At 44.8% G+C, this 72,089-nt stretch overlaps 1 protein-coding gene across 1 annotated transcript; it reads right to left on the bottom strand.

Annotated features, from left to right (window-relative positions):
• Positions 1-44,854: 44,854 nt before the first annotated feature.
• Positions 44,855-71,535, bottom strand: EEF1G (eukaryotic translation elongation factor 1 gamma). The gene is made up of 10 exons (XM_073605309.1): positions 71,383-71,535; positions 68,061-68,219; positions 61,916-61,979; positions 56,803-56,945; positions 55,798-55,941; positions 55,485-55,614; positions 54,446-54,638; positions 54,171-54,343; positions 45,321-45,445; positions 44,855-45,144 (listed from the first exon to the last, which is right to left on the bottom strand). Exons 1-10 carry the CDS (start codon positions 71,398-71,400, stop codon positions 44,986-44,988), a joined length of 1,308 nt encoding a protein of 435 aa, XP_073461410.1. The 5' UTR covers positions 71,401-71,535; the 3' UTR covers positions 44,855-44,985.
• Positions 71,536-72,089: the final 554 nt, after the last annotated feature.

Here is a 72,089-nt window from a genome sequence, read left to right as displayed (position 1 = left end):
CCGCACATACTCAGCCTCTCTCAAACGTGCCTGCTCCTCCAGGTGCCTCAGAGACTGCTCAGACCGCCGCCTCTTGGCAGCAATACGCGCCATATATGATCCCCTAAGCCAAGACTTAAGGGTGTCCCAGACCACTAAAGGTCCAGCCGAACCTATATTCCCAGTCCAAAAATTGCAAAGTTCCTCCGACATCTCCTCCTGTATATCAGGGTCCATAATCCAAAATTTGGACAGCCTCCAAGCCCTGACACCTATCTCCTCAGAGAGCCTAAATGTAACAGATACCGGAGCATGGTCCGAAATACCACGTGAGAGGATCTCCGCAGAGGTCACCCTCCGCAGCAAAGCCCCCGAGGCAAAAATCAGGTCTATACGAGACAATGACCGGTATGTGGTAGACAGGCATGTATATTCCCTGTCAGAAGGATGGAAATGACGCCATACGTCTGTCAAGTGGAATGTGGAAGCCCAACAGGAGAGCCCCAGCTGCGGAGGGCCAGAAGCATGCAGTCTGTCCATAGTTGGAGAGGGAGCCATATTAAAGTCCCCTAGGAAAAGTACATTTTCAACATTATAAAGTGTGACCTGCTGCATCAGCACGTGGAGCACATCTATATCAGCGGGGGGAGGTAGGTACAAACCCACAATCACAACCGGAACCTCCGAAAGCAGGGCATGTAGAAGCACGTACCTACCCCCGGGATCAATTTTGACATCCACGAGCTGAAAAGGCAGGGATCTATTTACTAGCACTGTAACCCCTCTAGCGTAGTTAGAGTAGGGCGCGTGGTAGTGAGCACCCACCCAAGCACGCCTAAGGCTCAGGATACGGGAGCCCAACAGATGTGTCTCCAAAAGAACACACACCTGTGGGCGGAGCTTCTTTAAATAATTCAGTACCAGCGAACGCTTTATAGCTGAATTAAGCCCCCTCACGTTCCATGCCACCACTAGACACTTAGCCATATGTATAAGCACATAATTGTCCGCACCGTGTCCGCGATCAGAGGAGGCACCAGCCGGGGCAGCCAAAAAATGGCACCCCGGTCCGCGCCCCCCCCCGCAGGCCCGCAGCAGAGCCCCCAGATCAGCACAGCCATAACATCTCATTGCACATACCATCTTCTTTAGCAGCAAAAGACCAACAAAAAGTAAATACATAAAGTAAAACCATAACATCCCCCAAGGGCAAACAGATGCCAACCTCCCCCACCCCCCACCCCGTGCGCCTCGAAACAGCGAGGCGCACCTATATCCCAAAACACCCATAGTCCAGGGAAACTATGGACAACTAAAAGGGGGGTGTCGTGCTACCGGAGTAGTCACTATTCCATTCCCACCAGTAGGGGAATCTGGACGTGAAGTTCCACAAGGGGATTCGTCCCCGAGCCATGGAGTAGTATTTATGAAATCCTTTAAGCAAAAACCAAAAGGAAAAACCATAAAATCGCCTGCCGAAGCAGGGGCACATACTTAGGTAGCTGTAGAAGTCAGTTCCTTCCTATACTTGTAGGAGTGTAACCTTCCATTAGAGGAAAACAGGAGCCTCCAGGCAGAGGCAAAAAACTGGTCTGTGCCGACAAGTGCAAGTCTCCAGCACCCTACAGCAAATATTTGAGGAAGGCAGTCTCCAAACAGAGTGGGTGAGACTTTAGACAGCTAGTTCTCCTCTGTCTCCCTCAGTTACTGTGTTAGACAAGGTGATAGTCAAGGGTGCAGAACGAATGTGTTCGGACCATTTATGTGGCAACAGTTGGCAGGTAAGAAAAATAATAAAAAATAAAATCCAGAATTAAGAAATTGAATACTTATCCAAAACGGGGGGAAAAGAGTATCGGCCGATTCAGCCTGAGCCATATATCCACAGGGTGACAGAAAGGCCTCTGCGCGCCCTACGGCGGCAGGGTTTCCAGCCAGGCAGCTGCATCTTTGGGATTAGTGAAGAAACGAATCGACTCACCATCCACCACCCGAAGTTTTGCAGGAAATAGAATGCTGTACTTCACTCCCCGTCTTCTCAGGCCAGCCTTAACCGCATCAAATGACCGTCGCTGCCGCTGGGTTTCCATAGTATAGTCCGGGAAGAGAAGGAGTTTAACATTGCGGTACGGCAACTCACCCGCAGCCCGCGAGGCCCTCAGCAGCTCATCTCTGTCGCGGAAGTTTAAGAGCCTCAGTATTAGAGTGCGGGGGGGGGCTCCTTCAGGACCGGGTCTAGGCGGAACGCGATGCGCCCTCTCAACCGCGAAGTAAGGGGAGAGCTGCGCAGCTGGAAGCAGAGTGCGCAGCAAATCTTCCACAAATAGGGCCGGTGATCTCCCCTCCAATCCCTCTGGTAGACCCACTATACGTAGGTTGTTCCGCCGGCTGCGGTTCTCGGCGTCCTCCGCTCTATACTCAAGTGCCTTAACCCTCGTCTGGAGGGTGCGGATGGAGGCTGCATGTTCTGTGACCGTATCTTCTACCGCCCCAACTCGTCCCTCAGCCTCCGACACTCTGGATCTAATTTTATCAAAATCTTGCCGTAGTAGGCCCACATCCATCTGGACCTCATCAATTTTGGAGGCCAGGGCCGACTGGCAGGCGGTAACTGCCGCTTGGCATGAGGTGATAGCCGCCATGATGTCAGATATGTCCGGGTTAGTAGTAGGGAGATCCCCCTCATGGTCTGTCTGCGACGCCATATTAGAATGGCGCGCAGGAGGGCCGGGAGAGCAGGAGACCGGGCTACTTTCTTTTGAGGTATTCGGGGGGAATTTAAGTTTCTTACCCCGCTTTTGTATGCCAGGAGTTCTGGAAGGCATCCAGCTACCAAGGGAGTCACAGTTCAGGTTGGTTGTTGCAGTTTACGGATAATGTTAGAGCTATACTCCAGGAGCTCTAAGGGAACACGTCCACTCAGTCCGCCATGCCGGCCACGCCCCCCGACCATCTTTAATATGATAGTATAGTCTTCAGTTGGATGTTTGGCATGAACAATCATACTAAATAGTTATTTCGGAAATAAGCTAGCAAAAGGACTAGCATTCCGTGTATATAAAATTTGTTGTACTGGTAATAAGATTGTTAAGGTAACATAAATAATAATTAAATTAAAACATAAACAGAATATATGCAGCTTTGCCTACTTCATATGAGTATAGGTTGTAGGTAGTCAGAACGAAAAGAACTTTAACCCTTATGGTTATGAGCGTACCATTTTATCCAACTAGACCATTTGGCTTGTGACTTCAAATATTGACCCTGGGCTGCTGCAAACATACATTCATAAGTAGCGTGTGTGGATATTTTTTTTTTTTTTTTTTAACAAGGTAGGTCTTTATTTAAGAAGACATCATTTAACAGTTAACATCTACAATTGTGCTCTCATATACAATTCAGAAATGAAGATCAAAATACAAAAAGATTAATTTATAAAAATAAAATGCGGAATCAGATATAAGGAGGAAAATCCGTGCTAACCAGTGCATTCAACCCATATATAACTTCCCATGTGCACAAGTTCTAGAGTGTCAGGTTACTAAAGTATTACCTGCCTGGTGGGGGGGGGCACTACGTCCCCACATGCTAATGCCATAACTACAGGCGATGTCTTACTCAATAAGTGTTTGTAGTACTAGAACTGTTCGATCCAAGGCAACCCATATCCGATCGAACTTCTGCGGACAACCTCTATTGGTGTAGGTCATCTTATACAGGGGTAACAGCATTTACAGTGGAATCCCACGCCTCCACCTTGGGGGGAGACGGTAACGTCCACTTACATAGTTACATACATACACACACATACACTTCTTAAAGTGGGGTTCCACCCAAAAAACAAAAATACCTGGAAAAATTCTTAAAAAAAAAAACAAAAAAACATTTGGATATTTTTTTTTTTTTTTTAACTTACCTCTAAATGCCTGTTGCTAGGTGGTCCCTCGTAGTCTGCCTGTTCCTCTGCCTGGGCTGGTGACATCACTTCCCCCCAGGCACAGGAAGGGCTCCGCTCTGCTCCCTCCCTCCTGTCAATCATCTGGGACCCATTACAGGTCCCAGGTGATTGAGCGGCCAATCACAGCGCGCGGCGCCGCTCGCGCATGCGCAGTGGGTGCCAGGCTGTGAAGCCACAGCCTGGCGCCCACAGTTGAAATGCCGGCGCCGACGAGCGAAGGGGGGGGGAAAGCGGGGCTTCGATCCCTCACATCGCTGGACCCAGGGACAGGTAAGTGTCCAATTAAAAGTCAGCAGCTGCAGTATTTGTAGCTGCTGACTTTTAATTTTTTTTTTGACGGCCCCCCTGGGTGGAACTCCTCTTTAAAGGATTTCCTTCTTGGCATAGAACAATAATAATGAGATTAGTATTTTCATATATTTAGGCCTCTGATCATCGTCATGGATGCCCAAGAGAGCCAGCTCAGGCGATACCGGCAATGTTAATTGTAAGCGGATATTAATACTTTCAAAAATTGCTGTCCAGAACTGCGTAATGCGTAATGAGAGGGCAGGTCCAGAACATATGCAAATACGTGCGATCAGGGGACTGACATCTATTACAGTTCGGTGATCTATTCAGGTAAATCTGGTGCAGTCTCTGTGGGGTGTAATAACCCGATGCATAAACTTAGTATGCAGCAACCTGTCTCTAGAAGAAACCATTAACTTAGACCCGTCTTCAAAGCACTCCTCCCAAGTCTCCCTGTCCAGGCTGGGAATATCAGCCTGCCACTTGGCCCAAAGTGTGTGCATCTTAGGTGAATCAGTTTCCAGTAGGGCAAGATACAGGGTGGAGAGGGTCTTCTTAAAGTGTAAGTAAACCCTCCTATCGTTTTCAGCCAAGGAAGCTGCCATCTTTGCCTCTGTTTAATCTACAACTGCCATGATGCTGCACATGTGATCAGTTATGACACCAGCCATTGGATGGTTTGACAATTTGGTTGAGAGCACAACCAATGGGAGTGTTACATTTCCGGCACGTGCCGGAAATGAAGCTGTTTTATGGATGAGTTTACTTCAAATTTAAGAGTCTCCTGAGCCAAAATTCCCTCAATGGGGTCTGGTTTAAGGCTTATAGGTTTGGGGAATTGAGTCCTAGCCGCATGCCTCAACTGATAGTATCTGAATATCATTCTCTCAGGGAGCCCATATTTCCATATTCCCATATTTCTCCTGAAATGAGAGCAATGTCCCTGAGTGGATAACATCTTGAAGGACCTTAATCCCAAATCTGGCCCATAGTTGTGGGTCCCGTATTGTTCTGAAATGAGGGAGGGAAGGGAGAGTATTGACAAGGGCACAGGAATCTCTTTCTGGCCACTTCCCATACTTTAAGGGTTGTTTTGGTGGGGCCCGGGAGCAAGGGATAGGCCGAAGGACCCCTATAAACTATATTACCCAGTTCTGTAAGAGAACCTAAGATAGCAGCCTCCAGAAATGTTGCAGCATTTGATCTGGATTGTTCAAACCACCATCGCACAGTAACTAGTACTGCTGCCCAGTAGTAAATTAGAAGGTTAGGTAGTGCAAGACCCCCACAATGGGACCGGAAGCTGCAGAGTCGATCTAGCCAATCTGGGGGAAGATCCTTTCCATAAAAATGAACCAATGCACCCATCTAGGTCCTTAAATAGGGAGCCAGGAAGCCACACAGGGCAATTCCAAAACACAAAGTCTGGATAGGTATAGTATTTTCAGTATATTAATGCGTCCTAACAGGTTAAGTGGTAATTCCCTCCATTTAGAACAATGCTCCTTTAGTCTTACGATAATAGGCTGGATATTAAGGCGACAAAAAGGCCTGGAGATCCTTGGTCACTACAATCCCCAGGTACTTAAATTCCTCCACCCACATCAGCGGAATCGATGGTATCTCGTCACGGGCCTGAGAGTCTATTGGGAAAATGACCGATTTGGACCAGTTAATTTTGACCCCCGAGAACCTCCCGAACCCATTAAAGATCTCCAGTGCTGCTTGTAATGAGGGCCCGGCGTCGTGTAGATACAGTAATGCGTCATCGGCCTATAAGGAGATTTTCTCCTCCAGAGGGCCAACCCTGAGACCCCGCACAGCGCCTGCCTCTCGTATCAGGATAGCTAGCAGTTCAAGAGCCAACGCAAAAAGGCTAGGCGATAGCGGGCAACCCTGCCTCGTGCCCCTCCGGAGGAGAAAATAATCAGAGAGGGTGTTATTTGTACGGATCCTGGCCCTGGGCGATTTATACAGCAAGCCTATCCAATTTAGAAATTTAGGACCGAAACCAAACCTCTTTAATACCTCCCACAGATATCCCCATTCCACGGAGTCAAAGGCTTTCTCCGCGTCTAGGGAAGCTAGTACCTACATTGTCATGTGCCGTATCGAGATTAAAAAAAAGTCTGCGTATATTGATATCGGTGCCTTTCCCCAGCATGAACCCCGTCTGATCTTGAATCAGATCTTCAATCACTGTGGCTAAGCTGAGAGCCAGGATTTTGGCCAGTAATTTGGCGTCTGCATTTATGAGAGATATGGGCCTATAGGGAGCACATTCCTCAGGGTCCTTACCGGGTTTGGGCACCAACACCACCACCGCCTCAGACAGAGTCCAGAAGGGAGCCGAGGGTATAAAACTGCGAAAGGAGAGAGGTCAGTCTGGGGGCTAACAGCTCCTGCTGTTGTGAGTAAAACTCTATGGAGATACCATCTGGACCAGGGGCTTTCCCCGCCTGCATGCAACTCATGGCCGTCTGAAACTCCTCCAAGGTTATGTCCTCATCAAGGGCTTTACTTTGGTCTGAATTAAGTGCAGGTAATGGTATGAGGTCTAAATATTCAGAGAGGTTAGTGGCTGTGTAGTCTGCCCTAGTGGAGTATAGTTGTTGGTAAAACTGTAAGAATCTATTACTAATCGCTCCAGGGGTGGTTAGGAGTGCACCATCCGCATTCCGCAGCCTACCCACATGAGTCGTTGCATACTGTCCTTTCGCCAACCAGGCCAAAAGCCTGTCATTTTTGTCTCCGTACTCAAACACCCTCTGGGCACAGGCCAACATGGACTTTTTAGTGAGGTCCACTCTTAGCAGCGATAGTTCCCTGAGGGTGTGTTGCCAGGAGACATAATTATTCGGGGTGCTAACATATAATTGCTCCTTTTCTCGGGCCTGTTCTTCTAGTTGCCCAAGAGACTGCACAGATACCCTTTTTCTATTCACAATTTTCCTGATATATTCGCCTCTCAACCATGCCTTAAATGTGTCCTACATTATAAGCTGTCCAGATGAGTCCGCATTGTTCAACCAGAAGGTGCACAGTTTCTCCGGCATCTCCTCTTAGATCTCTGGGTCCAAAATCCAATATTTGGATAATCTCCACAATCTCGTGCCTCCGGGAGGGCCCGCCCAAACCATAACCAGCAATAGAGCATGATCCGAGATGCCTCAGGAGAGAATCTGTAGACACCGTCTCCCGAAGCAGGTCAGACGAAGCAAAGGCCATATCTATAAGAGACAGCGTCCGAAAGGTAGTGGATAAACAGGTGAACTGAGTATCTGAAGGATGAAAATGGCGCCAGAGATCCGTCATATGAAAGGAGGACACCCATTGTGACAGGCCGCTACCAGTGGAGGGAGAGGGTCTAAGCCTATCTAGTTCATTGGACATGACCAGATTAAAATCTCCCACCACCAGCACTTTACTGACATCATACTGTATAACGGTTTGCATCAGGGTGTGAAGCAATGTAATATCAGAAGGAGGAGGCAGGTATACCCCTACAATTATGTATGGAGAACCAGCAATCAGTGCATGCACAAGGACATACCTGCCCCCTGGATCAGTTTTAATGTCCACCAATTGGAAAGATAGGGACCTATACACCAGAACACTTACTCCTCTAGCGTAATTGGAATATGAGGTATGATAATGGTCAGAGACCCAGGCTCTCTTTAACCCCATTATCCTGGCACCTATCAAGTGGGTTTCTTGCAAGATACATATTTTGAGGTTATGCTGCTGTATATATTTATGCACTAGGGACCGCTTAATTGCTGAGTTAAGACCCCTAACATTCCAGGACAGCACTGTAAAATCAGCCATACTTCTTGTGTAGCCATAAATGAAGGATAACTGACCTCATCCGCAGGCATGCAGCCCCTTACTCCCCATTGCTGCCCAGAGCACGCCCAAACTATTGGGGCATGGGGACTCCACACCCTCGGACGGCCACTTGAAGCACACAGCAATGAGAGCACTTAGACCAACCATGTATATCTGTGACCATATGGGAAACAAAACAGGTAACTTATCGATGACAACGGTCATCCAACTCCCCCCCCGTGTACCCTCTACCATCAAGGGACACAACCCCAAACAAAACTTAGAAAATCCCAAATATAAAAAAAATTTGGTATCGGGAAGCGTGGGCCCAATTTAGAACATTTCAAGGATCGTACTTTATAGTCAATCAGACAAGAAAGAAAAAGGGGAAAAACCCAAAGAAAAAAAAAAAAAAAAAAGGGAAAAATTGGGGAGAAAAAAAAAACCAAAAAAACCTCACTGCAGTGAGTTGCTGGAGAGTTAACACATAAAGGAAGATTTATGAAGATATTCATAATACGTTCCAGACCGGCAGCGGAGTTGTGACAAGGAGTTTGTGGCAATCAGCTACATGGGGACGCCATCTCAGGGTGCAACTCAGGGAGGAACACAGTTAGCATAGGGAGTAACTTAGAAAACGTAGGATCTAATCAACCTGTACCCCAATATGCTCAGGTACCAACATCCGGGTTTATATTATACAGGACAGCGTCTTTACCTCTTCAGTGCAGGATTCCTGTCGATGGCGTCAGCAGTCCCAATAAATGAGCAATAGCAACAAAGGAATAAAAGGGAGAGAAAAAAAAAAAATCTCCCCCCCCAAAGGAAGGCTCAGGCCAGCATACTGAAAGGTTTTAGGGAGGCAATGTTTCCATCCATGCACTGGCGTCTTTGGGGCTAGTGAAGATCCTTACTGTTTCTCCATCTACTACTCGAAGCTTGGCAGGGAATAAAATACTGTAGCGAATCCCTTTGACTCAGAGCTGCTTTCACAGCATCGAAGGACCGGCGCTGCCTCTGTGTCTCCATCGTGTAGTCAGGGAACAGCATAAGCTTCACATTGCGATAGGGGATGTCACCTGCTGCTCGGGCCGCTCTCAGGAGTTCATCCCTATCCCTGTAGTTTAGCAGTCGTAGAATTAATGTACGTGGAGGGGCTCCTTCTGGTCCCGGCCTCGGCAGTACTCGGTGAGCTCTTTCCACCGTGAAGAAAGGGGACAGGTGCGCCGCGGGAAGAACCGCTCGCAGCAGGTCTTCAGTAAAGGCAGTAGGATTACGCCCCTCAACCCCCTCTGGGAGCCCAACAATACAAAGGTTGTTTCTCCTGCTACAATTTTCGGCATCCTCTGCCCGATATTCCAACGCTTTCACCTTGTTCTGGAGTGTTCTAATGGAGGGCGTATGGTCGGTCACCGTGTCGCCAACCCACTGCTCCACCGCTGTTATCCTGGTGCGGATTTTATCCAGGTCTTGCCTCATCAGCCCCACATCTAACTGCACAGCCTCTATTTTAGACGTAAGCATTGTCTGGCACATGGTAATAGCCGCCATCACCTCAGGGATGCCTGGTGGAGTAGCCTCCTAGTGGTCTGTCTGCGACGCCATGTTGCTGAGGCGCGCTGGCGTAGGCCGCTGATCTGGATTCAGGGTCGTCTCAACCTCAATGCCGGGGGGAAACTTTAGCTTTTTGCCCAGTTTTGGGCCTCCAGATGTTCTTGAAGGCATACAGAGGCTGTCGGACCGAGCAAGTTGTGTTTTGACTCAGATACGGATGTATAAACGGATCCTTCTCCAGCAGAGCTCAGTGAGGCATGTCTGCTCAGTCCACCATCCCGGCCACGCCCCCGCAAACCTGTGATATTGACGCTTGATGACCAAAGGCCCAAGAAGTACTAAGCGCCCAAGTAAAATGCGCCATGACAGGGAAAAGGAGGAACCCGACCCTTAATAGAATAGGCCTGTCACAGTCTGTCTGAACCATCTGGAGATGGTAGCTGAAGAAGTGGCCAGCCCTTTCCTTGGTCCTTGTGTAACCAAAAAAAAAAAAAGTGTGTCTGACCTCTGGAAGGACTCAGTGGATTCCAGATACACTCAAATCGCACAAACCACATCCAAAGTATGCCAAGCAAATTCCTTGGGATGAGCCAGCTTGGGACACAAAGAAGGCAACACAACGTCCTCATTCAAATGAAAGTCAGACAACCTTGGTCAAAAATGACAGACAAGAACGAAGAACCACTTTATCCCTATGGAGTACTAACTAGGGACTACGACAGGATAATGCCAACTCCGAAACCCTGCGGGCCGAGGTAATAGCCACCAGGAATGCCACCTTCTGGGACAAAGTAGGTAAGGGAATCTCCCGAATATTCTTGAATGGAGGTTTCTGGAGAACCAATAGCACCACGTTTAAATCCCATGGCAGCAAAAGAGACCGTACAGGCGGAGTCACATGCCAGACTCCTTGAATGAAGGTACAAACTAAAGAGTGAGTGGCTAGGGGTCACTGAAAGAAGACTGCTAAGGCAGACACCTGGCCCTTGATGGTGCTCAAAGCCAACTTCTGCTCAAAGCCCTGTTGAAGAAAAGCTAAGAGCCGAGCCACAGAAAAGGATCGAGGATGAACGCCAATCGACTCACACAAAGAAATGTACGATTTCCACGTACGATGGTATCCCTTACTAGAAGTCGACTTCCCCGCCTTCACCATAGTAGGTATCACTGATCCCGACAGACCACCATCTCTCGGTACCTGACTTTCAAAGGCTAGGCCAATAAAACCAGTTACTGTAAAGCAGGATGGAAGCTTAGCCCTCGGTGCAGCTGGTCCTCTTTTAGAGGCAGCTTCCAAGGGACGTTAACGGTCACCAGAAGACTTTCGCCCTCGGTCCTTCGTAGGCAACGCAGAAGAGGAAGGCGTTGGCTCTGCAGTGGCACTAGGACTACTGTGGCGTCTACCAGAGGAACTTGCAAGATTGCCACAAGCCTCAGTTAGTTCTCGTTGAACTGAACCTGCTGAAGGGGCCGACATTTGAGAAGACAAACTACTAACCTGGTCAGCATTCACTCCAGAATCAGACCCAGGTAGCCCAATTTCTTGGACAGGGCTAGAGGGGACCTTGGGTAGTTCAGACGTCACCTGAACCTTTACAGGAATTATACCCACACAAGGGGACACAGGGCCCCCCGAAGTGGACAAATTCTGTCCCCCTTCTTTGGTACCCCCAAAAGTTTCAATTCGTGGACTCCCTTGACGCTCACAAAGGTGGTCCATGAATCTAGAAACCAGCAGAGATGTCCCCCCACCCCAGCAATGGGTGGGAGTAGACCTTCATGCTGAAGGAGTGGATCCGGAGAAGCCTGCACTAGGCTTACCAGACCAAGATTGCTTGGAACTTCCCAGGGAAGACTTGATCTGTTTCCTTTATCTGCCGTCGGGAGCCCAGAAGAATTTCTTATGGGCTGAGGAAGGCCCCCTGTCTGCGACAAGGCTCCTTACCTTTCCTACATTAAGGCAGAAAGGTACTCTTTCCCCCTGTGACACCCTTAATGATGTCATTCAGGGTAGCCCCAAACAGGCGGTCGCCTTGAAAGGACAGATTAATGAGCTTTTTTAGAGGCTTGGTCTGCCGACCAATTCTTAAGCCACAGCACACGTCTAATCACTACCGCTGAAACATAAAGCTTGGACAACACAGGAACTGCATCACAAATATACTGTAGCCCATGGACCAACTGGTCCGCTAAAATCATATAAGCAGCGCAAACCTGGTCACTACCCAGACCCTGGCGCAAAAGCTTGGCCCATTCAGTTAGGGTCTGCGACACCAGGGCCAAGGCCAAGACTGGACGCAATGCCGACCCAGCCATAGTAAACATGCTGCGTGCCACAGCCTCAGCTTTCCTGGCAGCTGGGTCCTTAAAGGACGGGGATTCCTCTACTGGGATCATGGTTGCTTTATTCAACCTGGAAACAGGAGGGTCCACCACTGGTGGGGTAGTCCACTTTAAAAGTGATTCTTCAAAAGGGTAGCGTATTGAGAAACGTTTGGGGACCACAAAGGGTGATTTTGGTTGTTTCCATTCCTTATAGGTAAACCTATTAAAATAAGGCAGATAAGGAAACACCCTTGGTGTGCGAGGTGACTTATGTGTTCCAAAGGACACAGCCACGTCTGTGGCCCTGTCTGCCGCATCCCCCATCTTTAAAGTCTCCCGCACCGCAGTAACAAGTGCGTCCACTAGCACTTTTTCACTCGCTGCCGAGACCGCAGAGGACTCATCCCATCGGACGGGTCAGGGGGCGAGACATTAAACCCCCGTGGACGGGCCACGTCCCCGGCGGCATCAGGCTCAGAATCAGATGAGACAGACTGAGCAAGGGAAGGCGGGGGCTGCTTCCTCCCAGGTCTTTGCCCACACGCTACCTCCACCCGGGATACTAATGACTCAAGGACCGCCGTCAGCACAACCATGGAAAGCTGGGGTTCCGAGGGACCCGCCACCTCCACGAGGGGATCAGTGGGTGACCCTGAGGCTCCATAAGGAAGAAGACCCTGTAGTACAAAAGGAACTCTGGTACCACTAAGGGACACCCCAATGACCAGGGTACCTATCAGCAGAGGGGGAGATACACAATGACCCCCAAAAACTCACCCTACCAAACGGAGGAGCGCCGCACTTCGGACCCAGCAACACCAATGTCGGCGTCCATTTCATATATCCAGGAAGAGAAGCATAGGGGAGGAAGAGGAGCTTTGGCATCGCCACGAGGTTCTGGCCGTCTCTAGCGTCTAGACTAACGAAAAATGGCCGCCGTGACCTCATCGGCTACATAAACACCAGCCAGACCAACAGAAAATGGCTGCCGTGATGTCGCCAGACCTCCCAAAAATGGTCGCCGGCCGACATGCCCTCACTGGGACCCCCAAACTGCACACTACCTCACACTGCACACACAGCAGGGCATGCACCTAGGGGTCTCCGCTGCACCCTCTTCACTGGAACCCCCCCACACCGCCAGGGCAGATCACACAGCACCCAGAAGGGAAAAGGCAGGGGAGACCCCCAGGGGTCTCTGCTGCCTCCCTGGGACTCCCACCAATCCGTGGGGAGAGGGGGAAGCCCAGTTTAACCAGGGGACTTTAGAATGGGAGGAGGGATCCTGCAGGTAGGTCCATCTCTGGAGGGCACCCGCGTCCACCCCAAACCGCACAAAGGGGAAAAGGGGGAACTGTACTTACCGATCCATGGTGCAGGTGACCCTCCAGACAGAACTCCTAGCCACCGAAGTGGGGGCTGTTAGCCAAGGGACCGCTGCGACTCGGACAAGAGCCCATTCGTATGCGACCTTGCGAGACGTTTAACTCATGGGACAGCCTCCGTCCCTTAAGGCTAAGTCATGGCCGACCTAGCGCATAGCTGCAGTCTGCACACGCTCGCTGGCTGGACTAGGGAGACCACTGGATCTAGATTAACCAGCCCATCGCCCAACCCAGATCTCCCAGGACAAAATGCATGGAAAAAAAGACAAAAGTAAAATTTGCTAGGACCAAAAGATTCCAGCAAGGAGCTAGGTCCTTACTCCTGACTAGACAGAAAGAGCAAGGAGGGGGTTATATACTGACTCAGGACAGCCCATGGGCATAGCCAGGTTTTTTTTGTTCTGCCTAGTCCTACTCCTGCAGAGGCGATATAACCCAATGGTCAAGATTAAAGGAGGCGCTGTGTCCGAACGAAAGAGAAAAGTGAATATTCTACCACATCTAATTAATGTTAAAGTGATTCTGAAAGGTAAAATGTTTATTACTTTAATGCAAAAAATGTTGTCCCTTGCTGTGCTCTTGGTGCCCCCCACATCCCCAAATACTTACCCGAGTCATGTATCGCTCCAGCACTGTGCCCATCTGCTGGTCTTCTCTCCTCTCTCCCAAGCTTGGCTGGGAGCAGCAGGGCAGCCATCAAACTGTGGGGGCCCCTTATACAGCTTTAGGCCCGGGCACCCCCGCCCGCCAACATTCCCCAGGGTCCCGCCCACTGGCTGTGCCACCAAGTCCTTCAGTGCCTCAGCCCCCCCTTACACCTGTACGCTCTCAGGGCCCCCTCTCACACCTCTATGCTCTCAGCCCCCCTCACATCTCTATGCTCCCAGCACCACTCACATGTGTATATATGACATGCATGCATATACACACACACACAAAGACATGTACACATACAGAGACATGTACACTCACAGGCATGTACACTCACAGGCATGTATACACACAGACATGTAAACAGTCAGAAATGTACACCCCCCCCCCCCCCCCCCCCAGCACAACAGCCTTGATAAGGTGGTCCTAGTCCCAGCTCTTGTTTCCACATGCAGGAAATGGCCAGAGGTGGCAGCAAAGAGCCCGATGTCAGCTCATGACAGAGCAGCAGCCTGCCGACTCACACACATACAGGAGCATCCACGGAGCTCTTCTGCACCCGCCCCTGCCTTCTCAGATCCCTGCCAGTCGGCCAGGCCCATCCAGACGCTGGGGCCCCTTACAAGTGTATGGGCTGTACCCCCGATGGCAGCCCTGAGCAGTAGCAATGAATTCCTGCTACTGTCAGTCAAATCCTGTGAGCAGAGTGTGGTGATGGGGCCGAGACATGCTGTGTGTGTCAAACGCACACAGCCTGGCTCAGGATCGAGCTCACACGTCTGCCCCTATAGCGTGTGCTTGCTACGGGGGTAGACAAAATAGGAGGAGCCAAGATCACCAGCGGGAGAATCCCAATAGAGGAGGTCCAAGACTGCTCTGTGCAATACCCTACTGGATTTAAAAGGGTGGTTTCTGCAGGGCAGAGAGAACCAAACGGACCCCAAAGAAGGGTGATGTAATAAGAGTTTAATCATGAAGACACCATGAATAAAAGGTTTTATCAAGGAAAAGCAAAGCCAAAAGGTTTCTGGAATGGATAAATACTTCAGGCCAAATTCTGGTACATTTCCAATTGTAGGAAGGCTAGAATGTGAGGTACAGAGTAATATTTGTGGTTTAAAAGCCTGTGTTCACATTAGGCAAAAAATTATTTCTAGGTACGGAAGCAAATTTTTCACAAAGTGGCTTTTTTGGCTCTCAGTAAGTTGGGAATAACAAAGTCAGAGATACTCCTGTCATTCAAGGCCTGGGTTTCCACAACCATGTCAGTGACTGAGAAGCAGGATGGAACACAGGCCTCGAGAAAGCAGGTCTGGCCTGTTAGGAGTGGCCAGGTGCCACCTCCCAGAAGTTTGCATGTCTGTGCACCAGGTTCTTTTGGGCCCATAACTGCATTGAGAATTTTTCTCTACCTCTATTTTGCAGAGCAGTCAAGGAAGAATTCACACCAGAGGGAAGGCAGATATTCACCTGAATAGAGGCCAGGGAATTACCAGGGCATCTGATGCCAGTGCTAGAGGATCCTTGGTCCTGGCCACAAATAGGGGTAACTTGTTGTTGAACCTGGGTTACAATGCATTCGGAAAGTATTCACAGCGCTTAATTTTTTCCATATTTTATGTTATGTTACAGCCTTATTCCAAAATGGATTAAATTCATTAATTTCCTCAAAATTCTACAAATACCCAATAATTACAACGTAAAAAAAGTTTGTTTGAAATCTTTGCAAATTGATTAAATAAAAAAAAAAAAAATCACAAGTATTCACAGCCTTTACTACGACACCCAAAATTGAGCTCCGGTGCATCCTGTTTCCACTAATCATCCTTGAGATGTTTCTACAACTTGGAGTCTACCTGTGGTGAATTCCGTTGATTGGACATGATTTGGAAAGGCACACACCTGTCTATATTAAAAAGGTCCCACAGTTAACAGTGCATGACAGAGCACAAACCAATCCATGAAGTCCAAGGAATTGTTTGTAGACCTCCAAGACAAGATTATATTGAGGCACAGAAAAATTTCTGCATCACTGAAGGTCCCAATGAGCACAGTGGTCGCCATCATTTGAAAATGAAAGATGTCTGGAACCACCAGGTCTCTTCCTAGAGCGGGCCACCCGTCCAAACTGAGCAACCGGGGAAGAAGGGCCTTAGTCAGGGAGATGACCAAGAACCCGATGGTCACTCTGACAGAGCTCCAGGGTTTCTCTGTGGAGAGAGGAAAACCTTCCAGAGAACCACCATCTCTGAAGCACTCCACCAATCAGGCCTGTATGGTAGAGTGGCCAGACGGAAGCCACTCCTCAGTAAAAGACACAACAACCCACCTGGAGTTTGCCAAAAGGCACCTGATGGACTCTGAAAAAATTCTCTGGTCTAATGAACTCTTCGGCCCGAATGGCAAGCATCATGTCTGGAGGAAACGATCCACCGCTCATCACCTGGCCAAAACCATTCCTGCAGTGAAGCATTGTGGTGGCAGTATCATGCTGTGGGGAGGTTTTTCAGCGTCAGGAACTGGGAGACTAGTCAGGATCAAGGGAAACATGAATTCATCAATATACAGAGACATCCTTGATGAAAACTTGCTCCAGAGCGCTCTGGACCTCAGCCAGGGTTGAAGGTTCATCTTCCAACAGGACAATGACCCTAAGCACACAGCCAAGATAAAAAGGAGTGGCTACGGGACAACTCTGAATATCCTTGAGTAGCCCAGGCAAAGCTCAGAGTTGAACCCGATTGAATGTCTCTGAAAAGATCTGAAAATGGCTGTGCAGCAACATTCCCCATCCAACATGATGGAGCTTGAGAGATTCTGCAGAGAAGAATGGGAGAAACTGCCCAAAAATAGGTATGCCAAGCTTCATGCTCAAGACTTGAGGCTGTAATTGGTGCCAAAGGTGCTTCAACAAAGTATTGAGCAAAGGCTGTGTATACTTATGTACATGTGAATTTTTTCTTTAATACAAAGATTTTAACCACTTCAGCCCCAGAAGATTTGGCTGCTCAATGACCAGGCCATTTTTTGAGATATGGCACTGCGTCACTAACGGACAATTGCACGTCGTGTGATGCTGTACTCAAACAAAATTGACGTCCTTTTTTTCCCCCCACAAATGGAGCTTTTTGGTGGTATTTGATCACCTCTGCGGTTTTTATTTTTTGCGCTATAAACAAAAGAGCGACAATTTTGAAAAAAAAAAAAAAAAAAAACACAGTATCTTTTACTTTTTGCTATAATATCCCAATTTTTAATAAAAAAAAAAATCCTCAGTTTGGGTCGATATGTATTCTACTTTTTTTTTCACCAAAAAAATAGGATTTTTATAACAGCTTACCTGTAAAATCTGTTTCTTTGAAGTACATCACAGGACACAGAGCCATAGTAGTTACTATGTGGGTTATAGGCCACCTTCAGGTGATGGACACTGGCACACCCTAAGACAGGAAGTCCACTCCCTATATAACCCCTCCCACTACTGGGAGTACCTCAGTTTTTGTAGCAAAGCAATACACGTGTATACCAGAAAGAGGGGTGGGACCTCTGTGTCCCGTGATGTACTCCAAAGAAAATGATTTTACAGGTAAGCTGTTATAAAAATCTTATTTTCTTAATCGTACATCACGGGACACAGAGCTATAGTAGTTACTATGTGGGATGTCCCCGAACAATGCCAACTGAAGGGAGAGACAACAAAAGTAGGGCACCATGAGATCAGAGGACTTCTACTGCTGCCTGCAGCACACTACGCCCAAAGGCGACATCCTCATGACTTTTTACATCCACCTTATAGAATCTGGTAAATGTATGGACTGAAGACCAAGTTGCGGCCTTGCAGATTTGAGCCATGGAGGCTTGGTGATGCACTGCCCACGAAGCACTAACAGCCCTTGTGGAGAGAGCTTTGATTTGAAAAGGTGGAATCTTCCTCTTTAAACCATAAGTTTGAACAATTACTTGTCAAAATCATTTAGAAATAGTAGATTTCGATGCTGCCTGTCCTCTTTTAGGACCTTCAGGCAATACAAACAAAACATCCGTTTTTCGAATCTGAGCAGTCGCCTTCAAGTAGACTGACTGCTCTCACCACATCAAGAGAATGTGTGACTCTTCTTCCGTAGAACCGGGTTCTGGAAAAATTAAGGTAGAATAATATCCTGGTTTAAATGAAAACTTGATACTACTTTCGATAGAAAGTTGGGATGAGGACACAATACTACCTTATCCTTGTGATTAAATATGGCTCTTTACAAGAAAGTGCAGCCAACTCTGATACCCTTCTTGCAGAAGATATGGCTACCAGAAAAACTAGTTTCCTTGTCAAAAGGACCAAGGGAATATGTCGTATCGGCTCAAAAGGCTGTTTCTGTAAGGCTGACAACTGAATTCAAGTTCCAAGGGTTCAGGGGTGACCTAACCGGAGGATTAAGCCGCGTAACCCTCCGAACAAAGCTACGAACCAAAGAATTCAAAACACGTGGTGGCTGAAATACCGATAAGGCTGAGACCTGGCCTTTGATAGTACTCAAGGCCAGCTTCATTTCTAACCCCATTTGCAGAAAGTCAAGGATTCTACCCATGACATACTTCCTGGGGTGCCAAACCCTGGATTCACACCAGGAGACATATGCCTTCTAGACTCTCTAATATATGATTCTGGAGGCTGGCTTCCTTGCATTAACCAAGGTAGATACCACTGAACCTGACATCCCACGCTTCTTCAGAATGTGGATCTCAATAGCCAAACCATTAAATTTAGCGTTTGTAAGGTAGGATGGAATACCGTACCTTGCGAGAGAAGGTCTGGATGTGGTAGTGGGGTCCATGGGTCCCCTACTGCCATCTTTATGATCTCTGCATAGCAAGATCTCCTGGGCCACAAGAATCACCAACTTCCCTTCCTGCCTGATCCTGCGAAGAAGTCGTGGAAGCAGGACAGGAGGGAATGCATAAATCAGTGAAAACTGATTCCATGGGAATACCAAGGCATCTGTTCCGCAAGCTAGCGAATCTTGTGTTGATACAAAGTTGCCGATCTTTTTGTTGAACCTGGACGCAAACATATCTACGTTAGGAATCCCCCATCTGACATATTGTCAGGAACATATCGGGGTGAAGAGACCATTCTCCCAGGAACAACTGCTGGCAACTCAAGTAGTCCGCCTGCCCATTCTCTATATCTGGAATGAAGACTGCCGATAGCCAGGGTACATTGTTTTCTGCCTAAATTTGGATAGGATTCACCTCTCTGGGACGCACAACTTCTCGTGCCCCCTTGGTTATTGATATAGGCCACTGCTGTGGCATTGTTGGATTGGATCCTGACAGGACAATTCCGTAACCTGAACATCCAGGCCCTCAGGGCCAAGCTCGCTGCTCGAATCTCTAGAATATTGATGGGCAAGGTCATTTCTGATCTGGACCATTTCCCTTGGACAGTCGCCTCTTCCAGGACTGCTCCCCAACCCAAAAGGCTGGCATCTGTTACCACCTTCCAGGTAACTGGTAGGAAGGATTTTCCCTTCTGCAGATTCTTGGTTATCAACCACCAACTGAGGCTTTGGCGCACCTTTGGAGACAAACACATTGGGAAATCTAGCGCTTGGACCTTCTTGTTCCAAGCTAATAGGATACTGTTTTGCAGCAGTCTCGAATGAAACTGAGCATAAGGAACAGCCTTGAATGAAGCCACCATCTTTCCCAACAACCTCATGCAAAGTCAAATAGAAGGATTCTTCTTTGCCTTGACTACCCGAATCAGCTCCCTTATGGCACTGATCTTTGTCTGGGGTAAGAATACCCTCTTCTGGGCTGCATCTATGATCAGACCCAAGTATTCCAATCTCCTTGATGGTTTTAAAGCGGAGTTCCACCCAAATTTTGAACAATATCTGTATGTATTCTCTTCCTTGCCTAGATGCTGACATGCCATTTAAAAAAATTTAAATCGCCGTAATTACCTTTTATTTTTCTATTCTTCTTTGCACTTCCTGGTTCTCCTCCCGTGGGAGTAGGCGTGTTTCTAGCCTCTCCCAGACTCCTGGGAGCTAGTCTCAGGCTTCCCAGGATGCCACTGAGCATGTGCGGGAACGAGCGGTGAATGCTGGGAGCACAGCATTCACCACATCCAGGAAATAAATGCTTGTGGGCTTCAAATGCCCACAATGAAGATGGAAACCGCCTGCAGTGAATAATACAAGTTATTCTTTCCGACGAAATCTGACACAGGCGGACATATTACACACAATATGTGAGTATGTAATGCTGAGAAGAAAAGTTTGTGAATTAACTCAAAAAAAAAAAAACAAAAACAAAAAAAAAAAAAAGATAGATAGGTGGACCCCCGCTTTAAGGATGATTTCTCTAGGTTGAGAATCCAACCTAGGTATTCCAGGTAGTTGACTGTGGTGACCCATACTTTGGTTTCAGAGGGCTACAGACTGGTCTATCAAGAGCAGATAGTCTAGGTAAGCTAAAATAGTTATACCTTGAGCCCTTAATCTGTCTAGAGTTAGGGGCCAGAACCTTTATAAATACTCGAGTTGCAGTAGCTAGACCGAAAGGCAGAGCTACAAACTGAAAATGAAGATTTTCTATATCGAAACGTAGATATTTCTGGTGAGCGGGAAAAATAGGCACATGGAGGTATGCATCCTTGATGTCGATTGATGCCAGAAGTTCTCCACCTTGTAGGATGGAGACTACTGATTGGATTAACTCCATGCGAAAAGAGCAGATATTCAAAAACCGGTTTAGATCTAGAATGGGTCTGAAATCTCCATTTGGTTTTGGTACCGTGAAAAGGTTTGAATAAAACCCCAATCCCTGCTCTTTCAAGGGGACCACCAATATCACCTTTTGAGACCAAAGAAGGTCCCAATGCTTAAAAGACTTTTTTCTCTGTATCCCTGGGAACGTTTGATCTGAGAAAACGAGGAGACAGGGACTCTCGGAACTCTAGTTTGTACCCTAGAGTTATTGAGGAAGCCACCCATTTGTCTTGACACTCTTCCTGCCTGATCCTTGAGAACTGCAGAAGTCTTCCCCCCATTAGAGCGAGCGGGGACACCCCTTTATAAGGAGGTTTTAGCATTTTCTTTTATAGTTTTCCTTTCCCCGGACTTCTTTTGTCCCTGGGGATGACCCTGAGGTTTATCTCTTGAATTTGATGGTGGAGGCCGTCGTGACTGCCTGGAGGCTGTCGCTCCTGGCACTGGAGAAGAGGCTCGTTTAAATGAAATATGCTTACTCCTTTTCCCATTAGAAATTCTTTGGATGTATTTATCCAGATCATCCCCAAACAGCCAGGAGCTTTTTGCATGGCGCTTCGGCTGACCAATTTTTTAACCATAGTATTCTACGCATATGCACCAGCCCAAGCGTAAGGCTTGAAGAATAGAATCTCTCAGAGTCTATTGCAAAACATAATGCCCCTGGTAGCTCAGTCAAATCTTGGGCCTGTTGATCAGGAATAACCTTGAGCACCTGTTGCAGATATACTGCGGCAGTAGGGCTTGTACAGGCAAAATCACGTAGCTGTACGTTGCCCTTTAAGAGGCGGCCAGCGGAGGGAGGAGCCGGATGTGGGCGGCTGGCCAGACGCGATGCTAAGCCCGGGAGGCCTGGGATCCCCTCCCCGAGATGCCGGCTCATGCATAGCTAGGGCCGCTGCGTCCCTTTCTCCATCCGGTCTCCTACTCCCCCTCCCCCCAGGCTGGCCCGCTGCTGTCTCCCCGGCCATCTGCTCACATCTGCGCGGCTATCGGCTCGCAGCTTCACCGTGTGTCACCGCTCCACCGCCCCTCCGCTCTCTTCCCCCATCGTGAAAGCCGTTGCCGTGGAGACACGGCGTGGCTCACTGGAGGGACCGGAGCGGTAACATCAGGGGTAAAACACCCGTCCTCCGGCTACTTCTCCCAAGCCCGCTCGTCATGCCCGCCATACCCTGTGCGGAGGTGCTTTAGGCAGCAATTACCTAAGACTGGGCGTTCAGCCAAACGGAACAAGGGAGCGTGGAAAAGCTAAAAGAAAAGCGGAGAGAGCCTGGAACTGAAACCGTAGGAAGGGGTAAGTGCTGTTTACCTAGCCAGGGGAAAAACTGGCGACAGAAGAGGAAAAGAAATTTGCACAACGGATGGACGACAGATGAAGATTGGCAAGTAACACAAGTTTATATTTTATCTCTGTTTGGCTATTCTCTCTCATACCATAGATTTGTCTACTGCCCGAAGGGGATGGTGAACTCAGAGGCAGACGAATCTTAACCAAAAGCTTTTCTATGAATAGTTACTACAGGCATCTGGGACTGATGGCGCTCGCAGGGTTACTGTGATCAGTTGCCTTTTCTTTTCTTTTTGGTTGTTCTCTGTGCTAAAACCCGCAGGAGATATAACAAGTTTTAGGCAGTGATTTTTGGACAGAAGTCTAACCGAAAAACAGGGGGGGAGGTTGGCTAGTAAATTGCAATATTTCGAAATGTATGTACTGACTGCCTTGGATGTAAACTGATTGGAACAGACTCTTTGCCCTGAGTAAAAGTGGGGCTCTGGAACTTTGTAACTTAAGTTGTTTAAAGGAAAAAACTGTTTGCACCACTCACCAAGGGACACCCGTGACATCTGTCTGTCTTGGCCCAGAAAAGCAATTGTTACCCCTGAAATTAAGTGTACTAAGTATTATTGTGGATTCCATCGCTGAACACTCACTTTAACCAAGTGGCCGCCTCTGGTACAATTATATTTAAACTTATATCTTGCTGCCTCATATAACAAAATCAACCCCTTGTTAAGGCGGAAGGGTGACCAGTGCAGGCCCTTTTACAAGGGGGTACTAGCAAGGGGTTGTGAACGGCCACAGTAGAAGCTACACCGAAGGCTCATCTTTAGTTCACCTATAGCTCAGGCCTTGAAAAGCTATCACCTCCTCAAAAGCCCAAGGATTTGTAATAACACGGTGGGGGCTTTTTTCAAACACTTAATACAATTAAGTAGGTTGTTTATGTTTTTGATACATTTATCTCCATATCTATAGCCAACGGCCTTACATAGCAAAAACAACCACTGTCGGCGGAGGAGAGCAGACCAGAGCTGGCCTTATCTCAAAGGGTACTAATAAAGGGGTGCGAAGGAAGCTACGTTTAGGGCTCATTCGCAACAGTAACAAAAAGCAAGTATAAGGCCAGTGGATCAGGGCACTGATAACTGAGATTGAGGGACTGATAAACTAAAGAGGCAGCACCTGTTGTGGGAGGACAGGCCACATTAAACAGCACGGTCCTAGGTTGCGCTACACAGAAAAGTGGGCAGGTGAAAATTTTAGACACAAAAAACTATTCACCAGGGCGCCGAATTCCTTAGACATAAGCGGACTCAATTAATGAAGTGAAGGCAGTCAGTTGCTAAGCAATAGCAGACGGATTAAGTAAACAAACCACTGAGGCTAGTATAGCCAGGGGCAGTCAGATCTGGCTTTTTTTGACCAGTTTGACTTAGGTCCTCTGCCTATAAGGGACCCTGAAGTTGGACTTCCTAATTTTATTAAGAACAGGGCCCTGTGGAGACCCTTAGGAGATTTCCCATAAGTCCCACAAGCCCTTCCCGGAAGACATTCTAAGCCTGGGTCAGGTGTGACAAACTCAGAAGGTGCTTCCTTGGACCCAGGAGCAGGGTCTTGAATAACAGGAGGAGTTAGGGAGCAGTAACCAAGAAGAAATGAAAGGTAAATCTACGAAGGGGGCGATAGCTAACACTGCTAACCCACCCAGGATAAGCACAAGTCCGGGAACCATCAGAAAGTACATGGTGCAGGATAATGGCAAAGACAGCCCAGGTAAACAAAAAGACTAAAAACAAAACCCCAGAGTGCACCCCAAGGATAGGGACAAGAAGACAGATAGTCGAGGCCGACATTCATATGGGAAGCAGTGAAGCAGAAGAGGCAACAATGGAACCCCAACAAAAAAAAACTACTCCCCACTAAAGGTGAAATGGCAGAAATGTTTGCAAAATTGGAAGTAACCATAAAGGAGGAAATAGGCTTTCTCCGAGAAGATATGAATCACATGCTGCAAAGAGTGGAAGAGGCAGAAATAAAGATGGACAAGCAAGAAGAAGAGATAAAAGAACTCAAATCCCAGATGGAAGAGCTACAAAGAGAGCAGAGGAATTTACGATATAGATTGGAAGATCAAGAAAATCGGAGCAGAAGGAAAAACTTACGGATCAGGGGTCTGCCAGAGTCACAAGGGGGAACAGAAGATCTACAGGGAATAATGGATGAAATATTTGGAGGTATGGTAAACACCCCGGAGAAAACTAAGAAGATAAAGTTTGAGAAAATACACAGGATTAGAAAACCGGCAGAGATAAGAGGTGAGGTCCCAAGAGATGTGATTGCAAGATTTCACAATTATAACGACAAAGAGAAAATCAAGGATAATTTGAAAAAGAACTACCCAGTGAAGTATGGAGAGACAAAACTGCAGATATTCCCGAATCTGGCAGCGGAGACGCTGGCCAGGAGAAGAATACTGAAACCACTTCTAGAACAGTTAAAAGTACACGATGTCCAATATTCTTGGGGCTTCCCAGCCTGCCTTACTGGACGTAAAGATGGCCGATCGGCCCCCCCAAGATTCCCAGAAGAAACAGCAAAATTTTGCAACCGTTTAGAGGTGCCTCTGGTGGAAATCCCGGGCTGGTGGGTAAAGACTGGGGATAGAGATACCCCTGGGGAGCAGCAGGCTTGGAGGCCAGTATTTAAAATGAAAAAATCATAAGCGGAGCAGTTACACGAGCTAACTAAATAGAAATGTAGGATTTGCAGAGTTGCGGGGGGTGGGTTTGGGGGGGGTGGGTTTGGGGGGGGGGGCGCGGAATAACCAGGCACGGGTACCCCACAGTATCAGGGGGAGCATTGGGTCTAGGGCGGCCCAGTCCGAACTCAACCTCAAGGGGGACAACCGAAGGGCTGGGAGGAGCTGGAGGGGCCAGGGTTTTTCAGGTCATGGGATGGCCTAGTACCCCCACAGGGGAAAGGGAGGGATGGGGGAGAGGGGAGGGAAGAGGGAGGGGGGGAGGGAAGAGGGAGGGGAGGGAGGGGTTGGGTAGGGGTGGAGGGAATAGGCAGGGGCTGAAGTCCGATAAGAATTTCCAACGAACAATTTCGTATTATAAGTCCCTTGGACACCACTCTGTTGCAGGGCTTAGGAAAGATTTCCTGAAGTACAGATGAGTAACAAAAATAATATCATATAATGTGCGCGGTTTGAACGCACACATTAAGCGTGCTAACATCCTGCAGGAATTAAAATTTCTCGGGGCCGATGTGGTATTCCTTCAGGAGACTCATTTTCTCCAGGGACTTTCCAGTTTGGTTGTACGGTGATTCACCCACACTGCGTGCAAAAGGTGTAGCCATAGGGTTTGCCAGTGGAGTAAGGTTCGATTTACACGAGAGAAGGACTGACCCGGAGGGACGGTTTTTGTTCCTGAAAGGGAAACTTAACGGCATCGAATGCTCACTGGCAAACATATATGGCCCAAACTAGAATCCATACAGATATATGATCAAGAGGATGGCCGAATTTTTGGAATTCAAGGAAGGTGTAGCTATATTGGCTGGCGATTTCAATTCGTGCCTGGAGCCAGGGAAGGATAAATCGTCCCATGCGCGGGGGATGAGCTCGGCCTGGAACAACAGAGTAAGAAAGAAAATGCACCAGTCCCAATTGGTGGACGCATGGAGGGCGCAGCATGTTAATAGCAGGGACTATACGTTCTACTCCCCCGTGCATGGGACTTATTCCAGACTGGATTTTTTTTTTGATCGAACACTGCTGGCTAGAGGCGGTCGCCAGTTCGAATATCGGGGTAATGACCTTCACTGACCACGCGCCTATAAGCTTAACAGTAAATACAGAACAGAATAATAATAAGAATCATAATAAGAACCCTAGCTGGAAGTTAAACGAAGAACTAATAAACTATAAAGAGATAGGGGATCTGGTGTCAAAGGAACTAGAGTTCTATTTTAAAACCAACGAAACAACAGAGGTCTCGGAGTCAATAGTATGGGAGGCACACAAAGCCTATATTAGGGGGATCTTGATTAAGGCAGGTGCGGAAAAGAAGAGAAAGAGAAGGGAAGAAAAACTTGAAATAATGAACGAGATATTGGAACTTGAGCAGATGCACAAAATAGATGGGGGGGAAGGAGGTGCTTCTAAGACTCCATAATAAAAGAGAGGCCATGAGAACTATAAAAGAAACACGAGTAATGTACAACCTACTAAAGAAAGAGATATGTGGGAGGAAACAAACCGGGGAAGTATCTAGCAAAGACCCTAAAAAAAAAAAAAAAAAAGACGACCAATAACTACATTGAGAAAATCAAGACTTTAGACAGGGAGGTAAAGTACAGAACTAGTGAAATCGCCAAAACCTTTCAAAACTACTATGAGGGACTATACTCCATTATTAACATGACCTCAAAAAGTGAGGCAGACAAAAAAAAGGGAGAGAACCAAAGTTTTTTTTCAGGAGCTTGGATTAAAGAAAATAGAAGATAAATATAACCTGCTAGAGGGCCCCATTACAGAAGATGAAATTAAGAAAACACTGAGGGAGACCTCCTAATCCCTAAACTATGTACATACATGAATGGGATAGGTATAAGGGGGTGATGGGGAAAGAAGCGTTAGAAGCGACTATTGCCATCATACACGAAACGGTTTGCGAAAATTCTTGCAGGGAGAGTGAAGAACATTCTGAATAACTTGGTACATCCAGATCAGGTGGGATTCACTCCGGGTAGGGAGGGACGGGATAATGGGATCAGAACCCTCATGGTAACCCAAAAAATGAGGGACAGTGGAGCCCCAGGTCTACTCCTGTCACTAGACGCTGAGAAAGCTTTTGACAGGGTAGACTGGGGCTTTATGTTCTGTATGTTGAAGGAGATAGGATTTGGGCCAATGATGACCAGATGGATAAAGGCGCTGTAGGCATGCCCTTCAGCAAGGGTCAAAGTTAACGGAACTCTATCTGAGCCGTTTGTAATGACTAACGGAACGAGACAAGGATGCCCACTGTCCCCCCTTCTGTTCGTGTTGACGCTTGAGCCCTTGCTTGCAAGGATAAGGCAGAATCCGGACATCTCAGGAGTATTTGATGGAGTCGAAGAACACAAATTGTCTGCCTTCACAGACGATATTCTTCTTTATATCACTAGACCTAGAATAACTCTCCCTAACCTACTTAAAACCTTGAAAGAATATGGGGAAATATCAAATTTTAAGATCAATCCGGCCAAATCTGAAATACTAGAAATTAATAAGATGGATAAAAAAGATTGTACGGTCCACAAAGAATTCCCATGTGCGTGGGGAAAAAAGGAAATAAACTATCTTGGGATAAAGATAACAGGGAATAGAGAGTTATTGTTTCAGGTTAATTTTGTTCCCCTCCTTAATGAGGTCAAGGGAGAGTTGAATAGAATCACAAGAGGACAGCTGTCATGGGGGGGTAGAATTATCATCATTAAGATGGCAATATTGCCAAAGATTTTATTTAAAATGCAAATGCTCCCCATCCCATTACGACAAGCATATCTCAAAAAATTGCACTCACTTTATAAAATTTATTTGGAGGGGGAAAAAAAACACGTATAAGTTATGCTACACTGGCTAGGGACAAAGAGAATGGGGGTTGGGGTGCACCAGACATAAGATGTTATCACGAAGCAATCACTTTATCAAGAATCATAGACTGGGCAAAAGGCAACAAAGACAAGCGGTGGGTGAAAATGGAAAACACGATTAGTAAAGTAGAGTTGAGTAAAGTAATTTGGATACCTTCACTGTTTTAGGAAACTTAGTTCTGAGGCACATATCACTAGACACACTTTAAAAATATGGGACAACTTGCATAAAAGGGAGAAATGGGAGTATAACTCCCCTTTGATCCCTTTGAGGGACACGGAATTTTTTGCACCAGGAATGGAGAGTTTGAGTGGGAGATGGATCTTGCAGGAAGGAGCACAGCTTAAGGATGTTATGAAGAAGGGTAAACTATGCTCATTTCAGGACTTAAAAAGCAAAAGCGATCTTATGACCCTCAACAGATGGCGATATCTTCAGCTAAAAAACTTTGTTGAAACGTTTCCCCAACCTATTAGAACGATGGACAACCTCCAGCCGTTAGAGAAACTTTGTGTTGGTCAGATAGGGAAGAAGGGGATTTCTAAAATCTATAGGGTATTGATGGATCTGAAGGGTACAGACATTCCAGTCTATATCAAAAAAATGGAAGACAGAATTAAACTCAAAACTCAAAAATGACGAGACTACAATTCTATTGAAGCGAGTTCACAATACCTCAGTAAATTATAAAGTGTCTGAGTTAAATTACAAATGTTTGTCAAGATGGTACATTACCCCAGATAGAGCTTCTAAGTACCAGAGTGAAACCTCACAATTCTGTTGGAGGGGATGCAAAGAGCTGGGTACAATGGCACACATCTGGTGGCAGTGCACAAAAATAAGGGAATTCTGGGACGAGACAAGGAAAATTATCGTTGAGATAACCCAAAGAGCGGTCCCGGACGATCCATGGGCATGCCTATTTCAAGGATTCAGAATGCCAACTGAGTCATATCTGGGAACACTCGTATCACAAATGTTGAACGCAGCAAAAAGTCTTATTGTAAGACACTGGCAGGAGAAAAGTGGTCCAACAATACAATTATGGTATGACAAAACAAATGAAATCCAGAATTTAGAATATCTGAGATACACTGAGGAAGTGGAAGTGGAGGAGTATGAGGAAAAATGGAAGGGGTGGCAAAAATTTAAAAGCTCAATAAGGGCTGTAGAGGTCTTGGGCAATTAATAGATCTAGCTAATGTAGTTCCCGTGGAGTAGTCAGAGATGGGTAAGATGCAACAGGAGTGGTGTCCATTGGGGGGGTTGACTTAGCTAGCTTGGAGGTGCATGGATGAAAGAAATATAGGACTTCGAGGAGGTGGGGAAGGGAAGGGGGTTCAAGTTAGGGGAGGCTTTAGATACGAACTAACCGACAATGTTGATGAGGGACGTTGCGATGTTGTAAGCATGAAGATTAAACAAAAGATATTTGTAAAATAAAAAAAAAAAAAAAAGTGTAACAAAAGCCACTATGATGTGAGTAAAGAGTCAGGAAGGTATTGAACAGCAAAGGTGAAACTTTTGCCCCCGAAAATGGACACTGATGTGGCCAAAAAAAAAAAAAAAAAAAAAGGCGGCCAGCGGATCGGGTCCCAAAAATGTGTCAAAAATATCCGATGTGTCCGCCATATCGCAGTCACGATAAAAAACGCTGATCGCCGCCATTTAAAAAAAAAAAAATTAACAAATAAAAATGACATAAAACTATCCCTTATTTTGTAAACGCTATAACTTTTGCGCAAACCGATCAATAATCGCTTATTGCGATTTTTTTACCAAAAATATAATATGTAGAAGAATACGTATCGGCCTAAACGGAGGAAAAAAATTGTTTTTTTATATATTTTTGGGGGATATTTATTATAGCAAAAAGTAAAAACAAATGCTTTTTTTTTTCAAAATTGTCACTATTTTTGTTTATAGCGCAAAAAAAAAGGCGATCAAATACCACCAAAAGAAAGCCCTACTTGTGGGAAAAAAAGGTTGTCAATTTTGTTTGGGAGCCACGTCGCATGACCGCACAATTGTCAGTTAAAGCGCCGCATTCCTGAATCGCAAAAAGTGCTCTGGTCAGGAAGGGGGTAAATTCTTCTGGGGCTGAAGTGGTTAAACTGGTCTCTCAAGGATTAACATACACCAATTGCTGCCAGCGCAAGCTGAGTCACTGAACCTGCCAGAGAAAAAAAAAAAATGTTCTTTAATAGGAATTCCAACTTCTTATCCATTGGAACCCTAAGCATTTGAGCACTGTCTACCGGACAAGTCAAACTTTTATTCACAGAGGATATAGCAGTGTCAATTGCTGGTATCTCCTATTTTTTTTATTAAACTTTGCCTCCATAGTATAAAGTGCTGAAAACTTTAGGAGGAAAAAAATGCTTATCTGGGTGATCCTACTCGGAATACAATCTTTTCCAGCAATGAAGACAGGAAAAGCATGCACAGCTTTGGGAGGCTTTAGCAAACCCAAACAAGTAGGTTTATCAACCGACTCAGTTAAGGGTAGCATAAATGTGGAGCGTACCAATTCAATAAGATTGTACCATCAGTGTTTCAGATTGTGAACCTGATCCCTCCGTATTTGACCCCTCTAAAGGAGTCATCAGCCTCTTCCTGGTCCCCGGAGAAAAATTAATCATCTCCCTCGCCCCCCCCCGTTCCTCAGTTTGAGGGTCCTGGATAATGGAAGGGGACCTGTCACATTTTGTTCCACTTTGGGATGCGATTAAAGCCGCTAACCTCTGCTCCGAACCTAATATGGTTGAGGAAAAATCCTCTTCAGTAACAGACAGGGGCTGCAGCGTTGGAAACAGTTGCAACACCTGATGGCCCACTCTGACCAGCCACTTCAGATCTCTCAGGGGAGGATGCCATTGTAGAGATGAGTTTAGGCTTTTTTGAGCTTCAAGGAGTCCCTCTTGAGCCCTTTTTTGGAGTGTTTCTACCTCCCCTTCTGACCATAGCCCGATGCACAAATGCAGAGGTACTACCAGAAGAAATCGCATCCACTGCTTGAGCAAATAGTCCAGCAACTGCCACTGCTATTAACGCTCAGCCTGATGCTTTTAGTAAACGTGCCAAGGGAATGCCTGTGGTCACCAAACTTCTTACATGCCCTCATATCCATCCGACAGCTGCAGCCAGCAAAAATGGAGCTTTTAACCACTTGCCGACCGCCGCATGTACATATACGTCCTAAGTTTGGCAGCGTATGTCATTATGGCAGCAGCTAGCTGCCATAACCCCAGTATCCCCGTTTTCGGCCGGCTACAAGATAAAAGTGGTCGCAAGATCACTTATCTGTGGCCGGAGAGGGCCCCCCTCCCACCGTGATCCTGTGCCGTCCGCCGCTTACCGGAGCCGTCGGCAGCGGCATCGAGTCCTTTCCCTAGCTGTGCATGGAGACGAGTGAGGGAAAGATGGCGCCGACCCGTCTCCATGACACTGAAGGGCAGAAGCGACGTCAAAACGTCACTTCCGCCCATACTTCTTAAAGGCACATTTTTTTCAATGTCATTTTTTAGATTTTTTTTTTTCTATAGCATTTTAGTGTAAATATGAGATCTAAGGTCTTTTTGACCCCAGATCTCATGTTTAAGAGGACATGTCATGCTTTTTTCCATTACAAGGGATGTTTACATTCCTTGTAATAGGAATAAAAGTGACAATTCAAAAAAAAAAAAAAAAAAGTGTAAAAATAAATAAAATCATGTAAAATAAGAAAAAAAAAAAAGAAATTTTATAACGCCCCATCCCGACGAGCTCGCGCGCAGAAGCGAAAAAAACATGCAACCGGTAGAAATTTGTTTTAAACGTCGCCTATGGAGATTTTTGAGGGTAAAATTCCTTAGAAATCCCCACTTACCTTTCCCGCCACAGGGATTTCTGTGGTAAAACCAATAAACCCAATCTTCACCTCTCACGGTGAGCGGTTTAAAAACCTTCAGGAACCGGGGTCCCTTTTTATCTGGGGATCCACACTCCTGGACCCTTAAAAGACCCCGCCAGAAAAACCTTATGGCTGAAAAAACAAAAAAGTACTGGTTCCCGGGGTCCAGCTCTCTAAAAAGAGAAGCGTTACAGGCAAAACCTCGTTTCTTCCGCCACGAGGCCCGCGTACCATTCAATTCGGCCTAAAAAGACTTTGAATGGATCCTGTCGCATAGCTCGCCCCAAAGGAATATTCCAGTGGAGCTCAGCACAGCACATCTTTACTCGTGGCCAACACCTAAGACACTGGTGAAAAAAAAAAAAAAACTGAGGTACTCCCAGTAGTGGGAGGGGTTATATAGGGAGTGGCCTTCCTGTTTTAGGGTGTGCCAGTGTCCATCACCTGAAGGTGGCCTATAACCCACATAGTAACTACTATGGTTCTGTGTCCCATGATGTACGATTAATAAAAAAAACAAACAAAAAAAAAAAAAACACACAATAAGCGTATATTGATTGGTTTGCGCAAAAATTATAGCGTCTACAAAATAGGCAATAAATTTATGGCATTTTTTTTTTGCTAGTAATGGCGATGATCTGCGATTTTTTTCGGCACTGCGATATTGCGACAAATTGGACACTTGACACATTTGAGACCATTGACAATTATACAGCGATCAGTGCTATAAAAATTCACTGATTACTGTATGTCACTGGCAGGGAAGGGGTTAACACTGGTGGGTGATCAAGGGGTTAAACTGTGTTCCCTAGGTGTGTTCTAACTGTGGAGGGGATGGTACTGACTAGAAGGGGAGAGAGATCGGTGTTCACACTTAGTATGAACACACGATCTGTCTCTTCTCCCCTGAGAGAACTGGGATGTGTGTTTACCCACACACAGATCCGGTTCTCGCTCTGTCACAAGCAATCGCGAGTGCTCGGCGGTCATCGTGCCCGCCGGGCAGTCGCACGCGTCCTAGAGCATCTTAAAGGGCCAACATACAGTTACAGCGGTTTTCCAAGGGGAGGCAACCTGCCGCAGTACAACTGCGGTGGCTGGTCCGGAACTGCTCAAACTTCTTTCACATTGTCATTACGAGGGTATTTTGTAGAATAAAGAAAATAATGAATTCCCATCCATTTTGGAATAAGGCTGTAACAAAATGTGGAAAAAGTGAAGCGCTGTGAATACTTTCCAAATGCACTGTATACAGCTAGCTACAAGATTAGACACTGGCAAACCATTGTGAAGCCCAGGATAACCTACCAGAATGCCTTAGTTGTGCAGCAAAGCAGTACCAAGAGCATGATCATAAAACGCATAAAGTTGGGGACCCATGTCGTTCAATGGACTATAAGAAAAGGATTTTCTGGTAAGTACAAAAATCCTATTTTCTTTCTTGGATATGGAGGAGCACAGCAAGCCATTAACAGTCAGAAGGTCTACAAAAAAGTGCAACGGGGGGGTTTAGGGTTGCCACATCATGGAAAAGGTAACAGCGCCCTCTGCAGGGACAACTCAATCCATACACCAGGTCCACTCACAGGTGCGGAGGCTCGATGTGTCCCAACACACTCCAATGCAACAGTAATAAGGAGAGCCAGCAAAACTGTAATCCTTGAAGTGTCGTTTATTGGTACAGAGTAATAAAGCTGACGTGTTTCGGCAATCGCCTTAGTTATAGTTACTTTTAGCTATAACTTTTAGCTATAAATAAGGCTATTTCTGAAACGCGTCAACCTTGTTTTTTTGTCACTATTGTACCAATAAACGACACTTCAAGGATTAGTTTTGCCTGCTCTCCTTATTACTGTTGCCACATCATCCCTTTAATCCAGGACACACATTACACAGGTTCTGATTAAGATGGTAATTAAACTCACTTGGTGCCTTATCTGCATTAAATCAGACTCAGAACCAGTGTAATTAATATGTGTTGTGGATTAAAGGGATGATGTGGCAACCCCAGGGGTGGGGGACCCAGCAAGAACCAACAGGTCTATTAAACATCAAAACTGGTGACTGCCTGCAAGGTGACAGACAGCCTTGCAAATCTGGGTAACATCCTGATGCCACAACACCCAAGAGGCGCTCACAGATTTAAGAGTATGCCTTGTGAAACCCTATCCTTAAAACCATAAGCCTAGATAATCTGTCTGTTCCACAAGAAAAAATAAAATAAAAATTTAATTCAAAAAGGTTCACCTTTACATCAGAAACGACAGACTCAGTCTTTCTGAAGGAAGCAGTGGCTGATGTGCTCATACTGCCCCATGTATACAAAGGCAATCTCCATTTGCTGAACTGAAGGACAGAGGGATAGCAGATGACCTGATTGGGATAAAAGGCCCAAAAGACATTTGGTAGGAAAAAAAAATTGTAGCAGGGCTCTCTGCACTGCATGAGTAAATGCTCATTATAAAGGCCAAATTCACCTTTAGGGAAGGTATTTAATTTTTTGCAGGAAAAAGTGCTTTTTTTTACTTTTTCCCCAGGGGAGCCTGCAAAGCATCGCAATTGTGATTAGTGGATTGCCTATGGCAGGGTTCTGTAGACACATTCTTCAGCTTTCTGCCCATACTTTTGTACAAAATGTTAGTTACAAAGCTGCAGGAAGCACACCCAAAGAACTAAATCTGTCTGGCACAGTGGCAGATGGGACAAGTAGCCTACTCATACACAATTCAATGATGTAGCTGTGGGGTCAGAGCACAGCAACACCGATTTTAAATGCAACAGAAGCTGTGCAGGGAAAGGAACCCCTGCCTGCTGTCACAGGAAAAGGGGACAATCTTAAGGGAAGAGGAATGCTAGAACAAGTTACACCCTAAATATGGGGTTAAGATTTAAAAATGAACTTATCCTTCGAGTCTAGAGGGGTACAGGAAGAGGACAACTTCCCTGACTCCCTACTCCAGCACTGTCATCTCCCCGAAGCTGCAGCCTGTAGTCCTTCAGCGTCATCAAGTACAATGCAAGGCTATTCCTGTTTTGTACGTGGTGGGGGCCCAGCATACAACCATGGCTGAAAGCAGATTAGAAAGGTGTGGAGGACAAATTGTACTGCTGGAGCAAGGAAAAGTTAGGCAATACAGCTTCATCTGCAACCAACTGGACATAAGCATTTAACACTTGCAGTAGGGGGCTCCACTGCAAGATTTTTTTTTAATTCTGCCTGGAACTGGGCTTTAATCAAGGAATGGGAAGCCAGTGATCTCTGGAATAAAATAGCAAGAGAAGAGACCTGATCCTTAATGATGCAAACAGCAAAATGTTGGCCCAGACCCTCTTCCAGAAATAGGTCGGCAATCAGTTACTATCAGCACCATAATGCAAAGTTTCAAGCGACTTCTGGATATGAGCTTCAAAGTTTGAAGATTCTCCTGCAGAAGAGAAAAAAAAAAAAAACAACAAAACTTGGCTTAAGCTGTGTCTAGGACTAGACCCAGATATTCCAAGAGATATGGTTTGGGTAGATCCTGGACAAACCTTGCAAAGGTCTGTACAGTTGTCTGCCAACTGTGCTGACTTTCCCCAAGAGCACAGTAAGGCCAATACTGGGGCAAGCAGCCTGGAGAATATCTAGGACACTTAATATAGGGGAGATGGCAGGGCTACAAAGTGCAAAGAAGTGCCCATAGAAATCACAGATGTACTGGAAATACAGGGACATGCAGGTACGGCTCCTTGCTGTCTCCAGATAGAAAGTCTCCCTGATAAAGTAGACATGGCGAATTCTATGGAGAATTTGAGCCAGTAGGAAGATAGAGTTTTGCAATCCAAGATGGGGTGAATGCCCCCTTTTGATTTGAGAACTGAACAGGTCAGAGTAGAAACCATGAAATCATTCTGCCGCAGGGTCTGGGGCCATGACACCCTTTTCCCAATAGAGCCACTGAGTCTACCTGAAGAGCTAATCTGTACATTGACAAAGGCTATGATTGATAAGCCAATTAAGTAGGTCACTGGTAGTGAAACCCTAGCCTGAAGCCCCAGAAAGACGTTGGAAATTGGGGGGCCACCTTTATAATGAACAAGATGTCCGAGGGTCTGGCAAACTTGGAGTTCCAGAACTTGTGGGAGGCTTGGGAGCTCAGCTTGGGGTTGAACTTAAGCGTTTGAGGCTTCAGAGTAACAAATAGGGCTTTTCTTGACCTCCAGGAAAGGACAAGCCTTCCAGACTGAGCCTTAGTCTTCTCGGCTGAAGATGCATGATCTTGCTACATGTGGCATCCAGGAGGATGGCATCCAGAATGGATCCCAAGAGATAGTCACTCAAACAATAAATAAAATTTCTTCTTTAGATGCGATTACCACAGTCCAGCACTTTAGTCACTATTCTGCACGTGAGTGGACATAATATAGTGAACCTTCAGCAGGCCAGCAACACCATTTCACAGAAATGGCTGTTTGTTCCAAACATATGACCAAGGGATTAACATAGTCTAGATACTTCTAATGGCCTTTGGCAAAACAAGGTCATTACCAGGACATGGTGCAGAGCAGGGGCTTGCCAGAGTGTTATTGGAATGGGGCTTTTTATTTTTTATTTTTTTAAGAATAGTACACTGCTGGATCCAGAGGCAGACCATTTCAAAATGGGTACAAAGCTTATAACCCATTGTAAAAAGGTACAAATATCTTCAGGATACACTCGATTGTAAGGCTTCATTTTTATTACTACAACAAAACGGTTCTACTTACCTGCTCTGTGCAATGATTTTACAGAGCAGTCTCGATCTCCCTCTTGGGTCCTCCATTGAATGCCCCATAGAAAGCCACCTGCTATGGGGGCACTCGTGTGTGCTCACTCCCAAGCCCTATGTGTATCCATGACACAAAGCAGGGCTTGGCCCTGGCGGATTCACAGCAGCTGGAGCCAATGGCTCCTGATATTGTATCTGAGCCAATGAGGAGCAAGTGAGCCTCAACTCTTGTGCACATCGGTGAATTGAGATTTGGCTCAGTTAGGTATTTAGGGGAGCTGTATGCAAGTTTCATATCCTCTTTCAGCGTCTAAGACTGCCATGACCTTCCCAGTGCACCTGCCTGTGCCAAGCATTTTTTATGAAGACTGAAAGTGGATGTAAAAGTCCACTGAGGGGACAGCACTGGTGTAATTGTTATTCGTATTTATTTTTTTATTCTATTAACCTGTACGTTTTTTGGCTCTGCGTAACTTCTGCATACTTTCAGCTATTAAAACCATTCAACTTTTAAAATGTTCAGCTCTTTCAGCCAATGATGGGACTTTCAACTTTTTTTCTACTATTTATACTTTTTAAAATATTAGGCTTTTTAACACTTTAATGTTGAAGTGAATGAGAGCATGCTTCAAATCCTTAAAATCTTCTTCCGCTCCTTCATACTTTCACCTACAAATGCCAAACTTGCTTTGACATGTTCACAAAATATTCAGCTATCTGGCTATATCTTTTCAGTTAGATATCTTTTACAGTTTTTGTGAAAAGCTGTTTAAGTTTAGTGATCATTTCAGGAAATGTTATTAAACAATGTGTATTGGACTGCTTAGAGTGGATGATGTCATAAGCTAGAGCACAGAGCCTTTAAAAAAAAATTCTTAGTTTCTTCTCTATAAATTGCTCTCACGCCCACAAGATCTACTTGTCATACACAATTTATACATCAAAATGTAGGTACTGTTGTCTAGTTTCAGGCAATGTGCTCAGTTTTGTGATACACCTTTTACTTTTGGCTGGTTGAGCTTCCAAATGACAAGAGTTCTACACTTTCTTCCATTGACTGTCCTGTATAAAATTCTTCACATTTCCCAGCGCACAGCCAACTTTTTTTTTTAAATAGCTGGCATGCCCACATTAAGTTTATCAACATAAATTTTATACCGATACGTTCACAAAGCCATGTGTCTCTAACGGTGAATTCGCTGTTTCCATAGCATGTACTGTTGTGGATTTATTATGGCTTGTTTGAAGGGTTTTCTCACACCGTCTCTCACTCATTAGGTGTGGGGATTAATGATCAAAAATCTTTTCAAAAAACCTTTAAATATTCCACATCTTTCATACATTAGTGGTGTTAAAACTTTAACGAAATTCATATTTATTTTAAAACCATTCCTACTTTTCCAACTATTCTCACTTCAACTTTTTCTTACGGATTTAAGCTATTCATCCAGTTAGCTTTAAGCAATTCTGCATTCCCACTCATTTTCTCCAGGAAATTAATTTTCTAGTTGACAGGCTGATCCCCTAGCTTCAAGATGGTGCACACCACATCAATAAGCCAAAAGTGTGATTTTTAGAGTGTTGACAGGAGGCAGGCTCGTCAGGCAAGGGGCCTACATAACATTATGTTGCAACTAGAAAATGCATTTCCTGGAGAAAATGCGTGGGAATGCTGAATAGCATCTCCCTATCTGCTTGTCCCCTGAACACACTGTAAAAAAAAATCTCCTCACTATCTGCCTGAGTGAGAGACAGTGAGAACCCTTCAAACAAGCCTTAATAAATCCACAACAGTACATGCTATGGAAACAGCGACTTCACCGTTAGAGACACACAGCCTTTGTGAACGTATTGGTATAAAATTTATGTTGCTAAACCTAAAAATGTAGGCATGTCAGCGATTTAAAAAATAAGTTTGCTGTGCTTTTCGCTGGGAAATGTGAAGGATTTTATACATCAAAACAACCCCCATCAAATCTGCCCCATCATATTGGCCCAAGAATTGCCCCATCAGATTCATCTATTATAAATCAGTACATGGCGTGTCTGTCCCCTCCCCCAGGCTCTGTAATCAGAGCTGAGATGCTCCAGCCGCCTCCCCCACCGCCCATCACTGTGTATAAGGAGCTTTGGTAACCATGGCAACAAAAGCCTTTAATATAAAATTTCCTGAAATGATCACTAAACTTAAACAGCTTTTTTCACAAAAACCGTAAAAGATATCACACTGAAAAGATATAGCTAGCTAGCTGATTATTTTGTGAACATTTTAAAGTTTTTTTTGGCGTTTGTAGGTGAAAGTATGAAGGAGCTGAAACTTTTGGGAGCGGAAGAAGATTTTAAGGATTTGAAGCATGCTCTCATTCACTTCAATGTTAAAAAAGTGTTAAAAAGCTTAATATTTTAAAAAGTATAAATAGTAGAATTAAAAAGTTGAAAGTCCCATCATTAGCTGAACATTTTAAAAGTTGAATGGCTTTAATAGCTGAAAGTATGCAAAAGTTACGCAGAGCCAAAAACGGAATAAAAAATTAAAATTAACTAGAAAATGCATTTCCTGGAGAAAATGCGTGAGGAATGCTGAATAGTTGAAATGCTAAAACGGCCCCCATCAAAACTGCCACCATCAAAACTGCTCCATCAAAATTGTCCATCATATTCCTCTATTATAAATCAGTACATGGTGTGTCTGTCCCCTTCCCCGGCATCTAATAAGAGCTGAGATGCTCCAGCCGCCTCCCCCACCGTCCATCACTGTGTATAACAGAAGCTTTGGTAACCATGGCAATAAAAGCAGCCCAGTACACTGTTTAAAGCGATGAAATTTCCTGAAATTACCACTAAACCGCTTTTTCACAAAAACTGTAAAAAATATCAAACTGAAAAGATATAGCCAGATAGCTGAATATTTTGTGAACATTTTAGCCCAGTTTCACACATGTGCGGTGCGAACTGAAGCTCAGGTTTCACTGGGGAGATAATAACTTGTTCAAAGGTTTATCTACGTTTCAGCTGCGGATCAGAGAGCAGGGAGAGGGGAGGGAGGGACAGGAGGAGGTGTAGTGAGGAGAAGGAGAAAATCCATGTTCAGAACGCAATGCAATGAAATGGCAATGAAATGCAATGAAAATCCATGTTCAGAACGCAATGCATCTGCGAATCAGATGCGTTCCCATAGATACTTGTAATTCGCAACGCAATGCCCAGAAAACACACACATTTTTTGTGCAATGCGCAGTGCGAATGCAACGCACATATGTGAACCAGATGTATTCATATGAATATATTTTAAAATGTCCTGTGAATTGGATGCGTTGTAAGCCGCATCTAATTCGCATAGGTGGGAACCCGGGCTTAAAGTTTGTTTGGCATCTGTAGGTGAAAGTATGAAGGAGCTGAAACTTTTGGGAGCGGAAGAAGAATTTAATTTTAAGCATGCTCTAATTGACTTTTGTTTAAAATGTTTAAAAAAAAAAAAAAAGTGTTAAAAGGCTTAAAATTTTAAAAAGTATAAATAGAAAAAAAAAAAGTTGAAAAAGTCCCATCAGCTGAAAGAGCTGAACATTTTAAAAGTTGAAAGGTTTTAATAGCTGAAAGTATGCAGAGGTTACGCAGAGCCAAAAAATGGACGGAAAAAAATTAAGATTTAAATAAAAATAAATAAAAATGAACAATAGCGGGACTGCTGAAGCAGTCATCTCCTCACTATATGCCTGAGTGAGAGAACCCTTCAAACAAGCCTTAATAAATCCACAACAGTACACGCTATGGAAACAGCAACTTCACCGTTAGACACACGGCCTTTGTGAACGTATCGGTATAAAATTTATGTTGCTAAACCTAAAAATGTAGGCATGTCAGCGATTTAAAAAATAAGTTGGCTGTGCTTTTCGCTGGGAAAGGTGAAGAATTTTATACATCAAAAACGGCCCCCATCAAATTTGCCCCATCATATTGCCACCATCAAAACAGCCTCCCCATCATATTGGCCCATCAAAAATGCCCCCATCATTTTGGCCCATCAAAACTGCCCCCATCAGAATTGGTCCATCAAAACTGCCCCCATCATATTGACACCATCAGAATTGCCCCATCATATTCCTCTATTATAAATCAGTACATGGTGTGTCTGTCCCCTCCCCCTGGCTCTGTAATCAGAGCTGAGATGCTCCAGCCGCCTCCCCCACCGCCCACTGTGTATAAGAAGCTTTGGTAACCATGGCAACAAAAGCCTTTGAAATAAAATTTCCTGAAATGATCAGTAAACTTAAACAGCTTTTTCACAAAAACTGTAAAAGATATCAAACTGAAAAGATATAGCCAGATAGCTGAATATGTTGTGAACATTTTAAAGTTTGTTTGGCGTCTGTAGGTGAAAGTATGAAGGAGCTGAAACTTTTGGGAGCGGAGGATGATTTTAAGGATTTGAAGCATGCTCCCACTGACTTCAATGTAAAAAAAAAAAAAAAAAAAAAAAAAAAAAAAAGTGTTAAAAAGCTTAATATTTTAAAAAGTATAAATAGTAGAAAAAAAGTTGAAAAAGTCCCATCAGCTGAAAGAGCTGAACATTTTAAAAGTTGAATGGTTTTTAATAGCTGAAAGTATGCAGAAGTTACGCAGAGCCAAAAAATGTACAGAATAAAATTAAGATTTAAATTAACAAAAATAAATACAAATGAACAATAGTGGGACTGCTGAAGCATTCTCACTAATTAAAAAAAAAAAAAAAAAAAAAAAACGAACGATAGTGGGACTGCTGAAGCAGTCCCACTTAATAAGCAATCATGATGCTTCAGAATACCCATAGGCAAATATAGGATAGCAATTTGGTTTTAAGTTGACCTTTCCAGTACAGTGCAATTGACTGTAGGAAAGAGTACGGATAGAAGATGGAACTATATTTAGGTCTATTGACCAGAGGAAATTACTCAAGTGCCATTTATTTCCCATAAGGCAGACAAAAAGGTCTTATCTCCAGTAATGTTAAATCATTTGCCAGATAAAAGCTGCTCCAAGCCTGAGTTCTGTACATCTTAAAAGCTAAAAACCTCTATTGCCATCAACATATACAGTCACACACTTTAGCCAAGTAAAAAACACCCTTTAAAAGTTCGGGGAAAAAAAAAAACCAAAAAAAACACCAACAAAAAAAAACCCAAAAAGAAACCCACACACAGCTGCAGCACCGATCGCAACTGCCCCTGCCACATCTAAACCAAGAACTGAGCGATCAAAGACCACTGATCGGTCAGTTCTCGGTGTTCACTGAGCAGAAAGCCAGTAACTGTCATTCATCAGCTCAGTGCTCTGCCTCTCCAGCACTCACTGGAGGGGCCGGGCTGTGGAAGGGGAAAAAGTGGCTGGCTCAGTGTCTCAGCGGCTCGCCTAGAGGCTGAGCCAGCTGCCAGTTCTTGCATCTGGATGGATTCCAGCTGTAAAGTCAGGATCTCTCCAGAGTGTGGACCAGCTGAGTGATGTCAGCCGATAGACTTTAGCCCACTGCCTGCTGAAAACAGGTCACAGGAGTATAGAAGAAACGTGCACTCCTGTGATCTACAGAAGAATGGCCAAAAGAGCTTTGGCTCTACTTCAATGGAACACAGCACTGAGAAAGCATAAGGGCTGCCATTGCTTACCTCTGCTCAAAATACTGGTTTCCTGGATGTCAAACTGATCTGTTATGACAGACTAGAAGCTGTAAGAAGGCATACTAGAAGCACTGTTAGTGTAAACCAAGCTCATGCTCTCACCTACGCTACTCTGCAGAATTCATGTCCTCTGTCTGCCTAGCCCTTCTCCTCATCTGGATTGGCCAGCAGCCGCCAACCCTTGACTCTACCCTGCCCTAATTGGCTGCACTACTTCTCTGGTACCTTATTTAAGCATCACAAGTCTAGAGCTCTGGGCATGTGATGGCATTCCTGCTTCCCTGCTCTAAGTTCTTGCACTGTCCACCAGTCTTGGATTCCACCTTGTTGACCCCCTGTTCAGATTAGACTATACTTTCAGATAGCCACCTGCCTTGACCTCAGACCATTTACTGAACTAAGCTTATTGGCTACCTGCCCTGGCCACAGTCTTATGGATTACAGTTGCCTGCCATGTCATCACAGCACTCAACTCACTTTTCTGCAGCCTACCCTTGGATTGTTGCAGATGTTAGTGGTGCCATTGGCCCTGCCTCTAGACTACAGGCACCAATTTTTTGCCCATTCCTAGTGTCATGTGACCAGGAACTACAACACTTTGTACCAAGACCTGAGGGCAAAAAAAGCACCAATAAGTGTGCTTGTATTACAGAACGGGGTTGCTATAGACAAGCAGACACTTACTAGCTATGGTTCCTGACCTAGGCTATGCATTACACTCTGGCTTTCCTGATCATACTTCTGGGTCATTGACACCAGCATTAGCAATTTTAGAAGATGGGTAGTAATGAAAAGGTTAGCATTGCACATTAGATTTTCCTTAAAAAGGGAAAAAAAAAAAAAAAAAAAAAAAAAAAACCTGTGGTAAATGCAGGGACTGCCAATGCTGACCACCTAAAAACAGTCACAGTGCTGTGTAAACTACATCAGAGTCAAGACCAGCCAACTAGCACTTTTTTTTTTTTTAAAGAGGGTGGGGGAGATGGAGTACGCACAGTACATGTAAACTTAAAAGCTGACTTAAAAGCGTGCTTTAGGATGGAAGAGTTGGTCGCTGCACAGCTGCCCGACCGCTTCCAGCAAGTAAAAACCTGGAAACGAGGACTTCAGCAAATTAATCACGATCTCCGCTTCTTTAGCTACAGAGGGGGGCCGTGGGGAAATCAGGGACACCGGAAAGGTCAGGAAATAAACTAGTCACACAAACTATCACATAGGGGGGCTGGGCTATTGAACTTTGACCTCATAGTACCATACAGTGTGGGAAAAAGTATTAGATCCCCTGCTGATTTTGTTTTAATGGTAGGTTTATTTTAACAGTGAGGCAGAACAAAAATGCAAAAAAAAATTCAAAAAAGTTAAACTGATTTGCATTTTAATGAGTGAAATAAGTATTTGACCCCTTCCCAAAACATGACTTTAGTACTTGGTGTCAAAACCCTTGATGGCAAACAGAGGTCAGACATTTGATGTAGTTGGCCATCAGGTTTGCCCTTATCTCTGGAGGGATTTTGTTCCACTCTGCAGATCCTCTCCAAGTCATTAAGGTTTTGAGGCTGTTTGCCAATTCGAACCTTCAGCTCCCTCCACATTTTCTATAAGATAAAGGTCTGGAGACTGGCTAGGCCACTCCATGACCTTAATGTGCTTCTTCTTGAGCCACTCCTTTGTTGCCTTGGCTGTGTGTTTACGGTCATTGTCATGCTGGAATACCCATCGACAACCCATTTTCAATGCCCTGGCTGAGGGAAGGAAGTTTGCACCCAAGATTTGACAGTACATCGTCCCTTTGATGCAGTGAAGTTGTCCTGTCCCTTTAGCAGAAAAACACCCCCAAAGCATAATGTTTCCACCTCCATGTTTGACAGTGGGGATAGTGATCTTGAGGTCATAAGCAGCATTCCTCCTCCCCCAAACACAGCAAGTTGAGCTGATGCCAAAGAGCTTGATTTTGGTCTCATCTGACCACAATACATTCACCCAGTTCTCTTCTGAATCATTCAGTTGTTCATTTGCAAACTTCAGACGCGCCTGTAAGGTGCTTTCTTGAGCAGGGGGACCTTGTGAGCGCTGCAGTATTTCAGTCCTTTACAGCATAGTGTTTTACCAATTGTTTTCTTGGTGACTATGGTCCCAGCTACCTTGAGAGTGCTGACAAGATTTTCCTGTGTAGTTCTGGGCCGATTCCTCACTGTTCTCATGATCATTAAAACTCCACGAGGTGAGATCCTGCATGGAGCACCAGACCGAGGGAGATTAACAGTTCTTTTGTGTTTCCTCCATTTTGAATCATCGCAGCAGATGCTGTCACCCCCTCACCAAATCCCTTTGGCGATTGTCTTGTAGCCCATTCCAGCCTTGTGTAGGTCTACAATCTTGTCCCTAACATCCTTGGACAGCTTTGGTCTCAGCCATGGTAGAGATTGGAATCTGACTCCGTGGACAGGCGTCTTTCATACAGTTAACAAGCTGAGATTAGGAGCACTCCCTTTAAGAGTGTGCTCCTAATCTCAGCTCATTACCTGTAAAAAAAAAAAAAAAAAAAAGACACCTGGGAGCCAGAAATCTTGCAGACTGATAAGGGATCAAATACTTATTTCACTGATTAAAATGCAAAATTTATAACTTTTTTGAAATGTGTTTTTTGTGGGATATGTTATTCTCTCAATGTTAAAATAACTTCCTATTAAAATTATAGACTGATCATTTGTCAGTTTGCAAACATTCAAAATCAGCAGGGGGATCAAAAAATCCCCCCCCCCTCACTGTACAAGCCTATATGTCTATAGCCACCCAGATCACTTTTTACATGAACGCACGGGGGGGGGGGGGGGGGGGGGTGTTTAAGGGTTACGCCATTTAGAACAGAAATTAAACACCATCAAAGCTAATATTTTGACTTCAGGTTTTTATTTTTGTTTGCTGCCTTAAGTTAAAACGTCTGAGTGGTCGAGAAGAGAAAAACATTGATGTCCCAGATCTCTTCAAAATGAAAGAAGGCTCCTCTCTTCCTCCCAGAGGGCCTCACTTGAAAATCTTGCCCTGGTTGAAGGCTTTGCCTACATGCTTGAAATCTCCTTCCCAGCAGAAATACTCTTTGACCAGGGTCTTGCACTCCTCGCTGTCTGAATCCAGCTTCCTCCAGGTATAGGACTCATAATCAATTTGCCAATCCTCAGACAGCTAAAAATGGAGAGGTTAAATGTTAACCAGATATGGGAGCAAAGCACAGCAATACCTTTGCTGCCAAGTCTACAGCAAGGGTTGCATGACATTGAGCATTATGAGAAGCTTGTTCTGTAATATGCTCAGTAGGATTTTAATACAATTATGCAAAGTTAGCCAATATGTTAACTTACTGTGAATGCCAAATCCTGTCCTCTGAACACCCATACGCCGGAGATAGAACTGTCATTGTTGGTTCCAAACAGAATGACACTAGCAAAGCCCGTTTTACGCAGCTTGTCCAGACGCTGGAACATACCTGTTGAATGAAGGAGATTGTGCTTAGTACAAAGCAGAACCAGTGCAATAAAACCACCTAGTCTGTTTTTTCACATTGGATTGGGTGAAGGATCACTAGGGGGGGGGGGGGGGGGACATTCAAACAGGCTTTGGGCTGATGTCACTTTTATGAATTTATCTTAAACTATCTGGAGATCCCTGTGTAGGAAATCAGTGTTTTGTAGTTTATTCCTTCGGCTACAAACTTCCTTCTACTCTACAAAAACACTATACTAAAAAGGTCAGGAAAAGCAAAATTGTTTAAGACACATCCGAAACGTACGCAAGTTTGTAACATTATGGGTAGTCTTAAAGTAGAACTATAGCCAAATTTAATTTTTAATTTTTGCTAGAGCAAGAGAGGGTTTTATCCCATAATATCTCTTCCCCCCCCCCCCCCAAAATCTGTGACCCATGGGAGATATTTTTCTCCAGTTCCTGTCCCATAACCAAACAGGAATTAAAGGGAATACCCTACAAATTCCCTGGGGAGCCCCAGATCTTCAGAACAAGTGTCCCTACTGGAAGATTTCCCCTCTATTACTTTTCTGATGACAGCCCAAAATTCTGTATTTTAACTTTCACTGATAATGTTAAACAGGACAAAAAAAAGGAGGGTGAATCTTTGTAACAGGGGAACAGACCGCAATATAAAAACTGACAGGCGTTTTAAATCTTTCTCCACTCTACCCAAAAAAAAAAGTTTTGCCTTTACAAAATACTTAAAATTATAACAGAGGATTAAAGCGGTCATTTACCCTGCTTTCACATTTTTTGCCTAGAATAAGGCTTACCTGTAGGTAAAATGAATATCTCATAAACCTTCACAGTTTAGGAGATATTCACCTTGCATGCAGCCACTGACGTCAGCGGCACAAGCATTCTAAAGGTCCAATGGATGTTGCGGGAAAAAAATCAGAGCTCACAGTGACAGTGGTTGCGGCCACTCACAGCAGGAGCCTCGAACCCGGAAGAAACATGTCAGCATCCTCAGCGGTGACAGGGAGGCGATGCTGGCGATTCGTGCAAAGGTATTTCATAATGATGCCTTTGCCTTAGTTATTTTTCTGCAGGCATAAACGTTCTACGATTAGCGACCGGTCATGAAATGCATCATTGCAAAAGGCTACCAAAAACTCCAATGACAACCAACTCCTACAGAATTCTTTTCCCAGCTGCACCTTTTCTGAAATTTACCAGGCAGCAGCCTACTCTCCCCATTTTACACTACGTAAAAAAAAAAAAAAAAAAAAAAAAAAAAAAAAAATCAATTCATTCAACCTTACTCCCATCCTGGGAGTAGACAGAACTGCTCACACCTAGTGCTTCAGTTCTGCACCTATAGGGTTGCTACTTGCCTAATCCAAAGCAATACAGCATTTAACCCCTGAGTGTGACTGCTCAGTGCACCACCTTTTTCCCCACACTCACGCCTACCTGCCGAAATCAGAACTGAAAAAAAGTACACAAGTAGTTTTAGTAGTCAAGTTTTTATACACTCTTGCCTTCAAGAATTGGCAGGTTTGTTTACCAGTTGCCGACCAGCCGCCATCATACTGCAGCAGGTTGGCTCTGTTGCGCGAATCGCCATACCAGTACAGCGCTTCATGTAATAGATACAGTGGGCCTGCACACGGCGCTGATGCGATTGGCTGGCGCCCGCAATGTCCGCCATGCACCCGCAATCGCTTCACAGAGCCAGAATGGGGGTCTGTCAATGTAAACAAGCAGATCCCCATTCTGTCAGTGGAGTTAAGAGATTGCTGTTCCTAGTGATTAGGAACAGCAATCTCTGTACTCCTAGTCCACCTCCCCCTCCAGGGAACACATTTAACCCCTTGATTGCCCTCTAGTGTTAACCTTCCCTGCCAGTGTCATTTATACAGTAAACAGTGCATTTTTATAGCACTGAAGTTCATTATCATTACTAGTAAAAATTAAAAACCAATAAATCCCCCATTTTGTAAGCACTATAACTTTTGCGCAAACCAATCAATATAAACTTATTGTGATTTCTATCAAAAATATTTAGAATACATATTGGCCTAAACTGATAAAGAAATTTGTTTATTTTTATGGATATTTATAGCAAAAAGTAAAAATTCTCCTCTTCAAAATTGTCGGTCTTTGTTTATAGTGCAAAAAATAAAAACCGCAGGAGGTGATCAAATACCAAGAGAAAGAGGTGTGTGTGTGTGTTTGGGGGGGGGGGTGGGGTGTGTGGGTACATCAGTTTTGCTTGGGTACAACGTCGCACAACCATGAAATTATCAGTTAAAGTGACGCAGTGCCATATCGCAAACAATGGCCTGATCAAATCCTTCTGATTAAAGTAGATCTAAAAATAGGATTTTTTCGTCATACTTGCCTGAAAAAAAAAAAAAAAAAATTAAGTACATCATGGGACATGGAGTTCGGCTAATATTACCTAGTGGGTTATACTTCATCTCCAGGTGAATGGACACTGGTAGACCAAATGTCTTTAGACAGGATGTGATCCCCTATATAACCCCCCCCCCCCCCATACAGGAAGTACTTCAGTTTTGTAGCAAGCACTGAATCCTCAAAAAAAAAGAGGGGAGGACCTCTGTGTCCCATGATGTAATCAAAGGATTTTACAGGAAAGTATGACGAAAAAGTCCTATTTTTTTTTTCATACATCATGGGACACAGAGTTAGGCTAATATTCATTACCTACTGGGATGTCCCAGAGCAATAGCCTTGAGGGGAGGGAGACACCTGGCCAAACAATAGCCATCAGAACTTATACGGTAGCATGCAGTACACTGCGGCCGACAGCCGAATCTTTGGCTGCTCGAACATCCAATTGATAAAACTGGACGTATGCACTGAAGACCAGGTAGCAGCCTTACAAACCTGAGCCACAGATAACTGATGGCGAAAAGCCCAGGAGGTTCCTACACCCCTGGTAGATTGAGCTCACACCTTAAGAGGAGATTTAAGTTTCAGACCATAGGCCTGAATGACCAGACCCAATTGGCAATGGAAGCTGCCTGCTCCTTCCTGGGTCCTTTTGGTAAAGGAAAAAAGGAGTCTGATCCTCGGATCTCCACAGATCTAGACAAATAAATCTTGACTGCACGGACAACGTCCAAAGAATGCAGTCTCTTCTGCCAAATGAGGCCGAGAGAAAAAAGGCAAAATAATGTCCCGATTTAAATGAAAGGCCGACATCACTTGGCAGAAAGGATGGAACAGGTCGTAAGATGACCCCATCGTGGTGAAGGATTAAGAATGGTTCCCCGCACGAAAAAACCACCAACTCCAACACAATTCAAGCCGAGGTGATGGCCACCAAGAAGGCTAACTTGCGTGACAGCAAATCTAATGGAATTTCCTTGATGGTTGTTTCTGTAACACAGACAGCACCAAGTTAAAGTCCCAAGGACACAAAGGTACAGATCAGCAAGTGGGAGGCTAAAGGCCTTTGGAAGAATACTGACAGGGCCGAAATCTGACATCTGATTGTACGCAAAGCCAATCTGATTTCCACAGCTGACTGTAGAAGAGAATTCTCCCAATCACATATTTCAGAGGATGCCATTTTCTGGCTTCACACCAAACGATACAAGTCTTCCAAACCTTATGATAGATCTTCCTAGCGACGACTTTTCTAGCATTCACTAGGGTAGACACCATTGGTCCTGAGATGCCGTGGTCCTTTAACACCCTGGCTTCAATAGCCATGCCGTCAAATTTAGAGACTGTAAATTGGGGATGAGTATAGGACCCTTGAGAGAGCGGGGCAACGTGGAAGCCTCTATGGCCTGAACTACCAGAGCATCTGCTCCGACTGCCAGATGGTCTCTTGTTCGGGACCCAAACTGCTGTAGCTTGTTAAACCTGGATGCCAGTAGGTCGACCTCTGGCCATCCTCAACACTGACAAATTTCCTGGAACATCCCTGGGTGTAGGGACCATTCCCCCAAGCAGATCTGTTGGCGGTTGAGATAATCTCCCTTCTGGTTCTCTACTCCCGGTATATGGACTGCTGATAGAATCGGCACATGTCCCTCTGCCCAGGCTAATATGTGGTTCACGTTCAGAGCTGAACGACTTCTGGTCCCACCTTGGTAGTTTATATAGGCCACTGCAGTGGCATTGTCAGACTGAAGCCCGATTAGGACAGTCCTGAAGCTCCATCCAGGACCATAGGGCCAGACGTACTGCCAGTAATTCCAGGACGTTGATGGGCAGAATCTGTTCTGTCCTTGACCATATCCCCTGAGCTGTGAGCCCATCTAGGGTCGCTCCCCAGCCTGAGAGAGACTGGCATCTGTAGTCAGTACTCTCCAAATTACCGGAAGGATTTTCCCTTTCGCAGGTTCTGATCCTGCAACCACCAGCTTAGGCTTAAGTGTGCCCGAGGAGATAACATTGGATAATCCAGGGCTTGTCCTCTGTTCCAAGCCAACAAGATGTCTCGTAAAGACCTGGAATGGAACTGGGCATAGGGCACTGCCTCGAAGGAGCACACCATCCTCCCTAGAAGACTCATACAGAGCCGAATCAAGGGTTGTCTGGTGCCTATTATCTGACGCACCTGATCCATACAGGTTGCAAAACTACCCTTGCTTGGACCGTATCTAGGATCAGACCTAAATACTTTAGACTGAGCTGGTCTCAAGGTTGACTTTCAGTATTTATGATCCATCCTCTGTTCTAGAGCCTGTAGGGAGTGATCTGAGCAGGAGATCATCCAGATACCCGAGCACAAAGATCCCTTGGGCCCTTAAAAAGACCCAGTACTGGTGCTAGGAACTTTGTGAACACCTGGGGAGCTGTAGCAAGCCGGAAGGGTAGAGCCACAAAACGGCGTTCCTCTACTGCAAATGGCAGGAACCTGATGAGGCTGAAAGATATAAAAGACGTGTATTTACACTTAACTATCGATGGAGGCTAGAAAGTCTCCCATCTAGAGTGAAGCTACTACTGAGTGGAAAAACTCCATCCAAAAGGACTGAATCAGATACTGGTTCAGGGATCTTAGGTTTTTGAACCGTAAACGAGCTTGAGTAAAACCCTGCGCCCCTTTCGGCTACAGGAACCTCTACAATCACACCTTGATGCACTAAATGATGTAGTGCCTGAAGCAATAAAGTCTTTTTGGAGGATCCGAGGCAACACCAGATCTTAGAAACCTGAGGGGGGGATCCCCCGCAACTCCAGCTTGTAACCGCAGGATATAGTTGAGGTGACCCACTCATCCTGAACTATTGTTCCCGATAGAGTGGGGGCACCCCCTCAAAAGCTTGGTTTAGAAGAGTTTTGTAACCAGGGCTTTTTCTGGCCCTGGCCTTGCACCTGGATCTAGCGCCCTGTTGGCAGCAGAACTGCCTTGGTGCTGAGACACTTGAAGAAGCAGTCCCTAAGGTTTTAAAACGAGGGACGCCTGGTGCTTTTCTTCACAGGAAGTAGAGAACTCTTCCCTCCGGAAATCTTTTGGATATTTGTCCAAATGATCCCCATGAAAGGGGAATCCTGCCAATAACTTTTTACAAGGAAGCTTGGCTCACCAGTTCTTAAGTCACAAAAGTCTGCGCATATGTACAGACAAGAGCCAAACGAGAAACCTGCTGTACTGAATCCTTTAAGGCATCAACAGCAAAGCACAGCGATCCAGGAATATCTGTCTTATTTTCAGCCAGATCATCCTCTCGGTTAGGTCTGTCAGGCCGTCTGACCTGATCCTTTACGGACTGGCAGATACCAATTGCTGCAACAGCTGGCTGAATAGCTGAACTGGCCAAATAAAAGGAAGCCTTTAATGACGTCAATTCCTTGTCAACAGGGTCTTTCAAGCCCTGTGCGTTATCTACAGGACAAGTTAAGTTATTGTTTAAGGAAGAGACTATTGCATCTATGGCTGGCATGCGCCACTTAAAACTTTTCATCCATGGGGTATAAAAAGGGAAAAAACTTAAGAGGAACAAAAATCCTGTCAGGATGTTCCCAATCAGCATACACCGCCTGTTCCAACAGAGGGTGTAAGGGGAAAGCCTGTGCAGCTTGAAGAAGCCTCAGGGACCCCAAAGATGACCGGGGGGCTCAGTAACCTCTGCAAAAGGCAACTTAAAGCCAGAACTAACCATCTCGGTATGAGTCAGGATCAAAAGCCTCTGCAACTGAGAGGCAGACATCAACTGAATATCTTCTTGTCAAGATTGCTCGGAAACAGACTTATTCGCCAGGCCGTCCACAAATCCTGAGCTTTTAGCTCCCCATTCTCAATCCATTCCTGCTCCAAACTAAGCTCTGGGGAGGGAGATCTGTCATGCTTCTTGCCATGCTGCAGGATGGAGGCAATCATGCCAGCAATCCTGTGCTCTAACCCAGCTAGGGTCGAGGACAGCTCATCCTTTCTGAAAAAGGGTGAAGCAGCAGTGTTGACTGTAGGCACAATACCAGATAGGCGCAGCGGCTCAGATTGCCCGGAAAACTCTGGTCTTTCAGGGGATACAATTAGGTTCATCAGGAACTACTGACATAGGTGTGCCCTTCCCTGTAGAGTTAGTCCCACTCCTTTTTTGAAGACATTTACCAGTCACAAAAAGAGTAGTTGTATGTATTTAACACACCTCAGAAGGGAGACCCTTTAATAGGGCTCACCAAGTCCCTACTGAACAATCCTGCCAAGCATCTTAGCCTGCCAAACACCTGGTGACTCACGTGACTTGAGTAAGGAGAAATAAACCGAAGAAAATGCCTGGTTCAGAGCCTGCTCTGTGTCCCACAGCTGCCTTCTGGAAGCACTGCACGCTTGGCATACACAACTTTAAGCTGGCTGTGCGCCAAAACATTCTGTGCATGCGTGCGCACGCAGTCATAGCAAACGGGAGTGGCCGTATTTGCTTATGACGCAAATCTTTGTGTGCCCAGATAAAGACTACAGCGCATGTGCGTTGCAGCCACATGTGCCATATCCGCCAAACAAACTGCTGAGCACAGCGGCACTCTTGCGAACGCACATGCGCCATGGTGAACCAAGGCGTATTGGCGCACCGTCGTGCTCCATCATATAGGTAAAAAAAAAAAAAAGCCAGACAAGCAAAAAAAAAGTACACTTTGCAAAAACCCACAGCTAGCCCAAAACTACCCTGTATGGTCACCGCACACAGATGTCCAGCCTCTACATAGCTTGACTGATTGTTACAATCACTGGGACACCCCGCAATCAGAAAATAAAAGGGGTTTCATTTACCCGTCCAGGTGCAGGGCAGCTTGCCCAATCTTCACAGCGGGTTCCTGTCACTTGAGGACCTTCTAGGACTGGGTACCCTTTTCATATTCCACTCCTTTGGACCTGTACAGCACCCTGCAGAAATGCCTTAGCGCTGTGGTGTCCAGGATTCCACTTTGCAGGGTCCACAGCACCCGGAGGCCGCATTACAGGAAAAACCTCGCAGGATCTTGAGTCTTCTTTGTGAGGCTCGGGTACCATTTATCTAAGCATATAGAGCCTGCGTCAAATGGATCCAATCAGTCAGTTCCTTGATTCATTTAAGAACCGTTTGTGGCACTAAAGAACTGGAGCTCAGAGAGCTCAAACAACCGTGCCATCCACCTTACAGACACTGGTAGAAAACTGAAGTACTTCCTGCATGGGAGGGGTTATATAGGGGGATCACTTCCTGTCTAAAGACCTTTGGTCTACCAGTGTCCAGTCACCTGGAGATTAAGTATAACCCAGTAGGTAATGAATATTAGCTTGTGTTCCATGATGTATGAAAAAGAAAAGTATTACTGTAGCTTGCCAATCGTTAAGCTGGCTCAAAATGCAGCCAGCAGGAACCAGCTGAATTTTGATCATGTATGGGCAGGCTGGTTGTACTGATCTGATCAACCAACTTCAGTACAACCAGCCTGTTGGAGCCAGCTACAGCTGAAAGCAGTGGTCATTGTATTCTGATGGCTGGGAAACCTCCCATTGTCAGAATACAACAGCTTTGTGGGAGGGATTACCCCCATAAACACTAAATGTGTTGATGGCAGAATCAAGCTATTTTCTTTCCTTCAACACTTAGGCAGCAGTGTCAGCACTATGCTGGGTACACGATTCAAATATCACCCAGTTCAGCAGGAGCCCTCCGTCAGGACAAAATAGCACAGCCGGGGAGATCGCCGCACCAACGCCACTTAGTTCGTATGGCAAGCCCACAGGGTTGAACAGAAAAAATCTCAACGTGGGCACCTAGCCATAGATAGAGTTTATGTAAAAAAAAAAAAAAAAAAAAAAAAAAAAAAAAATGATTTTTCAGAATGGAGTAGTCTGGGCAAGCATTTAACCTTTTGAAGGTGGCTGTAGCTCTGCCAGAGAGTCACTGCCCATCAGACTGCATATTAACCCTTTGCTTGAAGCGTTACAGCTCTCCTTACCAAGCAATCAACCTAAAAGCACCATGCTGGGTAACAAAGAACTTTGCATAGCCCACCAGTAGGATTAAAAAATGGTCACAGTGTATAGTGTACAAATAAATCTTGTACAGTGGCTCAGCAAAACTTACTGCAATGTAGGAGGTAATTGGTTCTCATAAAGGTCATGTATGAATGACAATAGGTCTCCCCATTTATCTGCTTCTTTCTGCCACTCTTATTGACAAGCAATACCCCAACCCCCCCCCCCCCCCCTCAAAAAAAAAACAAAACAAAAACACAGCATCAAAGTACTATTGGCATCCATTCACCTGTAATAAGATTGCAACTCATAAAGGGTTGTGAAAGTTCATTTGGGAAACGGTACTCTGAATACCAGATAGACCATCCCTCTTTGTCAAAGTGCTCCCAGAAGTAAGGAAGAGCCACAGAAAGTGTGTCTTCGTTTGAATACTTTCGTTTAAACTCATCCATAATGAAGGAGCTGTAAAGCAGAAGATCATGTTAAAGTACACATCTAGCTAATGAGCAAACAAGCACGTGTTCTCTATATAAAACATTACACACAGATTGTTCAGGCACATACCTCTTAGGGAGATGAGCATAAGGGTCCTTTGACTTTGGCTCTGCTGCAAGAGCCTTCTCAGACTCATCCAAATCATCTTCTGGAGCAGCTGCTGGGGCAGGAGCAGGCTTCTTTTCCTCCTTCTTCTGCTCCTTTGCTGGTTTCTCCTTCTTAGGGGTCTCCTTCTTTGGCTGCAACTCTGCAAATTTTTTGGCTGGATAGGACAAAAATTGGAACCAATTAAAAAGAAATACCATTTTTTGCAAGAAAATGCTTTCAATGTACTAAATTCGTGAAAACTTACAAACCTGAATTAAAAAAAAAAAAAAAAAAAAAAAAAAAAAGAACTGGGGTTATGCATTTGCAAATGGACTTAGAGTAAAATTTTAATTTGGCTTGCATCAATGACCTAATGGTACTTGAATACAATGAATGGCCTCATTGAGGCCGAAGAGGGAACTGGGAGTCAAGATGCGTAAATTAAAGTGTATTCAGATGTGAATGCATTCAGCCTTTGGCCACCACCATCATCCAGCATGAATACAAGCACACCATTAGGAGGATAATGTTATGACCAGTTAAGCGTTTACCTGCAAGGTAGTAAGACTGGTTAATCTGTTATGGGTAGTGCAACTATCTGGACCCAATTCATGAGGATTTTTACAGTTTTTAACCTGCCAAATGACCCTTTTGCCAACACTTATGCTCAGTTGAAAAGTTTTAAGAGGCATAGTTTATGAACAGACATTTCAACCATGGTTGATTGCCAGTTTAGAAAAGTCAGATGCCCTAAAGCTGTATACAAGCTAATGGACCACATTAATAACTATGTAGTCTGAAAGCATTGCACCAATAGACCCATGTGCCCAACAATGAAAAATATTAGCAAATATTTAACAGTACCTGTCAGAACTCAAAAACGGAAGCTGCCATTTAAAAAAAACATAACTAAGCAGTAAAGGAAAAAGAATGACAGCCCCACGGTTTGCACCAAAAAGAAAAAAAGTCAGTTATAGCAGCTCTAATGGACCAAACATTGCTAAGTTACAAGGACAATTACCATCAAACTGAGCCATCTTGTCGCAGAGTTTCACCTCTCCCAACACAGCATGGAACTGGGGCTGGTTCACACATGTCACAAACCATCTGGTGACATTACCATAAGGCTGACGGAAGGAAGGCTCCAGGACCTGAGAACAGAACAGAAGTTTATATTAGTTACAGCTATGATATACAAGCTGGTATCCATTTTATAAGATCTAAAACACAAGGATTTGTTCTGAAAGGAGAACCACAGACCAAAGTATGGTAGTGGTATTCTAGTGTGTAAACTACTTTGAAAAGTAAATCAATTCTTAGCAAAAAATACATACCTGTTTATACGGCCAAAGCAGGGAGCATGCTACAGTGATGTCAGCCAGGGTGACTCTCTCTCCCACCAGAAAAGTTCTTGTCTGCAGATGGGAATCCAGAGTAGCCAGAACATGCTTCAGCTCCTCCTTGGCTTGTTCTGTGGCCTTGAACAATGCAAACAGACTCGGTTAACTAAACCAGTCAAATATGGCACTTGCTTTCAAAGTTCATACAAGAAGGCAGTTTTACTTAACTCCCTTATTTCCATGAATAATGGCTTTAATATAAACATTTTAGTAAATTAACCCTGCCAAAGCTGTTTTTGCACACGTTAAAAAAAAAAAAAAAAAAAAAAAAAAAATCAATTTAGGCCTGAAGATTATATAATCTTCAGGCCTAAATTGATTTTTTTTTTTTTTTTTTTTTTTTTGGCTTGCGTGGCAATATGTAACATGTGGATCACAGGCCATGTCTTCCCATGTAGGCTCTGACACGTGTTTGCGTTCATAATGTGCGTGCGTATGTGGAGGCCTCAAATTTTTTGGGGGGGGATTTTATGTGCTTGGGTGTACCTTTTTTGCCAACAAATAATTTTTGCTTAACCTGAATGTATTGCAACGCAGTACCAGGGGTGTGTGGAGGCAATATGGTGGCAGTGGAGCAGCTTGAATGCATTCCACCAGACTGTGTGCGAAAATCCCCGCTGTCAGGTCAGTACAATGTACGGATCTGGCAGCAAAATGTTAATAGGGCATCGGTCACGTTTTTATTATACTGGGTCCCCTTGAGGAGATTATTCATGACATCTGCCATAGGTGCCATCTGAAACAGAGGTGCAGCCATTCTCTGTGAAGGACAAAGTGCAAAAAACTCCACTGAAGTTCTAATACTTCCCTACTCTCAAAGAGAAAGATTTTATTAGACTTACTTTAGGTAGGCAAGTGGGGAAAACACCTGAACAAGATCTGCAGAAATCCCTAGTGCTGCCATTTGCAAACCACCATAACCAAAACACTTAGAAATACCTGTTTGTTGAACTGCATGATCCCCAGAGTTGGGAAAACCCAGGCACTGGCCGGAGGGACAATGTGACTGTCTGCGAAGCTGACCCATTGGATTATCTGAGCCTGATCTAAGCGGGAAGTTCCACGGAGTTCATCGTTACCCACTTTGGACAGAGGAGAAAAAAAAAAAAAAAGTTACTTTATGTGTAGATAACAAGATGGCAAATGTTAAACCTGTGAAAATTTGTGCAGTGTGATAACCGTTTAGTAAAATCTTTATCAAATCAGAACTCAAGCCCACTTCAATAGAAACAGGAAAAAGAAATCAATGCAACCCTGCTCTGATGTTACCACTCTCTTACTCACGGGAGACATCCGACAGAATAGGAAAGTGCTCAGCTCCAAGTACTTGCTCACAGCTGTTGTAATCCCAGTCCTGGTTTAATAGATTACCGATACCCAACTAAAAAAAGTACCTCTCAAAAGGAAGGCTTGTTATCCCCCTTGTAATAGAAATTAAAGCGGAGTTCCACCCTAAAGTGGAACTTCCGCTCATCGGATTCCCCCCCCCCTCCGGTGTCACAATTGGCACCTTTCAGGGGGGAGGGGGGGTGCAGATACCTGTATAATATAGGTATCTGCACCCACTTCCGAGAATAGCTAGCCGCAAATGCCCGCCCACCCCCGTTGTGTTGTGGGAAGTACACAGTTCCCACAACACAACGGGGACCAGTGTAGACGCGCAGCGCAAGTCGCGCATGCGCAGTAGGGAAGCGGGCAGTGAAGCCGCAACGCTTCACTTCCTGATTCCCTCACTGAGAATGGCGGCGGCAGCACCCGAGGATCGAGGGACGGTTCGATCTCGGGTGCCGACATCGCTGGACCCCAGGACAGGCGAGTGTCCTTATTTTAAAAGTCAGCAGCTGCAGTATTTGCAGCTGCTGAAATCTAAAAAAAAAAAAAAAATTTTCGCGAAACTCCGCTTTAAGTAGTAGGTGCCTTTAAGGCGTATGGGCAGAAGTGACATTTTGACGTCACTTCCGCCCTGCTATGGAATGGAGACGGGTGGGGGCCATCTTCCCCTCACTCGTCTCCATACCCAGCCACGGACAGGTTCCGATCGCCTCCGCCGCTGCCTCCGATAAGCAGCGGAGGGCGTGGGAGAGCGGCGGGAAGGGGGGGCCCCTCTCCCGCCGCCAACCGATCTCACGGCGAATCCGCCCCAGAGACCACCATTATCATTAACAGGACCGCTCACTGAAAAGATGGATACCTCTGTTATGGCAGCAGCTGCTGCCTTTACCAACATAGCTATCTTTAAAGTGCCGACCTATATGTACAGGAGCCGGTCGGCAAAAGGTTAGGAGACATTTTAGGAGTTGCATACTTATACAATGGTTGTTAAATCATTGTGTTTCTTCCACAGAACATGCTTAACACTTGCTCCCACAAAACGGAAGATGTGGAGCAGCACAGTGGCTAAGTGGTTAGCACGTCCGCCTGGCAGCGACAGGGTTGTCTGTTCAAATCCCAACCATAGCACTACCTGCCTGGAGTTTGCATGTTCTCCCTGTGCCTGCGTAGGTTTCCTCCCACACTTCAAAAACATGCTGGTAGGTTAATGGTCTAACGTGGTTCACGTATGTTAAGGACCTTAGATTGTAAGCTCCGAGAGCAGGGACCGATGTGAATATACAATATATATCTAAAAATCGCTGCGTAAAACTTAGCGCTATACAAGTACATGTAATAAAGAGAACGAAAACTTTTGCCAAGTCAAAAAGTTTTGAAGCTGGTATTTACCAGACACCTTTTTTTTTTGCACAAAATAAAGGATCACATTTTACTTGTGCAAATAATTTTTTAGTGTACTTTTTACTGAGAAGAGATTGTGCAACATTAAAAATTGCAACTAGACTCTTTATTCTACAGTGCCTCTATATTCAAAAGATGTAACTAGATAATTTTCTAGCCCTCAATACAGATTTTACATGTGTGCAAAAATAAAAAAGGTGCTCCAGAGGTGAACTTGTTAAAGCCTACAGTTTCTGCGCAGAGTATAAAACTTCATTGATTACTCTAACCCATGGTTGTTCAACCTGTGGCCCTCCAGCTGTTGCAGAACTACAGGTCCCATTGTGCCTCTGCCTTTGGAAGTCATGCTTGCAACTGTCAGTGGTTAGCAATGCCTTATGGGAATTGTAATTCCTCAAAAGCTGAAGGGCCACAGGCTGAGCCCCCTTGCTCTAACCAAATCCTGAAATTAAGGAGAACGGGAGGCCTGCTAAGGCTTCATTTACACAGGTAGCCAGGGAGCAGTAAATAGGATATTGAAACGCAGTTGTATCCTCCCTCAACCGCCAAGCCCCAACCTCCCCCATGCTGCAAGACAACATGGCCATCAGTATTTACACACTGCCCTAAAAATTAAACCACAGGACCCATTTGTCAAGCAGTACCATTGATAAATGGGACTCATTCAACCAGGTGTGTTGCATGTGGCACAGTGCTGTAGCCTTTCAAGGGTTAAACAGGTAGTGGGAGCAACAAATGCCTCCGAAAAGCAATACATTTGACTGCTTTTCAGAGGGCAGCTCAAGTGTAAGTGAGCCCAGGTAAATTTGCTGCAACTGATTTTGCTCTGGTGCCGTTTGACCATTTCATCTGTAGCTGAAGTTGACCCTTTAGTTTATGTCTGCAGATGCTCAGTCTTTAGGCTCCCTCATCTACAGCTCATCACAAACCCACCGCTTAAAAAAAAAACTTCAGGAAGGGTTACAACTATGTAGGTGATGTCACTGGGAGTTACAGGCAACAATCTGCTAAATGCCTTAAATGTATCACCCACTGCTCATGACCGACGTGTATCCTAGCAGTAAAATAAGGAACAAAAACACCCACACCTATGCAGCTTATTGCAATGTGCAGTCACCCATCTTTCAAGGTCTTCAATTGCATTGGCCACACAGTGTCTACCATTAGAATTATTACCAAATGGCCACCAAAACTAAATATGGTCAGTTTCAAAGTTAGCCAACTCAAATACTACATCTCAAACTAACGCACACAACTGTATGCTGGGACCATGTGCTGAATTGTGAAATGAGTTCATGTTAAAAATTACTGGTAATTGCAGGATCCTGCAGGTAAGTATAGTTGAACCCACTTCCCCTCATTTTTTAAAAGCCTGTATTTCTGCATAAATTTCAAAATTATATAAGAGTACAGCATACAATTTACCGCAAAACATTTTCAGGGAAAATACACAATTTAGAGCACAAATGGCAAAAGAATTACAGTACCCAAGATTATTGGGCAGCACTCTAACCACCTGCCAACCAGGCCAATCCTGACACGTGTTCTACATATAAAAATCTACATTTTTGTCCTGGAAAAATTACTTTGAACCCCCTAAACATATCGATTTTTTGGCAGAGGCCTTAGAGAATAAAATGGTGGGATTTACAATTTATGTCACATGGTATTTTTGAGCATTTTTAAATTTTATTTTTTTTTAACAATTTACATTTTACCAAAACATTGGGCATTTTGTATTTGTGTGCAATAAAATTAAATAAATGTTACACCGAGTAAATGGATACTATTGTCACACTTTAAAACTGCGTATGCCTGTGGAATGGCACCAAATTACGGTACTAAAATATTACCATAGCTGACCTCTTAAATTTTTTTGCAGGTTATCAGTTTAGTTATAGTGGAGGTCTGGTGCTAGAATTATTGCCCTCGCTCTGATGTTCACGGCAATACTCGTGTGTGGTGCGATTACTGTTTATATATGCACACGTTGCTTTAAGTTTTTTTAAACTCATCTTAAATGTTTTTGCTGTAATTTTTTTTATGTATCCACTTTATTGCAATTGCAAGTGATGAACCATTCTAAATCACTTCTGCATTAAAGCCAACCAACGGCTGGAAATTTTAATACTGGGATGAGGTCTGTAGCTGCAGGCATCATCCCAGTATAACCACTACTAACAGAGGACATCATATGACAGCCTACAGTCAGCAAGTGGTTAAAACACCCTTACAGCTCAGTTTGGAGTTAGAGGAAATATACGCTGCTTTTTTGTTTTCTTACGTGCATAGGCATAATGTACTAGTACATTATGTGACACTTGCCTACAAACTAAGCGCTCGTCATCCCCGCTGGAGGCCACATCCATCTTCGGACACCGACTGGAGCCAGGTGACAGCACAGGGCTCTGAAGAAACGGTACCAGCGGCCGTTCCTTCAGAGCGCATGTGCCGATGATGTATTTGGCACAGTAAACAGTAACATTTCCAAACGGTGCAAGTTTAGGAGATATTTACAGTACCTATAGGGAAATAATAAGGCTTGCCTACAGGTATAAACATTAGAGAGGGATTTAATTCCTCTTTAACAGTAAATGACAGCCCTTTGTAATGTGTGTGCACGGTGCGATTGGGGTGCTTTTGCAGTTGTGAGCTTGTTTTAATCACTTCAGACTCTGGATGTACCAGACATATCCAAGGAGCTGAAAAGGTTAGACAGAAAGGTAAGCCAAGTAAGCAGACAGCTGTAAAGCACAAAATCTTTACTTGACAATTTCTTTGAAGGCAGAAGCCAATTAGCAACTAGAGTTTGAAGTATACCTGGCAGCTGTTCATCAGCTGGTGATCATTTTGAACCTGAACAGCTGCAAATTGATCTTATTCCATGTTGGGGCCTCAAGTATGGGTCATCACTGCAGTGCAATCTTGGGATGCGCTTCCCAAAAGAATACCCCAAACCATTTAGACCATGCGGGGCCCTGAACTACAGGGTGCACTTTGTACATTAAAGCCAATCCTGTTCAATCCTTTTCAAAAGTGGAACAAAATGCAGCACACCACTTTTTGTATTGCTCCCATTCTTACAAAGATCAATAAGCCAGCCTCCAGGAATTTTCTTCAGTCATACTGTATTTCTTAGCAGCAGCCATAAACCACTTTAAATAGCCTTCAAAAGGTTTTTTTTTTTTTTTTCCTTTTTAAACACCAGGTTGAAAACAAAAGCAGACAACAAATCTCCTAATAAACCATAAGTAATAGACATAACAGATATACAATAAAGACTAGTACTATAAATATGCTGAAACAAAGGATTTCATACCATAGTGAGCAATGGCACTGCTCTCAAACAGACAGAAGCCGTCATTTCCCTCAAATGCTGGAACCTAAAACGGGGAACAAAAACCATTAGATCTAGAAATCACACATTAGTTTTTAACTTTATTTTTACCCATCTTGTTCTTTAGGTGAAAATTTCAGCCAGGAAAAAAAAAAAAAATTGATGTGTAAAACTACCATAATATCAATTCTTGTTCCGAATTCTCTTTTTGTTTGAGACAATGGTCACTAGGACAAATGGCAAAACCCTCTAGCAGAAACGCAAATATTAACTGACAGGGGTTTCAGGAATCCTTCATGGAGCACATAATACCCTGTTCAAGCTCCCAGGAGACAGTTTAGAACACAAAACGAACTACAAAATAGCTGTACTCAGGAGGTATGGAGGCTGTTTTTGCTGAACCCTCTGAAAATCAAATCGTTTTTGTGCTGCTCAGAAAACAAAAAAAAAAAAAATTTAAAAAGTAATGAGTTAGAAAATTAAGGGTTCTTCAATCTGACATTCCTGATCTGCATGCTTGTTCCAGGTCACCATTTCAGAAGTATTGCAGTAGGACAGAAAGGCAACTAAAATTTTTACAAAGTGAGCAGCAATAACCACCAATAGCTTCCTTTCACTACAACTTTCCTTTAGCTTATTAAACCCCTCCCGCTATAAGGGTTGCCATTAGTCTATACCTCAGTTGGACCAGCTCAAACATTAAAGTCTGTGCTGGGATATAAACAGGAAAAAGCTACTACTCAGCAAATTATACGAAAAGCAGACATGAAAAGTGTGATAAAGCAGCACTAAATACAAAAACCTAAATATCAAAAGTGTGCAAAGACCAGGGTGCATATCAATGATTAAAAAAATAAAAATCAGATTATTGATTTTTATCAAATTCATTTTAATAAAATGCTTTTGGAGCAAAAATCTAAGAGACAGTTTTCTATTTAAGATACATTAATAATTTAGTCAGCATAAAAAAGCGCTTATGTAGCATAAGGCTGTATATATTCTGCAAGATTTACATTTTTGGTAAACTGAAAGAATCCAAGCTCTGCAAGCTGAAATAACATGCACTGCATTGATGCATAAACACGATTTCACAGTAACCATGAGAAACCAAAGTTCAGCAATATTCCCTTTTCCCAATTGTTGGATAAAAACTGTATGATTGAATCGGTTTTGATTTTTACTAACCTGACAACTTATTCTAAATAGAAAACCTTCATTTTGTTTGCAAATATTAAAGCTTCTAACTACCAGCAAGAATAAGTCCTTACATTTAAAGAGCACCTGTCATTTCAGATCCATCATGGCAGCGCCTGTTAGTTATCCACCCACCTGCTGCTACGTCCCTCACCTTGTTGTGTCACTGCGGTATCACCAGCCATCCCATTAAAGTGAATGGGACTGTAGGCGAGTCAACAGCAGGTCAGAAGCGCTTCCACTGCAGGACAGGGATGATAGTTGCTCTTTAAAAAAAAAAAAAAAAGAATTTTTTTCATCATACATACCTCTAAAATCCTTTTCTTTGAATACATCATGGGACACAGAGTTAGGCTAATATTCATTACCTTGCTGGGTTATACTTCATCTCCAGGTGAATGGACACTGGTAGACCAAAAAGGTCTTTAGACAGGAAGTGATCCCCTATATAAACCATATAACCCCTCACACAGGAAGCACTTCAGGTTTTGTAGCAAGCACTGAATCCTCAAAATAAAAAAAATAAAAAAAAAAGTGAAGGAGGGGAGGGATCGCTGTGTCCTATGATGTACTCAAAAGGATTTTACAGGTAAGTATGACGAAAAAAAATCCTATTTTCTTTTTCATACATCATGGGACAGAGTCAGGCTAATATTCGTTACCTGCTGGGGCGTCCCAGAGCAATAGCAGATCTAGACAAATAAACCTCGACTGCCCAGACAACATCCAAGGAGTGCAGTCGTCTCTTCTACCTAACAAGGCTAAGAGAAAAAAAAAAAAAGGCAAAAATTTCCCGGTTTAAATGAAAGGCCAACACCACTTTTGGCAAAAAGGATGTAACACGTGGTAACACGACCCTGTCGTGGTGAAGGATCAAGTACGGTTCCCTGCAACTGACACCCTTCTAGCCAAGATGATAGCTATCAGGAAGGCTAGCTTCCATGACAGCAAGTCTAATGGAATTTCCTTGATCGGTTCAAATGGTTGTTTCTGTAACAGACTGCACCAATTTCAAGTCCCAAGGACACATAGGTGACCTAATGGGGGGGGAAGCAAGCAAGTTGCCCCCTGCATAAAGGTTCGGAGTAGTGAATAGGAGGCTAAAAGCCCTTGGAAGAATACTGATAGGGCTGAAACTTGACCTCTGATTGTACTCAAAGCCAATTTCCACAGCTGACTGTAGAAAGAATTTTCCCCAATCGTGTATTTCCAAGGATGGCATTTTTTGGCTTCCAAGCAATACAAGTCTTCCAGACCCTATGATAGATCTTCCTAGTGATAGCTTTTCTAGCATTCACTAGGGTAGACACCACTGATCCCGAGATGCCATGGTCCATCAACACCCTGGCTTCAATAGCCATGCCATCAAACTTAGAGACTAAACTGGGGTGAGAGACAGTAGATCGGCGCGATGTGGAGGCATCCATGGCCCATCTATTGTCAGTCTCACAATCTCCGGGAACCAGGGCCTTCTGGCCCAGACTGGTGCCACCAGAATGACTGGAACCATGGAGTACTCACTCCATGGAACTACCAGAGCATCTGTTCCAACTAAGAGGATCTCTTGTTCAGGACAAACTGCTGTAGCTTGTTGAACCTGGATGCCAGTAGGTCAACCTTTGGCCATCCCCAACGTTTGCAAATTTCCTGGAACACCCCTGGGTGTAGGGACCATCCTCCCTGGCAGATCTGCTGGCGGCTGAGATAATCTGCCTTCCAGTTCTCTACTCCCAGAACATGGACTGCCGACAATCTGCACATGTTCCCCTTTCCAGGCTAGTATGTGGTTCACCTCCTTCAGAGCTAAACGACTCCTGGTACCGTCTTGGTGGTTTATATAGGCCATTGCAGTGGTACTCTCCCAAGTACTCTCCAAGTTACCGGGAGGCAGGATCTTACCTTTCGCAGGTTCTGATCCAGGAACCACCAGTTTAGGCTTAAGTGTGCTCAAGGAGATAAGAACATCAGATAATCCAGGGCTTGTCCTCTCCTGTTCTAAGCCAACAAGATGTCTTGTTATAGAGGCCTGGAATGGAACTGGGCATAGGGCACCGTCTCAAAGGAGTATACTCATATGGAGTCGAATGGAGGGTTGTCTGGGGCCCCTTACTGACACACCTGATTCTTCAGGGCACAGATCTTTGCGGATGGCAAGAATACTCTTGCTTAGACAGTAACTAGGATCATACTTAAATACTTTAGCCGTTGAGCTGGTTTCAAGGCTGATCCAGCCTAAGCTTTTCAAATACCGCACTGTGCGTGTGATCTTCTGTTCTTGAGCCTGTAATGAGTGATCTCTGAGCAGGGAGGTCGTCCAGAAACCCAAGCACCAGGATCCCTTGGGCCCTTAAAAAGGGCCCAGTACTGGTGCTAGGACCTTTGTGAACACCTGGGGAGCTGTAGCAAGCCCGAAGGGTAGAGCCACAAACTGAAAATGACATTCTACTGCAAATCGCAGGAACCTTTAATGAGGCTGAAAGATAGGTACGTGTAAATACACATCTTTTATATCGATGGCGGCTAAAAAGTCTCCCATCTAGGAGCGAGGCTACAGACTTCATCCGAAAGGACTGTATTAGTAGATACTGGTTCAGAGTCTTAGGTCTGAAAAATGGGCCTTGTGGCCCAGTTTGGTTTTTAAACCATAAAACAGGTTTGCCCTTTCGGATACAGGAAACTGTACAATCACTCCTTGATGCACTAAATGATGTAGTGCCCGAAGCAATAAGTCTTTTTGGAGGATCCAAGGGAACGCTGGATCTTAAAAACCTCTGTGGATGAACCCCATTGAGGTGACCCACTCGTCCTGAATTATCGTTCTCCAAATGTCCACAAAGTGCAGCAGCCTTCCCTCCCACCCGATGGAGTGGGGGCATTCCCTCAAAAGGAGGGCTTGGTGCTGGGTTTAGAATAATTTTGGATCCAGGGCTTTTTCTGGCCCCAGCATTGCAGGTTGCCCCTGGGACCCTGTTGGCAGCGTAACGGTCTTGGCGCTGAGACATTTGAGGAAGCAGTCCCTGAAGTTTTAAATGAGGGACGCCTGGTGCTTTTCTTCGCAGGAAGTAGAGAACTCTTTCCCCCACGGAAATCTTGCCAATAACTTTTCACAAGGAAGCTCAGCTGACCAGTTTAAGCCACAAAAGTCTGTGCATATATACAGAAAAGAGCCAAACGAGAAACCTGCTGTATTGAATCTTTTTAAGGTGTCAACAGCAAAACACAGCACTCAAGGAATATCTGTCTTCTTTTCAAGCAAATCATCCTCCTGGTTAGGCCTATCAGGCCGTCTGACTTGATCCTTTACGGACTGGTAGCAAGAGGCAACTTGAAAGGCATAATGAACCATTCCGGTCAGTCAGGATGAAAAGCCTCTGCGACTGAGAGGCAGACAACTAGGTATCTTTTTGTCCAGACTGCTCGGAAGCAGACTCATCCGCCAGGCTTTCCACAGAATCCTGAGCTTTTAGCTCTTCCCCATTCCTGCTCCAAACTAGAAGGCTCCAGGGAGGGGGGGTCTGTCACGCTTCTTGCCACCATGCGGGATGGAGGCAATCCTGCGCTCTAAGCTGGCTAGGGCCAAGGACAGTTCATCCTTGGTGATAAAGGGTGAAGCAGCAATGTTGACTGTAGGCACAGTACCAGATAGGCGCAGCGGCTCAGATTGCCCAGAAGCCTCTGGTCCTTCAGGAGATACAACTAGGTTCATCAGGAACCACTGGCAACATAGGAGTGCCCTTTCCTGTAGTGTTAGTTCCACTTTTTTTTTTCCAAAAGGAAGACCCTTTAATAGGGCTCAACAAGCCCCTATGCAACAATCCTGCTAAGCACCTGGTGACTCACGTGACCCGTGTAAGAAGAAATGAACTGCTACAAGTGCCTGTTCTGAGTCTGCTCTGTGTCCCACAGCTGCCCTCTGGAAACACTGCATGCTTGGCATATACATATATAATAAATTATACTTATATAAATAAGCTGGCTTTCCGCTGGAACGTTCTGTGCATGCGTGCACATGTACGTGGTCCCGGCGACCGGCATGGATGTATTCGCGTATGACGCAAATCTTCATGCGCCCAGATAAAGGCTACTGCACATGTGCGGCGAAGCCACGTGCTCCATGGCCGTCAAACAAACTGCTAAGTCCAGCGGCACTCATGCGAACACACGTGCGCCATGGTGAACCAAGGCAAAATGGCGCACCGTCTTGCGCCATCATACAGATTAAAACAGCCAGACACAAGCAAAAGTACACTTTGCAAACACCTACAGCTAGCCCAAACCCCCCCCCCCCCCCGTATTATCACTCTACACAGGGGTCCAGCCTCTAGCTAGCTTGCCTGATTGTTACAATCACTGGGACACCACAATAATAAATAAAAGGCAGCTTAGAAACCAAGGGGCCAAACTTCTCCCATCATGGCAAGTGACAGGAACCTAAGGACCTTCAAGGACTGGGTATCATTTTCAAGTTTAGGGTACACTCCCTCGGACTTGTACAGCACCCTGCAGGAATGCCTTAGTGCTGTGGTCTCCAGGATTCCACTTTGCGGGGTTCAGCTCCCGGAGGCCGCATTAAAGGCAAAACCTTGCAGGATCAAATAGACTGACTCTGTCCCATGATGTATGAAAAAAATGAGGATTTAAAGAGTTGATTTAAATCAAGCCTTTTCACTAGTGATTTAAATCAACTTGATTTAAATAAAATCCACCCTGGCAAAGACGCAATAATTCAAATAAAAAAAAAATAAATAAATATACACACACTGCAGTATTAGATAAATCAATGTTTTTGTGTTTTTGATATTTAGGTTTAGCACTGCTTTATCACAAATTATTAAGACACTTTACCCATTAAACATTATTGCATCATAGCTAGCCCAAAAAATGACACATAAGACAGCCTGTAATACCAATACACAAGGTCATCATGACTCACCTTCCCCAGAGGAAATTTCTTTAGGAATTCTGGCGTTTTGTTTGTCACACCAAATTGGAACTCTGGAGCAGAGGATGCAACATTTATAGGAAACCCAGAATACTGAGCAGCGATGAGGGGCTTGTATGCCCTCCAGTTATCAGGGTACGTGAACAAAGTCTGCAAGAGAAGAGAAAAAAATTTAAATCTGCAAAGAGCAACTCCAGCCTTACAGTAGAACGGCCTTTAAAAGTCTGTTCAGTTTACCTTGGATTGCAGATGCAGCAGCCTATCTTTAGGCCTGTTTCATCATGATGGATGAAGCCATCACCAAGATATTGTCAGATACAAAAAGTAACCATCTGCTGAGCCACACAATGTCCTGCAGAGCCTCCAACCATCATGAGGATAAATAGAATTCTACTGACCGCTGTCAAGTAGATGCCATGAATGCAGGTGAGAAGATCAACATTTGATGCCTATAAACAGACATCAAAGCAAACCTTTTACAAGAGAAAGGTGTGGGCTGCCAATACTTAGCTGCTGAAAATGCTAGCTGCCTGGCTGTTACACTCACCAAGTGGACTTCAGTCAATGACCTCACATATGCAAAGTATACTTTTGGGTGACATGTACTGAAACAGGGTATGAGCACGACGACCAGGCAACTACCATTTGTACACCAAGAAGTCGGCAACAGAAGCTTCCTTGTTTTCTCTCTGCAAAGGTTCACAAATCCGTTTCAGAAAGTTAAAAGTGCCTTACTGGGCACTTCAACCCCCCCCCCCCCCCCCTGACCAATTTTCAGCGCTGTCACTCTTTGAATGACAATTGCGCGGTCATGCAACACTGTACCCAAATGAAATTTTTATCTTTTTTTCACCCAATTAGAGCTTTCTTTTGTTGGTATTTGATCGCCACTGGGGTTTTTATTTTTTGCTAAACAAAAAAACAAACAAAAAAAAACGAAAATTTTGGGAAAAATAAATCTTGTTTCATAGTTTGTTATAAAATTTTGAAAACAGGTAATTTTTCTCCTTCGTTGATATGCGCTAATCAGGTGGCACTGATGGGGACGGATAGGGCGGCACTGTTGATGAGGCACTGGCAGGTGGCAGAGATGAGCTGGCGGTTGCTTGATCGGGACCCATGTACCTCTGACAGCCGCCGGTGATCGGCTATTTTTTCTCCTCACGCTGATAGTGTGAGGAGAAAAAAAAAAAAAAAAAGCTGATTACCACCTCCGTTTACATCACATGATCAGCTGATCACATGGTAAGGGGTCGGGAATCGACCCCTTACACCGATCTGTGATCCATCAAGTCTCAGACTCGCTGATCACAGAGCAGTGCACAGGTCGCGCGAGCACAGGAGGACGTCTACTGACGCCCTCCCGGCAAAGTAGGTCCACGCTGTAGCTGTCATTCGCCTATAGCGCGAATCTGAAGGAGTTAAGATACTAAAAGCCGACTCACAAAAGTCGCCCAGATCTGGTTTTCATATACAGAACATGCATTTCATTCTTTAACCAATTACTTGTGACACCTTAGACAGCATCTATAGCTAGGTGTGTTCTATGACACCATGGACAAGACACACCTAGCTATAGATGCTACAATTGGGCATTAGCTCACAGGTTCATCACTTACTCCAGACTGAGCAATGCTACATCTATCAAGTATTTAGATCAAATACTTAAATATTTTCTGGAGTCCGACGTGTTTTTTTACTAGGCATTTATTACAAATAGGTTATTTCCAATCTCTAATTGCACAAAACCACTACAATGCTTCTGCTAACCAGAGACCAGGTAACCTATGCTGCCTAGGCACAGAAGCAGCCATTTTTATTCAGGTCAAGAATTAAATCTGGTAACCCTGGTGTGCCTAAAAGTTTCCTGAGAGCAGAACAAACAAAGCAAAAACCTGTATGGAAAAGCCTTAGATAAAAGGGATGTCATACTTCAACTTATTTTCAGCAGGTTAAGTGGTCGCAATTGCATCACGTTTTATCGCACAACAGAAATAACACTTCATGCTCTGGATTGAGACAAGTACACACTATAGAGGGATATGATTTGTTCATATTACATATCTGAGGTTTACAATCACTTTAATGTTGGGGGGGAGACAAATGTTCAAACTGGCAGGAAAGCTTCCGCTGAAACGTTTGGGACACTGAGTGTTAGAGCACCGGAAGTTTGAAATGTAAAGTTTGAATTTTTCATTCATTTTTCAAACCATGTATTGCCAGCTCCAGAGTATTGGGAGGGGGAGATATGAGCACCGAGTACCAGTCATACAAAGATTAGTCTATGGAGATCACAGGAACCCCTCTACTTGTATGAGATCAGAGGAGCCCCCACTACATGTCATACAATGGTCAGTCTATGAAGATCACAGGACCCCACAGTATACATAGTACATGTCATACAATGGAGATCACAGGGACCCCTCAGTACACGTCATAAAAGATCAGTCTATGAAGATGCCAGGGACCCCACTACTTGTATGAAATCAGAAGAGCCCCTAGTACAGGTCATACATTGGTCTGTCTATAGAGATGACAGGGAGCCCACTACTTGTACTAGAGGGCTCTTCTGATTTCATACAAGTAGTGGGGTCCCTGTCATCTTCATAGACTGATCTTTGGATGACATGTACTATGTGTACTGAGGGGTCCTGTCATCTCTATAGACAGACCAATGTATGACCTGTACTAGGGGCTCTTCTGATGTCATACATTGGTCTGTCTATAGAGATGACAGGACCCCTCAGTACACATAGTACATGTCATCCAATGGAGATGACAGGAGCCCTCAGTACACATAGTACATGTCATCCAATGGAGATGACAGGAGCCCTCAGTACATGTCATCCAATGGAGATGACAGGACCCCTCAGTACACATAGTACATGTCATCCAATGGAGATGACAGGACCCCTCAGTACACATAGTACATGTCATCCAATGGAGATGACAGGACTCCTCAGTACATATTGGAGGTCTGAGAGGAAGACACAATAGAAGGCCGCAGTACACATGGTATATATCATAGAGCGGAGAAGCCGGCTGGGCTCCCCCCATGCTCCTGTATGCGGGTCCGTCACACACAATGCTCCGGCTCTCCCTCACACACAGAGGAGCCGGGCTCTCAGTTCCGGGGAGGGGGGGGGGTGTCGGTATTCCCGGTAGCGGCTCCTCTCCGCCGTCTACAACACACACAATAGCCCCCTCGCTATGTACATAGGAAACACCGCAGCCCGGCCCCCCGCCTGCAGAGCTCGGCCACGGCTCCGGCCGTCCGATGTTGTCAGATTTCCCCGGACCCGACATTACTCACCCCGCCGGCCATCTTCATGCGAGGAGAAAGGGAGGAGCCGTGCAGCGAGCGTGCCGACGTTGCCACAGGCCGCAAAGAAAGAGTGTCGCGCTACAAAGAGCGCTTTTCATAGGCGCCGCCTAGCGGCACTACGCTGCTGTGACGCGGCTTTTGTGTGTGAGGACTCGTCTCTGATAGAGTGATGGAGGAGGGGAATGTGTGCGGGGTATAGACCGCTCCACTCCTGGGATAGGGAATTGATCACATCACCTGTTTCCGTGCTGATTATCACACGTTCATACACAGTGTGCAGGATCACAGGGCTGCCTCATTAACCCTTTCACTGCCAGAGCCCCCCCAAAACAATATTTTCTGAAAGCCGACATCATCACACCCCTCAACCTTCTAATGGGAAAGAGGGACACCTATTAGAAAAAGTATGTAGGCATAGGACACACCCCCTGCCACACCCCCTTAAAGGAGAATTCTAAGATTAAAAAAAAAAGATTGGTTAAAGCGTTTTTTAACCCAAAAAATAAATAAAAATATGGATCCTGCTCCTTTACACTGTACTGTGTAAAACAGCACAGTGGTAGTGTTGTATAATTTGGACCCCCGTAACACTCCTGCCAGTTTCTCCGCTCCCCTTTGTAAACTGACCACAATAATCATGGCTGCTGAGCCCTGACATTGTGGTCTGTTTATGTGTCTCCGTCATCCGCAGCCCG

The sequence above is a fragment of the Aquarana catesbeiana genome, linkage group LG11, assembly GCF_042186555.1.
Source record: "Aquarana catesbeiana isolate 2022-GZ linkage group LG11, ASM4218655v1, whole genome shotgun sequence".
Lineage (NCBI taxonomy): Eukaryota > Metazoa > Chordata > Amphibia > Anura > Ranidae > Aquarana > Aquarana catesbeiana.
This window is presented reverse-complemented; position numbering and strand designations above follow the sequence as displayed.

Bases quoted from the DNA above. Each gene is read 5' to 3' on its own strand.
- EEF1G (XM_073605309.1), bottom strand. The intron at 54,639-55,484 runs GTAATTGTCCTT...TGTCCTATCCAG, and splicing joins CAAGATGGCTCAGTTTGATG to CCAAAAAATTTGCAGAGTTG. The intron at 45,145-45,320 runs GTAAGTTAACAT...CTCCATTTTTAG, and splicing joins GACAGGATTTGGCATTCACA to CTGTCTGAGGATTGGCAAAT.